The sequence below is a fragment of the Pithys albifrons genome, chromosome 14 (assembly GCF_047495875.1).
Source record: "Pithys albifrons albifrons isolate INPA30051 chromosome 14, PitAlb_v1, whole genome shotgun sequence".
Taxonomy (NCBI): domain Eukaryota; kingdom Metazoa; phylum Chordata; class Aves; order Passeriformes; family Thamnophilidae; genus Pithys; species Pithys albifrons.
In genome coordinates this window covers 6,913,206-6,975,036 of record NC_092471.1, presented here as the reverse complement: position 1 = coordinate 6,975,036, position 61,831 = coordinate 6,913,206, and the positions used below count along the sequence as shown (strand labels likewise).

The 61,831-nt window shown below is 42.1% G+C and overlaps 1 protein-coding gene across 1 annotated transcript; it reads left to right on the top strand.

Moving 5' to 3' along the window:
• The first annotated feature begins 4,037 nt into the window (after nt 1-4,037).
• LOC139678383 (transmembrane 9 superfamily member 2-like) lies at nt 4,038-32,683 on the top strand. Its single transcript, XM_071569166.1, has 17 exons — nt 4,038-4,234; nt 4,607-4,674; nt 5,954-6,047; nt 7,657-7,784; nt 8,003-8,132; nt 10,329-10,456; nt 12,320-12,431; nt 14,804-14,883; nt 15,814-15,922; nt 18,425-18,557; nt 19,725-19,844; nt 20,004-20,061; nt 22,085-22,244; nt 22,863-23,014; nt 24,482-24,593; nt 25,005-25,176; nt 32,062-32,683. Exons 1-17 carry the CDS (start codon nt 4,118-4,120, stop codon nt 32,127-32,129), a joined length of 1,941 nt encoding a protein of 646 aa, XP_071425267.1. The 5' UTR covers nt 4,038-4,117; the 3' UTR covers nt 32,130-32,683.
• Nucleotides 32,684-61,831: the final 29,148 nt, after the last annotated feature.

Below are 61,831 nucleotides of genomic sequence, written 5' to 3'. Positions count from 1 at the left end.
AAGTTTTAAAAAGCAGTTTCTGGTTCTGTTACCCTGCCTGCGTTTCAGTTGTGATGGGTCGTTATCCACACCCTGCCAGTTCTCTGTGTCGCCACCCAGGTGCTCTGGTGAGGGCGCCTTGGCCCTTCTCCCCTTTCTGTTCTGTTATCCCTCGTGGGTGTGGGTGTGGGTGTGTGTGCAGTGCCAGGGCCCCAGCCAGCCCTGCCCCTGTCCCGAGTCCATTGGTTAATAGACCCTTAACCCTGCCTCTCCCTCAGTTTTCACCCAATCCAGCCAGACCAGGGGACCGCCCCCAAAGGTCTCTTCATACCTGTGGATATTTTGAATAAAACAGATTTCTCTCTGCCTTGCAACTGCTTGGAACTCTTTGTCTCTCCCTCCATTCTCTGTCCCCATGGAACTAAGGGGATAGCAGGAAAACCCTTCTCCCTTTCCCTCCACGCCACACAGAAGAGACCCTTTTTAATTTGAAACTTATAGGATGCTGTTGCTGTGCATGGAAAAAGGGAAAGATGACCTTCATAACTAAGTGGGCGGGCACTGCCTGTGATATCAGTGCAGATGCTGAAGAATGGCATTGCCAGATTCTCATCCAATTATCATATGAAAAAAGCTTCAAATTCGAGTTTCAATATAAAGAAATTTAAACTTCAGAGCCTCCCTGGGATGTATAGTGAAAACTAAAGTGAATTGTTAGCCCTGTAAGAAACATACTGAAAGAGGTCTCTGTCTATGTGTGGTCTCTGTGTACTTTTCTGAACCACAGTGTATTTGCTGACTGCCTCACAAGTAATTGGAAAGATAAGCAAATACAAACTAGAGTCTGTTTTTCCTTCTCTGATTAAAAGAGTAAACTCCCGGCTTCATTTTATGAACATTCTGTTAACATGTTCTGTACATGTGGCTGGTTGGGATTAGCACAAACATAATTATGTTTGAAACAGTATTTGAATATAACTACTGTAATTGTATCAGGGGCCAAATTCTTTTACCCTTTGTCCTAAAAAATATCTTCATCAGACTTCTCATCAAAACCTAATTGCAAACTGGAATAGTATTTTTCTGTTTCTCACTACATAGAGGATGTGTAGTCTTGCTCCAAATTCAGTGAGACAGATCCTTTCCTAGAGGATTAGAAGATATATAATTCTTTAATTCTTACAATTCTTCCCCCTCCCCTCCTTTTTTCCCCCCATAAATTTGAATTCTTGTAGAAAAACTACTGAAATCTTTAGAGAACAAACTGCAGTCTGAATAGAAACTAGTCCCTCTTCAGTAAGACGTTCAAGGCTTGAAGAGCCATGGCAGTTTCTTTTGCAAAGGATTTCTCAACTTTGCAGTTTTGGATAGGCATTTAAAGTAGTAATATGAGATCCTAATACCGGCACCTACAGAATAGGAAACAGACTTGTATGGGACAAATGGGGAGACAGAGACCAGAAAAATCCCACTAACCTTTACACAGAGGACATTTGCTCTCTAACCAGCACACTTATATTTGCCCTTGCATCATCACAGCTTAGGAAGTTTTCCTTACATTTTCCAAAGCTGATGCCTTCTTGCCCTTTCATTGATAACCCTAGAAATGAGCCCATGAGATGGGAGAGGTGGATGACAATCCATGCAGGTAATATTTTCTGGATTTTCATGGCAGCTTTCAACTAAAATATCACCCTCTCAAATGAATCCCAGGATGTTTAACAATGTAGTTGGTTTTAAACTACAAACTTGTTCATGCAGAGGACAGTATTTTGGATATCCCTTGTACCATGATGTATATTTTTATCAAATTCTGGCCTTTTACTGAGTTCATCATACTTGGGGTTTAAACTGGATAAAGGGTTTAGGAGAGCTGGGGGATGGGGACTAATGAATACATAAATAATCTGATCACACAAGGCTCACTCAGAATGTAAAAGGGAATGGAATTCCCTCAAGATGTATAGTCAAAAACTAATAACGGAAAAGATCAGTTTAATACTTTCATGACAAGGAGCAATTTTGTAGGCACTGTCAGTTGATAGTTATTTATAGAAATTCAGCAATTTTCCTCTGTAAAACTCAGACCAGAGTGGATGAGAACAGCACAAAATAATTGTTTCTGGCACTGACTTTCTCAACCATTTCTAAACTGGAACTCCTTAATATGCTTCTCCCAAATCCCCTTTTTGGGATTTTATTGTGGCCCCTTTCAGTTTAGCAGTACAAGGTGGTTCACAGGTCCCTAAGACGTTGCTGTAACTACCTGAAATGGCAACACAGATTTTCCAGGCTCAGCTGAAAAGACACAAGATAAGCAATTATTGTACAATCTTTGTTCTTTTTCCTTTGACCTGGTGGTGTCCTTCAGTAAGGCCAACTCACTGTTGATTGGTAAATGGGTTAAAATTGTTGGACATGGAGGCTTTGCAGGCTAATACAAATGTAATGTCACAGGTTGGAAACCAGAGCGGGAACAGCTTGTCTAAGTGGGAAATACAGAGGGGAAGATGGAGGGTTTTGGTGCCCAGTATTGACAGCAATGCCTTTACCACAATGTCTCAGACAGCAGTGAGTATTGGTTAAAACTTGGTTGTAATAATGCCAGGGTCATGGGTTCAATCTCCTATGTGAGCCATTGACTTAAGAGTTGGACTCTATGATCCTTGTGGGTCTTTTCCAACTCAGAATAATCTGTGACTCTGTGAGTCTGTGAGTATCTCTCTTGTCATGGTAGCACCGAGCTGGGCTTGCAGCCATCACTGCACTTACCCTGCTTCTCAGACAGGTTTTGCAGCTCTCTCTTGCACTTACCCTGCTTCTCAGACAGGCTTTGGGGCTGTCCCCAAGCGCTGCTCCTGCCATTGCCACCTGATGAGCCCCGAGCTCGGCATCACATTCCCAGTGCTGCTGTACGTGGGGCTCCATCCCGCTGTTGTGGCTACAAACATCACAAGCTGCATCAAAAAACCATCGAATTTGATTCTTCACAGTTGATATACAAAACCCTGGGTTTCCATCCCTAATTTCTGAGCTGGTAAAATCCAGTTTAAGCCTTTCTCCCTCACTCTGCAACGCTCTGACAGGAGGTTGCAGCCAGCTCTGCTCCCAGGTAACAAGTGACAGGATGACAGAACAGTCTCAAGCTGTGCCAGGGGAAGTTTAGGTTGAACATTAGGAGGAATTTCTTCACAGAAAGGATCATGAGACATCGGAATGAGGTACCCAAGGAGGTAGTGGAGTCACCGTCCCTGAGGTGTTTAAGGAGAGATGGGACGTGGCACTGAGTGCTGTGGTTGACATGGTCACAAGCTGGACTTGATCTCAGCAGTCTTTTCCATCCTACTTAATTCTGTGATTCTATGCTGGGGGCTAAAACCTGAAAAGAAGTTCTGGTATCACAGAATCCTAGAATGGTTTGGATTGGAAGAGACCTTAAAGATCACCTCCTTCCAACCCCCTACCTGAAGGGAAGTTCTGGCCAGGTGGGGGTTGGTCTCTTCTCCCAGGCACCCAGCAATAGGACAAGGAGGCACGGGCTCAAGCTCTGCCAGGGGAAACTGGAGATCAGAAAAAAATTCTTTCCAAGAGAGAGTGCTCAGGCATTGGAATGGGCTGCCCAGAGAGGGGGTGGATTCCCCATCCCTGGAGGTTTTTAACCTGAGATTGGCTGTGGCACTGAGTGCCATGATCTGGTAAAGGGACTGGAGTTGGACCAAGGGTTGGACTTGATGATCTCGGAGGCCTTTTCCAACCTAATCCATTCTGTGATTCTCTGGGCAGGGATACCTTCCACCAGCCCAGGTTGCTCAGAGCCCCGTCCAACCTTGCCTTGAACACTTCCAGAGCTGGGACATTCACAGCCTCTCTGAGCAACCTGTGCCAGGGCCTCACCACCCTCACAACAAGGAATGTCCTCCAGAAATGTCCTCCCGATATCCCACCTCACCGAGCCCCTGTCAGTCCGAGCCACTCCCCCTGCCCTTCCCCAAGATGGCGCCCGGCGCTTCTCCCCTCACTGCGCAGGCGCCACGGCCCCGACGCGCCCGTGACGCGCCCCCGCCCCGCCCGTGCCGGCCCCGCTGCGCTGCCCGGGGCGTGCGGCCCTCATGGTGGCCTCGGGCCCGCAAGCTGCACCATGAGGCTGCTGCCGGCCGCGCTCCTGGCCCTGGCGCCGCTCTGCGCCGCCTTCTACCTGCCCGGGCTGGCGCCCGTCAGCTTCTGTGAGGAGGGCGAGGAGACCGAGAGCTGCAAGGTGAGAGCCCTCCCGTCGGGCCCGGCGCGGGCGGTGCCCCCTCAGCCCCCGCTCGGGGCTCCCGGGAGGCACCGCCGGGGCTCCCCCACACCCTGGGTGCCTCCCGCAGGCCACAGCCTTTGCTCCGGGCAGCCACACATCTCCCGCTCCTGTTGCCGTGGTTCCCTTCTTCCCGCTGAACTCCCCAGCGGGCTCCGGCAGGATCCCTGGTTCCTTGTTCCTTGTTCCTGGCGTGGCCGGGGCCTGTCAGGAGCCAGCGGTGACTGCGCTGCGGGACAGCAGCACTTGCTGGTTAGCCAAGCGTTTGGGCTCAGCCACGAATTTGTTTCTAAAAGTCTGTATTTTCATACTTTTTCTCCTCTCCTGTTTCAGTCACTAATTGAGCTCTTCGTGAACAGGCTGGACTCGGTTGAATCAGTCCTGCCGTACGAATATGATGCGTAAGTACAACACAACAGGCTTCCAGGAGCCCTGGGAAGGACCCTGTGCTGTTCTCAGCTCCTGGGACCGTACAGGCGTCAACATTGTGCCCGTAGGGATGGAGGGAGGAGCAAATCCAGGTCTCAGCGGCAGGAGTGAAGTACAAGAAAGTGGGAAGGACGAAGGCCACACCTGTGCGAGCTGACCATCCTCTGTTATTGCTAAAAACAAAGCTGCAGGGTTTCTCATGGGTGCATTTTTTCCAGCTGAGTACAAGATTAAGTGTTGGCAGTTTAGTATGTTTGAAAGTTCTTCCTGTTATGCAAATCTAGGAATGGGGAGCTTTGAGTTCCTTTGTTTTAACTAAAACAAACCTGGAGACCAGTAACTGTTAGTTTTCCTTTTTACACCAGAGCTTTGTAGCTAATTCTTGGTTTGTTGGGTATTTTTTAAATTCTTGTCTGTGAGAACTGTTACCTGCCCTTGCAGGTATTTGGAGACCTACAAAGGAACGATACACATGATTTGCAGTCTTCTTGCTGGGCACACAGAAAAGAGAAACTTGCCAGAGTTGTAGATCTTACCTTGTGCAGTGCAAGAGCAGAGACTGTCTCAAAAAGTCCCCAATGTCTGTATTTGCATTAAACTTCATGAAAGCCAGTGAATTTAGGACCATGTACTTATGCAGCAAATCTAAGTGTGGGTTTGTTTGTTGTTTTGTTATTTTTGTTTCCCCATAACCTACTGCTGTCTGTGTTTAGTGAAAGCCCAGATGTTTGGTATAATTTAAAAGAATGAAAATTCCCATTTCAGGCTGTATGTAATTGAAAATTTGTGATTGCTGTTTGATAGTGTGACATCAATACTAAAGGCATCTCCCTTCTTTAAAACATGTTTCACTTTAAATACTATTTATAAAGGCTCCTTTAAGAAAGGGGTGTTGAACTGCAGGAACTTCTGCAAGGAAAATGAACAATCCATAGCACAGTTTTTTTTTCTTTCTCCCAATATGAAACATTCAATTGTTTGTTTAAATTGCCATTTGAAAAGGATACATGGACTAAATATCATGCAGTGTTAAAAGATGCTTCAGCTATTGACATGCCTGGATTGAAATGGATCTTCAAACAGATGCCAGATTTCTTGGCAAAGCTACTCAGATATTTACTACCAGTAGATAAACTGTCAACCATGAAATCTGCTGTGTTAAGGACATAACTCAAGAATTTGCTTTAGGCTGACATTTACAGTTATATGTCAATTAAAAATTAAAGGTAACCTTTGCTGCTTTTTTTCTAGTTTTGACTTCTGTCAAGATAAGGAAGAGAAAAGACCTTCAGAAAACCTTGGACAAGTGCTGTTTGGGGAGAGAATAGCATCATCTCCGTATAAGGTTATTTTACCCCTTGCAGTTGATCCTATTTAAATAGCTGCCATTCTGATGGCTCTAGTCTGTAGACATAGCTCAAGATTAATGACTGATTATTTCTGTTTGTATTTTTAATATAAGCTTTGAAGTGTTTATGCAATGAAAACAAAACTCCTCCCAGCCCAAAGGCATCTTAGAGTTGTTAATTAAAGTTAGGAAACTGAGCCAGTATTCATCCTTCTTTCCTATTACTGTGTGACAGAGAAGTCCAGAAACTGTGTCTTAGACAGTTATTTAATAGCTGAATGTGTGGTGTGTTGGTGATCTGAAAATAATTAGTTAATTAAATGTAAGATTGGAGGCTGTAATGTTTTGTATACTTGGTTGTGCTGTCGGGCAACTTCCAGAGTGGGAAGGGGAAGTCAAATTGGGGCTCACTTGCAGATTTTTCCTGCTTGGCACACTTAAAATTAGTTGTCTAAAACCAAACTTTCCATTGTTGCATATCACTTGAAATCTTCTGTAAAATAAATGTGTGGAAATACTTTGTAGATTAGGTACGTGGCATTTTTTTGTCTCGTGCTCTGCATTAGCAACAATCAAATGTAACATCTCTAAAAACCTTTATCAGCTTGGGACAGCTGTGGTCAAACAGTGGTTCTTAATGTTTGAAAGCTCTTTGCTGTTCGAGTGCTTTCCAGACTGGGATTTGCCAGTGCAGCTGAAAACTGGGCTGTGTTTGTGTGTGATGGTTGCTGGATGCTCCAAATCCCTGAGAGAAGAAGAGGCAGCAGTTTCTGAGGGTCCTGGTCACATCCTTCCATCAGTCTGTTGAGGAGGTGCTGCTCCCTCTCTTGTGTGAACTGCTCCTGGAAGTTCCCTTTGATTCTCTGAGCTAATGTAATTTTAAGTCTTACGACTGCTGGTCACAAGACTTTTAAATGTGTAGCACGATGGATCATTTGGATTTGGATACCTATTGAAGGGATTCAGTATTACAACAACTGCTTGTTTGAAATGGCTGCACTCTACAGCAATTAGAAAATCCTGTTCCTGGACAGCATTTAGGCTTTGATGCCATTAGAATTTTCAGCCATGTTTTAGGGATGTTAGCTCACTGGCAGGTAAACCCTAACTGGTTTAGAAGTTGGAGATGCAAATGTGAGCATGGTTGTGTTAGGTGGTGTCTGTGCTTGAAGCTTGGATGTTGTGCAACTTTTTGCATTTTTGGCAGCCTTGTCTCCTACTTAGTCATGGTGGGGAAAACCAGCTAAAATTAATGTGAAACTTTCAAGAAGGGTGTAGTGAAAGTCTGGTTTAGCAGATGATGAAATTACCAAATAAAACAAACTGGTAAAATTAAAAAGCAATACCTTTTCTACTAATGTTCCATTTTCAGTCCTCAGGGTTTATCCAGACGTGGATCATCTGGGCTACTGAAGAGGGAAATGTGAAAGGGAATTACTGATGCTGGATATATGTAGATCTTGACATTGAAGTTAAAGCCATTTTATGTGACTTTTATAGCCAGGAAGTGAAGTAACTAAAAAAAACCAGCTTCACCTGAAAAAAATACTCTAAAAGACTTTGGAAGCAAAACTGAAATGACTCTTTTTGTGTGCTTTTTTAACAGTTCACTTTTAAAAAGCAAGAAGCTTGCAAGAAGGTTTGTACAAGGTCATATGACCCAGCAAACAGCGCTGATAAAAGCAAACTGGCTTTTTTGAAGAAAGGAATGCAGCTGAATTATCAGCATCACTGGTAAGCTGAGATGTGAGCTTGAGGTTGGTTGTTTTTACTGCTTTTTGACATCATTATCTATGTTCTAAGTGGTTGCTTTCTTCCTTCTGTGTGATAGTTGTCCTCTACTGTGCATCTTGTGGGCACTGCTGAAAACTGTGTTACGTGAATGTGAAATGTCAGTGTAAAATCAGGTGCCTCCCTTTCTGAGGACGTGTTCTTTGCTGATTTCTGTCTAGGATTATCGATAACATGCCTGTAACGTGGTGCTATGATGTGGAAGATGGACAAAAATACTGTAATCCAGGATTTCCAATAGGATGTTTTGTTACTCCAGATGGTAGAGTTAAAGATGCTTGTGTTATAAATGTAAGTGGTGGAACTTTTCTTGTTAGTATAGCAGATGTAGTTTCACTTGTGGTTTTATTTTTAAACTTTTCTTTTCCTGAGAAAGATACCTTTGTAAATGTGGTTACTATTCAGAATGTGGGGATTGACAGAGCTGAGTGCTGCTGCAATTTGCTGTGTTTCACTGATAGAATTGTGCAAATAAAATGAATATATAGGTGATTTGGGTTGAGCTGGCAAAATGCCAACTGCCCAACACAGAGAGAAAGGGCCCCCCCTCTTTTGACCTATATATGTTTTAAAAAGCTGTAAAATAGTGGTGTGGGTATTTAAAAGCCTTAGAAAATTGTGGGTTTGTCCTGAAATTTCGTATGTATTCATCCTTGTACCTATTTGTTCTTTGTCCATGTCATATTTGTGTGCAAGACCTTCTTTTATGGATTTCAGATAGAAGCTTTCTAGTGAACACCTAGAAATGAGCCCTGTGTTCTAGTTGCAAAGTTATGTCTAGCACAGTTTACAAGTTAAATGTGTCAGGGTTTTCCCAGATGGCTGGAAGATAACAAACACAGCTGGGACAGGGAAAATGATATTGACAACACTTGGAAATATGTCAGTCATCCTGGGAGTTCTCTGGTGAACTAGTGCAGTTACAAATAATAGTGATACAGTTTTATCTCTCCTGGAGGGAGGGACCACACTCTTGTGGGAGGGCAGAGAACTCTCTGTGCCTCTGTTCTGCCACAGGACTTGCTGCATGTGTGCAGTGCAGTCAGTTCATTTGTGTGCAGCAGGTCTGGTGCTTCTTTGAAGTGTTGCATTTATCATGCATGCTCAGTTTACTGTGTCTGCAGTCACCTTCCAACTTGGTTACTCCTCAGGCTCCCCAGACTCTTGAAAGTAATCTGTGGATTGAATGACCTGTTCCAATTTGGTATTTAACTTTATTACTTTGTATATGAGGTTGTATGTTAAATTGGTACTGGTGCATGTTATGTTGGAACTGTTACACAGAAAGAAAAATCAGTAACAGAGTGGGTGGAAACCTGATTTGTTTTTTTTTTTGAAAGGGAGGATTCATACCTGGATGTCAGTGGCTGAATTTCCTTAGGGAGAGCTTAGGGAGCTTGTGATGGGTATCCATGAAGTGCTGTGCAGATTGTGTGTGCTGGTAGCAATGTGTGGGCTCTGCCAGCCTACACAGTGTCAGTTTTGGTCTGTGAACTCTGATTGCAGTGGGAACTTACATGGCAGAGTGCCAGGGGGATGGTTGATCCGTAGGCAAATAAGAGTGTGGCACCATGGATGTGACTGCCATCTCTGGGGTTTGTACTTTCATAGGTGTACCCAAATACCTGTTCCCACAGTCATAAATGGGGCAGGAAAGGGGTTGATAACATGCCATGGCACAGCTACAGTTCTGCTTTGGAGTTCTGCAGCTGCTGAGCTGCATTATCACTTCAACTGTTGCTTTGAAATGGAGAAGACAGAGACCTAAAGATGGGGTTACAGTATGACATGGGTGTGATTCCAGTCTGCTCCCAGTGAGAATCTTGATCACAGTGAAAGAAGAAGAATCCATTCCGTGCAAGACACCCTCATATTTTGCTGGGGAAAGAACAAAAGTTGTATGGCATTTGGAAAATGGCTGATATGCACAATAAATACAGGATTTTTTTTTTTTTTTTACTTAGAGATGCAACTGGTCCCCTAATTCAAATTCAGGTTTTTTTGAACAGTGACAAAGTTGAGGAGAAAAGTATCTCCAAGTCAACTTAACTGACTCTGGTATCATTTCAGTTTTATGTAGTTGTTAGTATTTCCTAATTCCTAAAGCATAGGGATGACAAAGTAGAACAGCTGCTGAAGGTGAAGGGTAGTTTTTTGAAGCAGAACATGGTTTGTAAGCTCTGGTAACTGGAATGGAGGTGTAGGCACAGTGAATGTGAATTACTTCTTGTGGCAGCTTTTTTGGTAAATACTAAAATGCTGTCAAAGATACTTAAATTTTTCTAGTAACACAGATGTGATAGTTTATTGTGTGGGATTTTATTTATATAACTCAGCATCATATAGAAAAATACATAAATATTTTATACAGGTATATTAACGTTGAAGTGATTCCTCCATCCAACAATAGTCTTATTTTAAAGTTCTTGGCTGCTTGCGCCCTCTCCTGTTCGAGAAGTTTCTCAATCTCTTGGTAATGTTTTGTAGTCAGAGTTTAACAAGAAGAACACTTTCTACCTCTTCAACCACGTTGACATAACAATCATGTACCACAGCGGGAAGGATGAAAACTGGCCTGGTGCAAGACTGGTGATGGCAAGACTGAGACCACAAAGGTAATTGTGCATTAAAGCAGCAGGTTCTGGTAGTCAGGAGTCCTAACAGCAGTTCCAAACATAGAGATGATATGTGGTGTCAGTAAGTTCTGAGGAACAACTTATTCTGACTTCTGGTAAAGCTTTCTGTGTGTTCCTTCGTGTCTGGAAATGTATTTACAAGGACAGCTACCCAACTGTAAAGGTAATTTGACTTTGCTTTTAAAATGTTCTCCAAAGTCCCTCCTGATGGAAAAGCTACTCCTGCAGGCCCTTAGAACCTGACACAAAAATAGTCTTTTCATGTTCTGATTGATTTGCATCTACCTGTGCATGTTTTCAGATACATTGGGAAACATCCTCCAACTGAGTAAGAGTTTCCCTTGTTGTGTCTGTTACTTGTCTCCCAAATGTACCTTGTGTGAGTGCACAGTGTAGGTGTACCTTTTCCTGTGTAAGTTTGGATACTGAGAAATGAGTGAAATACCAGATTTATACTGGTATTGAGAACAGCAGATGATGACAGCTAATTTCCTTAGTTTTCTGCACAGACCAGAGAGAAGATACAACAACTCAGAGGTCAGGAATAGACTGAAATGATTATTTTGGTATCTATTCAGTCTATTCGTGCATAGTTCATACTTTCCTACATTTGAAAACTGCAGTCCAGTTATAAAATTTCAAAGTAGGTTGAGGGTTTTTTTAGTTAAACTCTTCCCTCTTTTCCACAGAGGTTTAGTACACTCTTAAATTACACTACCACAGTTTCTCAAGTCATACAGACATGTGGTACAACATGACTCAGATATACTTGTCTTTTCTGTTGTGATGGTATAGTGTGGTTTTAGTGCATTATTATAATTGCTATGCAAGCTTATTCCTTCCATTTACATTTGCTCTGAGGTGGTGGCAAGAAGATTCTACCAACCTTCTCCAGTTTTGATTAAAGCTTTATCAGTTGCATCCTAAATAGAGAGGTGGAACCAGATGATCTTTGAGGTCCCTTCCAACCCAAACCATTCTATGATTCTGTGAATGATTGAAAAATAAGAATTTGCCTTTTCCTTGGCAGTGCAGACCACAAGGGGACACAGTTATGTTGCACATAATTTTGTCATTCTCTGTCCTGGTGTTTTACTTGGTGCTTTGCTTCAACCTTGAAGCTTTCCTGATGGGGGAATATTTGTGGTTGGAGCACCCTAACCTTTCAGGAAACTTTTTGTTATCTTGTGGCTTGACTTAGTTGTTGACATATAATAACGTATGGTACAATTGTTAATCTCAATTGGGTAAGTACAACTTGCCCAAAAGGATATGAGAGGGAAGTTATTTTCCAGTGTTAGAGGAGATTTACAGGAGTGAATTCAAGCAAACCTTAAGGTTTCTTGGCCTTTGTGCTTCTATGGCTGCTGTGTTTCCAAGGTTCTGCACAGACGGGGTTTTATAGTTGAACTTTAGACCCAAATCCACCAAAATAAAATAACCCCCCTTCTCCCTATGAAACCTGAGAGGTGAAAAGCTGTGGGAGATTGCTGAGGGATTCTCAGCCTTCCTTCCTGACAAGCACCCACTGAGGTGGAGTTGCTAATAATGCAGATTTGTTAAAATATGCAAGAGAGGTGTGATGGCAGAGAAGGGATATTTTGTGTTAAATCGTACCATCCTACCAGGTAAAATCTGCAGACTTTGCAGCCCAGCATTTCATCCTAAAGCTGGGATTCATTCTGATTGTGGTAGAAAAACAGGTAGGGTAGAACCACATCTCATGACCCTGAGAAGTCAGCAGTTCTCAGTTCACTTGTGCTTAGCAAACAACTTTACTATAATATTCTCAAATTGCATTGGATGGGATGTGCAATTTATTTAACTGTTTTTCCCCACTAGCTACAAACATACAGATGAAAACAACTTAAGTTGTGAAGGTCCACCTATGGAGATTCCTGGAGATTTCACCAATAAACTGAATTTGATCTACACTTACTCTGTGACATTTGAAGTAAGTATTGAGTCTGTTACATGAATAGGTAATTCCCCAAAAGAATGCAATCAAAGAAATTGAGTGATTTGCTAATAGCCAAAACTGGATTATACTAATGTAAATTCCATGAGAATGGTCTTGTGAAGCATTTTTCTCAAAACCTTAGTGGATTTTCCATTACTGTAGTTTGTGAAACTTTGAATGTATAAATAAAGACTTTTTCCCCTCCCTGTTTTATTACTAGTAGAAAGGTAGTAGATTAAGTGCCAGTGTTGTGTTCCTTGAGGTAAACTCTGCTTTCAGAGTTTAGTCAGGGTGCTGAAGGTCTCATGTTGAGGAACAGTTTATAGCATATATCTGGGGACACTTTGTGTTAAATACTGATTGTAAAGCTTTTCTTTTTCTAGTGAATTTGAAGGATTTGTCTCATTTTGTGTTGCTTTTATTTTGTTCACAACCTTTTTTTGGAGTAGGTGGCCATTTATCTTTTAGAATTAACACTTTGATGTTTACCAATACTCTAATGCTTTATTCAGCCTACAGTGACTCAGACAGGAGGAAATCAGGCTTTCTGGCAGGTGGGTCTTTACCCCAGCATGGAAACTGAACCTCCTCTGGGGCTGGCAGTAATTTGATTCAAGGTGCTTCAAGCCTTGGTACTTTGGTTCCAGTCTGTCCCAAAAATGTGGTGGTTTCTCTGATGTCAGATGCCAATCTTAGAGGATTTGGCTTGAGACCACCAGCTTGTTTTGTGCAGGCAGCCATTGCATGGTAACAGCTTTCATCTGACCAAATTGAATTTGATTTGAACCAGTGACCTTGAGGTGCAAGGCTCCGTATCCTGTTACTTTCCCCTTGAGACTCCCAATCCTCCTTAGACTCTCTTAATTTTCTTACATGAATGAACCTTCTGTCATTAACATTTGTATTTAAATCTTCATGGTAAACTGCAATTTAGAATTTCAATGTGACCTTTGCCTGGTTAGTCACGCAATGTGTTGGGTGTTTGGGTACTCCCTTTTTCTCAGGCATGGAGCAGGTGAGGCTCAGATCCCACGGGTTCAGATGCTTCCAGCAGATGGCACTTCAGAACTGCTTATTTTCTCTCTTATCCCCTTGCCTTGATTTGAAGTAATACTTCATACATTTTACTTTTATTAGTAGTTTTCAAGATAACTTTAAAAGGGAGTGTTTATCATTGAGTAGTATTTTTAAATAGGAAAACATTAGTTTCGGTTACCCTGGATACATAAAACAGTGAAATCTGTAACTATTTTATGGTCCTTTCTAATTTGTCAGCTGACTTGTGATGAGACAGTTGTGGTGTTGCTTTAATTAGTTGAAATGGGCAAGGTGATTAGCTCTATCTGTGTGAAAGGTATGCACATCATGGCTCTAATGTTCAGCACACAGGTGCACAGGAATGGAACCATGAGAGCAGTTCGGTGCTCAGGTAACAAACTTTAGCACAACTGCTGATTGGACTGATGAAGAGCAACTTAGGGCAGTTTTGGCTACCTTGTTGTGTCGGTGGAATTCTTTATTGTTGCATGCTCTTGATCCAGAACTTAAAAGTTGTAAGCTGGTAATACAGTCTACATTTTGAGAATTATCTGTACCAACTTCCCACCTGGTAAATAAATGAAGAAATTCAGCAGAATGTTATGTCAGTCAGGGGATGTAATTTGGTAGCAGGACAGCAGGTGTGTATGTCCTATGAGACCACCTGTGGAAGGCAAGGCTTGTGGGTCAGAAAATCCTCACTTGTACAGCTCTCACATGAAGCTTTTAGGGAAGGAGACAGAAGAGAATGAAAACATCTTTTGAAGGTGAAACGACTTCTTAAATCCATCACAGGAATATCTGGAAATGAAAGTTGTCTGCCATGAATCAGATTGGAAAATAATCTGTGTCAGCCAGCATATGGCAGAAAGTGAAGAAGCCTGTACTAAATACATTAAAATGGGCTAAGAAACAAAAATTCCAGGGGAAACTAGAAATATGTTTATGCAGTATGTTTGACAAAGTTGAAGTTTCAAGATCAGTGTGCTGTGCTGGGAGAATCTTGTAGTGATGGCGCGATAGTTTTTCAGCCTGTATTTGGGATTTGCAGGCAGCTACATCCTGAATCATGGAAAGATGAGGGTTAATGAAGCCTCAGTTGAAGGTAAAAGACATGGGTAGGAGATTTCAAGAAACGAGATACTCTTTTAGAGGCTCAAGAGATGAATTAATGTGAGAGGGATATCTAACATGCAGGGTTGATACCAAGCTTAGATGTGAATGCTGACTGCAAGGTTTATGGAAAAGATTTGGTGGGTTTATTCCTTCTCAGAGAACACAACAAACTTGTACTTTTTTCTGTTAATTACTATTTCATTTCTTTATAGGAAAAGAATAATATTAAGTGGGCTTCCAGGTGGGACTACATTTTGGAGTCTATGCCTCATACAAACATCCAGTGGTTTAGGTAAGATTGGCATTTTTTTCAGTGATTCTTGCAGGAGAGCACGAAGATTCCTTAGTAGTGCTTCTAGGGATAGATATATCTATAAAACATCTGCTGTGGTAGAACAAAATCTGTGTTTTTAGGCAAGAGAATTTTTTTGTTTGATACGTGAAGTAAGTTTCTATCTCTTGGGAGCAACTATAGTATTGCATTTTGTGAAGGGATTTCATCATTAGTGTCCAAAAGGAAAGCAACTTCCAGTGTTTTACTTTATCTCCATTCTGGAGAACTTTTGAGATGTTGCTGCTCTGCGTTGTTCGTATTGTCACTGTCTGGTTGTCTCTGACTGACAGGTGAGAGGTATGTATATGTACTGCATGTTCTGTACTCAACAGCTGCTCACAGTCAGAAAAGGTCTTTTTTTAATGAGTAAAAGACATATGTGAAAAGCTCTTTCTTATTTCCCTCTGTACCATGCAAATGATACCCAGTAAGTACATAATTTGTGTTGAAGTGTTAATGTTTTGGAATATAAACATTTGAAAAGGCTAATCTGATTAAATTGGTCTCTACAGAATAACAAATGGCATGATGTCAGTGTCATTGGTTGATGGATATAAAATCTGCTTGACAGCCTGCTTTAAGAGCTGTAGCTGTTTCACCAGGGAAATTACTTCTGAGTTATATAAGAAGGAAAATAAAGAAAAGTAATATGTGACTGTCTTGAGAATTAGTGACGTATCCTGAAATAATATTCCTCTCACTTCTGTCTCCTAAGAAACCATAGAGGTACACAACTTAAAACAGTTTGTCTTCTCTAGGTGGGAAAACATTGAAAGGTCTGAATACTGATGTTTCCTCAGACTTGAGCTGTATATTTGGTATGAAATGAGGACTTGTCCTGAAACCTGAATATCTGGATTGAAAGTTGTACTTTTTCTTTATTTACAGTATAATGAATTCCCTTGTAATTGTTCTCTTCCTCTCTGGCATGGTGGCCATGATAATTCTGAGGACTCTTCATAAAGATATTGCAAGATACAACCAAATTGACTCTTCTGTGAGTAAAATTTACAGCTTTTACGTGAGCACATTTTTCTGGCTATAGGGGTGTCTATCATTTAGTTTTGAGTACATCTAGAGAGGTGTGTAACTATGCTGAATTTGATACATACTGATATCTCTGGGGTTAAAGGTAGCTGAGTGGCTATTCCATATTTTCCAACAGGAATACATGGGCAGATGGGAAAGTCTTACTTTTCTATCATCACTTGATGAACTTGTAACATTCAAGGACAGACTTCAGATTTTAGAAGTATGTGGCACAATTCACAGAAACGTTTTGGCAGAGAGCAAACTTGTATTTGAAATGCAAGTCCCTTTGTTCCAAGGTCTTAGCCAAGGAAAGCCTGGTTTTTAATAGATCCTTTCACAGTACAGGGGAGAAGCTGAGGGAGCTGGGGGTGTTCAGCCTGGAGAAGAGGAGGCTCAGAGGTGACCTCAGCACTGTCTAGAACTACCTGAAGGGAAGTTCTGGCCAGGTGGGGGTTGGTCTCTTCTCCCAGGCACTCAGCAATAGGACAAGGGGGCACGGGCTCAAGCTCTGCCAGGGGAAATTTAAGTTGGATATCAGGAAAAAATTCTTTCCAGAGAGAGTAATTAGGCATTGGAATGGCCTGCCCAGAGAGGAGGTGGATTCCCCATCCCTGGAGGTTTTTTAACTGAGATTGGCTGTGGCACTGAGTGCCATGATCTGGTAAAGGGACTGGAGTTGGACCAGGGGTTGGACTTGATGATCTCGGAGGTATTTTTTTCCAACCCAATCCATTCTTTGATTACACCAACAGCCACAAGACACAGTAGTGACATTTATAAGTATTCTGGCACTGGCTTGCCATCAAGATGTGACAATTTCTCCTGGTTCTGTTGGTCGCATTATGCAGTCAGTCAGGACAGGCAGCTGGTTGTATGACACAGATCTAGGCAGGCAGTGTGTTCTTTATGGAATCACCATCCTTGGATGGGGCCATCTGGACATGGTGCTGGCTGAATTGCTTTAGGTGGCCCTGCTTGTGCAGCATCAGCCACTGAATCATTCTGTGATAATAACTCAGGATTATGTGTGAGATTCCTTGACAGTGCAGCCCTGTTGTAAGTCATGTTATGTGGCCTTAGTAAAGACCTGCATCAAACTGAGTATGGTTTGACTTAATGAAGTGACTGAAACCTGTTGCCATCTGATTGAACTTGTTCTGAGTTCTTTTGAAATAATGTACTCCTTAAAATGGGAGACAGGTTCCTCTAGTGGAAGATAATATAAGTGGTTGTGAGTTAGACTGCAAATAATTTTTACTCAGTCTTTCACTCATTCTCATTGGTAAAAGTGATATCTGCAACCCAAAGATGAGAACTAAAATCAGATGCTACAAAGGTTTGAGTTTTCACTGCTGTTGCTGTCTAGCTGTTTAAAGATACTTCAAAATGTGCAAAAATATCTCATATTGAAACTAAAATGTAAAAATACTTTTATTCTTTGTGGTTTTGATTAAATCTCTTTTGTTGATGCAAATTCAGATAGTAATTTAAGTTGAAAAATCTTGCCACATCCTTTAACTGATTGTGTCTGTGAGGCTCCTGTTTGATCTCTCAATTAAATTATGTTCAATATTTTATACTGTGATGTCTTTATTAGTTGATCATTCTTAATGTAATAAAGAGCAAGACTTGTTGAAGCTTGATTAGTGTTAAGGATAACAGCAGGGATAGGTGTGACTTTCAGAAAACCACACTTTTTTATTTTCTTGCCAAGTGTGTTCTGTTGCAATTCAAGGAGCTTATTTAAAAAGGTGTGAAATATTTGTGCAAACCCTGGCTGAGGAATCTGTAGTGAAGCAAATCAGTATCTCACACTTGAGGGATGCTAGTGAATGAAACCTGTAGCTGTTAATTTTATGAGGATAGTTGTTGGTTTTGTGGTCATGTGTGTTGGTTTTGGTTGGTTTTATTGTGTGAGGGTAGGTGTCTCATTTGAGTGCCTTTTGAAAAGCCTTGTTCTTCAGTGGTTCCTTAGGATCCTCCCTCTCGGTGCCATCCATCCACCTTTTCACCTCTGACAGTGGGACAGTGTGGATATTTGTCCCTCATGATTCCAGGGAGCAAACTTTCTTCTGGAGTACAGTTTGATTATTTCCCAGTATTGTCATTGAGATCGATGTGCTTTGAAATGGAAGCAGAAAGAGATAAATGCTTGAACTAGATTGAAGTTAAATTAAATGGAATGCTTTGTTTTAGTTTAAATTTAGAATGAAGTTCTATGGTTTGGCTAATTACGTTTGGTTTTTCTTGCTTTAAGAAATAGGGATTTTCTTGATAAATTCTGCCTTTTCTCACTGAACCATTAGGGGGTTACAAAATCAATGAGTGATGAATCAGATGCAATTAGTCTGGCTTTGGATCTTAACTGGAAGTTAATCAAACTTTAAATACGTGTTTTGCATCTTGTTTGTGTTAATTCGCTACTGCATTATGTATCTTTGCTAAAGACTTTGTTGATTTTATACAGGAAGATGCCCAAGAGGAATTTGGCTGGAAGCTGGTTCATGGAGATGTGTTTAGACCTCCAAGGAAGGGAATGTTACTGTCTGTCTTTTTGGGCCAAGGAACACAAATTTTCATTATGACATTTATTACTTTATGTAAGTAACTTCATTAGGGTGATGTGTTTGTAGTGTAATAAGAATAAGAAAGATGCAATATTATTAAACAAATGATAGAAGCCTTTAAGGCCTTCCTTTAGTAAAATAAAACATTAATGCAGTTTAATAACAGTAATCTGGATAGCTTCAGTAATGCTGTTGTGTTGTCATTGAAAATTTCTGCTATCTGGGCTAATACAGAAATCAAACTTCCTTATTAGAAGTTTCTTTTTAAAAAACAGAAACTATTTGTCCAGTAATGCAAGTTCAAAAATGTGTTATCAAAGCTTAAATGTTCTGGGTACGTGTTCTATCCAATGAGCCATGCAGAAGGAAGGGCAGGAGTGCACACAGTGAAATAGTCCTGACATAACTTTGAGATAACAACAGCCCACCACAAATGGTGTAAGTGCATGTGATGATGTCATCTGACACAAGCTGGTGTTTTATTATCTGTTATCTGTAAAGTTTGTGACTATTCCTTTTCTTACTGTACAATAAAATTAAAAACTACACTGATACTACAAAAGAAGAATTTTTCAAATTTCTTTCTCCAGATTTTATTCATTATTTTTTTGGTTTTTCAAGAGGACCTGCTTTTTTTCTATTTATTACATGATGCTGCAAGATTAGTAGAGTTTCCTTGGTAGGCTTGTCTTCCAGTGCTGGTCACAACTCTGTATCTTACATAACTGCAATATTTTCCTGTGCAACCAGTGTAGTATAGAAAGAAATTAGTGGTGAGAGAAAGTCCTTTTTCTCTTTAAAAACAGCTTTCCACTGGAGATCACTGACAGACTTGTTTTCTGCAAATATCTCTAGGCTGGTCTCTACAATTAGTTCAGGCACAGGCAGCCTTCTTTAATTAGAGAGGCTAATTTTCGGGGTAGTGTGTTCTTGAGCAAAATGTCCATCATGGTGGATTTTACTCTTCAGCCTCTTGGCTGTGAGAAGTTTTCTATTTAAGAGACGAGGTGGAAATAATGCTTTTGAATGAAACAGTGCCAATAGGGGGGGTATGGTCATGTGATGGGGAGGATGAGACCTTATGCACACAGTCTTCATTTAAATGTCTGGTAGTGAAAGGGATGAACCTTCACAGTGCTCTCTGTTCCATGGGAATTTTGACATGTGCCCACAAATAACTAAATCTTTTTGTTTCTCCAGTCCTGGCTTGCCTTGGTTTTCTTTCTCCTGCCAACCGTGGTGCTTTGATGACCTGTGCAGTTGTATTGTGGGTCTTGCTGGGGACTCCAGCTGGTTATGTGTCAGCCAGAATGTACAAGAGTAAGTACATGCATTTATTTAGTGCAGAATTGCTGGGCTGAATGTAAACCTCAGACTGGAGCTGAGTTGTCTCAGAAAACAAATCTGCTTCCTGGTCCCATTCTGTAAAATGGTTGGAAAAATCTTGAACTTGAAAATGTTTTTACTTTTTCTCCTCAGCATTCAGAGGTGAGAAGTGGAAGACAAACGTCTTGCTTACAGCTCTGCTTTGCCCTGGGTTAGTATTATTTCCCCTCATTCTTTCCTTTATTCTAAAGTATAAATGAATCTGAGGTGGGAAAGAGTTGGGGGAAAAAAGAGTGAATTCTTGTGAAGGTTGTTTGTGTGTTTTTATTTGTGGTTCTCTGAGCTGCTGTTCCCTTTGTTCGTTGCCTATCTATCAATAGAAGAGATCTGGAGCCTCGTGCTCTAGAACAGGTTCTGAGCATCTTGTTTTGTAGTCAGCTGTGGGAGTAGGAGAAAGATGCAACTCTCGCAAGGTGCTGTCACAGCCTTTGAGAGTCACTGCACCAGAACACTGGGCACAGTGGTGGGGTAATTCCAGTTTGGCACCACAGCCCTTGGTGTGTTCCAGGTAATTCTGATTATAGTCGTATAAATGTAGGTAATGTTCAGTTTTTTGGTTGCAACTTTAGGTACGTGAATTCCTCCCTTCGCAAAAGGGGAGGAAAATATTATAAATTTCTTAAGGTATTTCTTCCTTCTCAAAAGCCCATGGCTTGGTTTCAAGTAAAGCAGAATTTCATCAAATGAAAGGTAATGTATTTGATAACAATGAAGTGTAGTATTTCTATGAGAAATCTTCTAAACAAAATGTGCTTCAGTCTCCCTGCTATCATTTAGAGGTTATTAGGAGAGAGAAGAAAATATGTATCGGTGGATAAAACATTGTGCTGATCATTTAAACTCTCAAATAAATTGAGTTTTTCAGAGGAAGTGAAATGACTGGGGCTGGTAGAATAGGAACAGATGTCCTGATTATGCTATGCTAGTTCAGTGAATTTGCATAATATCATAAACAGCCCAAGGTCTTTTTAGTCTCAGTAGACTGATGAGACTTCCTATTTGTAGTGTTTTTTTCTAACTTTGGAGGGGGTAAGTGGGGTCTGTTTTATGAGCTTGGATAGATGATAAAGATTAGCAAGATACCTAAAAAGGATTTGATTTTTATTTTTTGTCCAACAAGGTGCCTACAGCAGGGGTCGCTTGGGTGTGCTTATTGAACAAGTCTGTTCGCCCAGACTGTTTTGGCAAGTGTAAGGCCTCTCCTAGGTAAAAAGGAGGCTGGCTATTACTCTAATCCTCCCTCCTTCCTTTTTAAATTACAGTGGAGGATGCATGTTGTCTTCAGGGCAGTTTAAATTCTGCCTCAGGAACACCTTTTTAACAAAACCCAGACAATGGTGCACTTTGCAGGGGCTCTTCCTGGGGCTGAATTTTCTGTGTTGCATCTTTGAATCCACAAATAATGCAAGCTTTTATTTTATATGGGGCTCTTCTGCAGTACATTTTGCTTTGTTTTCAGAAGGGGATGTTTGGAATCTTCATCATGTGTCTCAGAGTTGTTTTCTAGTGTTTTCCCAGGATGTTTAGAAAATGAGGCAGATGTGCTTAATGATGGAGGGAGGAACAGGTCTGGAGACATTATGACTGAGGCAGTCTTTATTTAAATTCTCCAAAGCTGTGGACTGCTTAGCATGTCCATGCTTATACAAAGGTTTCCGTTGTACGGCAGAGCCCTCTTTAATCCCCCCTTCCCCTTGTGACACAACCTGCAGCAGCACACACCTTTGTTGTGAGGGTGACATGTGGCTTCCTAAATGTGACATTTTGCCATCACTGTGTTTATTCAGAAGGAATTTACTGTTTACAAAGGACCTAAATAAAGAAAATACATCTGGTAATAATAGGAAAGATGGTTCAGATAAGAGCGGGGTATATTTATTATTTTTCCATTCTTTGTATAGATTTTTGCAATATTCTGTTGCTTTTTGGGTTTGTGTGAGAGTATTTAAATAGTGGCTTTGCTGTAGATGCCTGTATTACAAGCATTGGATGTTTCAGGCATTTTTACTTTAACTGTGCTGTTGGTGAAAGGAATTAGTACTGTTGGGGAGTTGGAAAATTGCTAGAAGCTACATTTTTCTTATGCAGACTTTTAATTGATGTATGTTTTTTAATACTAACCGGTACATGTTCTTTTTTGAATATTTTAATATCTTTTCTGATCTTTCTTTCAGGATTGTCTTTGCTGATTTCTTCATTATGAATCTCATTCTGTGGGTGAAAGGATCCTCAGCTGCCATCCCTTTTGGCACTTTGGTTGCTATCCTAGCTATGTGGTTTGGAATTTCAGTCCCACTGACCTTTGTTGGTGCCTATTTTGGCTTCAAAGAGAAGGTAGAGCTCTTGGAGTACAGATTTGAAATCCTCCTGTCCTCTGTAGTTGAGTCATTGAATCTCTGAGCGCTGGTCAAATGGAAACATTTGGCCTCGTGGTTGTAAAGTGGTGTGTCACGTGGCCATGATTTTGAAACCAAGTGTGTGCTTGTAATGTCACACTAACTTTTGTCTGTCCATTCACTAGAATCAGAATTTAATTGTGCTTTTGGAGGTCTTGCTTGCATTTTGTGCTCCAGCAATACCTCAGCAGTTTCATTTTTGAAGTACTACTTCAGAAGGGCTTCAATTTGTACTTCACTGGTTTGAGATAATGCCAGGCATTTAAGAAAAAGTGGTGGTGTTGGATGTGTTAAATTTTATGTTGTTTTTAGTTAAAGACTGAACAGATTTATTTCCTTCATGTTCTGACTTATTGGCCAGTAGTTGGAATGTCCAAAGCACACGTGCTTTTTCCTAATGATGGGCATCAAGTTTGTAGCTTTTTTTGTTTGGTAACTTGTGATGGCTTATGAATGAAAATATGTTTATCAAATCATTAAATGCTAATATTTGGAGAAAGTGATGTTACTTATGATGCAACAATTTATCTTCTATTTATATTATTTTTTTCTGCAGCCTATTGAACACCCAGTGCGTACAAACCAGATTCCTCGCCAAATCCCAGAGCAGTCATTTTTCACCAAGCCATTGCCTGGTATCATTATGGGTGGTATCTTGCCCTTTGGATGTATTTTTATTCAACTTTTTTTCATTCTGAATAGCATTTGGTGAGCATCACTATTTTTTTTCCTCTGGTTATGCTGGTTTGATAATACACACAGTGAGTCTGAGTGTCCTGAACCAATTAATATGAGGACTAATCCAGTTCTAACAGTTTTTGATCATCATGCAGACTTTTATGGGACTTCTAGAATCTATAAATTCTTTCTGTGCTTATACTTTACTGACAACTACAAAGTGTGATATTAGAATCCTGTTGCCTTGTTTTAACTTCCTGGCTCAAACAGCACAAATGTGGTTTCATAATCCACTGCACAACTACATTATGATTTATGAAACTAATATGATCTAGCAGGTTCAGCTGTTAGATCAGAACTGGGTGAAGATCTTGGGATTTCATGTTCTGCAGAACAAAGGCTCTGCTCTCTAGGAACCATCCACTGTGCTCCTAAATCTTGTCAAACCTAATCATGCAGGTGCTTGAAGAATTAAACCAGTGCAATCTTTCATAACTTTCACAATGTAAATGTGAAATGCCCCATATGTTGTTGTTCAATGGAAGATATTATCCTGAAGGTGCCAGCTTTTGTGGTGTCCTCTGTTTATGTTGAGAGATCTTGCAGAACAATTTTCTAAATCAGCTCTTAAATGCAAATATATTAGTTTTTCATATTTATCCTAAGCAAAAATAGAAACCGTGTAATGTAGCTATGCTGAAAAATGTGATCAGCTGACAAACAGGTATTCTCTAGACTTTTGTAGTTGAAATTAACAGATTTCCAAATTGTGTCTCATTATTCTCCTACAGAAGGGAGGTATGGAGGGCATGTGCAACTAATGCTCCTTCTGTCTAATCCTGTACTGCAGTAATTGTTACCTTCACCCAGTAAAGTTAATTTGATTACTTCCCTTATCTGAAAGACAACGGATTAAAAGTAAATCAGCATATTTTCCTCATATTTATTTTTGGGAGTGATTTTGTGTTGATTAGCACTGGAACTGGAGTCAAACTTGGCCTGGGGATAGACTGGTAGTGGAGGAAAATCTGGTTGAATGTAGTGACAAGATGTGGAGACACCTGGAAAACTTTGCTGCAGTAGGAGGAAGGAAGTGGATATTGGAACTAGGGAAGACTACAGGTGTGATGCAGGAGTCAGGGAGGCTAAAGGTCCTCCTAACAGAGACCTGAAATGATAAAAATCTCTGGTGGAAATTGTCCTTAACTGTTCTCTATGAAATATAGACACTAGTAGCTTCAGAGGAAGTATAATTGAAGACTCTTTTGCTCTGTAAAGCAGTGGTTTTATTACTGTTAGCTTAAATAAATATGTACATTCAGGTAAAGAAAACTTGCTGTGAATTAGTCAATAAAGTTGCCCCAGTGGTGTGGGGTTTTTGGGGTTGTTTGGATTTTTTTGTTTTGGTTAATTAACATCTGGCAGCGTGACACAGTAAATTAACTCAGAAACTCAACCAAAAATGAGACTCTTGTTTTTGTTTGTTTTTAATTTTAGGTCTCATCAGATGTATTACATGTTCGGATTCCTGTTCCTAGTTTTCATAATACTTCTAATTACGTGTTCAGAAGCTACAGTTTTGCTGTGCTACTTCCATCTGTGTGCAGAGGTAAAAGTTACAATTTTGATGTAGATGCCTCTTGTAGCTGGAAGATGTTGGAAATTCAGCTGAGGTATCACATAAACCGTGAGGTGCTGGACACTGGGGGGATTGCACTGTTAGTCTGGACATGCCTGTCTTAGCCACTCTTCTGAAAGGTGCCTTTTGCTTCAAAATCCACTGCTGGCAGCAGATAAGCAAAAATAAACAGCCTTGATGTTAATTTTATGTTGATAGTGGAAGCAACACAGCTGACTTGGAGGGAAAAAAGTTCGTAGGCGCTATGCTAGAATTTTTCTTTTTTAGAGCTAAATTTTGCAGGATCAAATGTGTTTCAGAAGACAGTGTTATTTTTTAACCAGCTTATTTATATTTTTTCTACATGGTGACTCTTTGTGACTGGTTTGTTGTTTCTTTCAGGATTATCACTGGTGGTGGCGGTCGTTCTTGACCAGCAGCTTTACAGCAGTTTATCTCTTTATCTATGCAGTTCATTACTTCTTCTCCAAACTCCAGATAACAGGAACTGCCAGCACTATTTTGTACTTTGGTTATACCATGATCATGGTCTTGATTTTTTTCCTTTTCACAGGTAAGTACAGTGTTGATACTAAAATGGATGCAGGGGGTTGTGCTTTGAAATGAGAAACATTAGGTGAAATTTAGGCTATCAGAACCATTAAATACAATCTGTGACCCTTTAGGCAGTGTTACTTTTATGGTTTGTGACACCACAAGTCACAGTAAGATTCTCTTTAAGTTTTTTCCCTAACTTGAAGTTGCATTTATTTATAGCATAATTAATTTTCCTTTACTGAATATTATATTAGCAATGAGTTCAAACCATCATATTTTCAAAGGGCTGTTCGTGTTCACTTTGATATCAAGTGTTAACTTGATTCTGGATTTCATAATTGGTTCTAGAAGTAGTTAAAGATAATTGCGCTCTGCATATGGAGGATAAAAGATGTTTTCAGCTTTCACTGTTAGCAAGGAAAGGAGGCTGGTGCAGGGGAAAAAGGTGGATTTTGACAAGAGAGTGTTTTGGTACTGTTAGAGGTGGCCTCACCTGCTCATTAATCACCACTTCTTAATGACAGGAATGTACCTTAACTGAAGGGACCTATTTGAAATGGGGCTCTCCAGTTTTACTTGTCCAGCTTTTCTGCTGTTCCTTATGCAGACTGAGCCTCCTCTACAGAATTACTCCCTCTAATGCTCATAATCACTTGACTGAAACTATAATTTCGAGGTTGATTTGATGGGAAATCTGTGCCAGATTTACCATGTGTTAGAGGAAATTAGAAGCTCTTTGAAGGGTACTGGCCCTTAAAAATAGCCAGGAGCATTTTATCTTGGTGTTCTTCAACTGCTGCTGTTGTATATGTAGATTTAGCTCATGAATTCACATCTTCTGGGTGTCACTGCTTGGCATGAAGTACAGCAGGGGTGGAACTAGAGAAAATGCTGGTTCATATCTGATGGGCTGTTCATAAAACCAGCCTTCATAGTTAGTGCAAAGGTTTGTAATAGAGAATGTCTCTGTGCATGGCATGATGGTTTATGTTTTATGTTGTTACTTCTTAACTTCTGACTGGTTCTTGAAAGCCGTTGTAAATCCTTTGGTTTCACTTTATGAAATGCAGCACTTAACTCAGTTAAATGCACTTAAAGAAGGGTGGCTAAAATAGATAATGAAAGTAAGTCTTAGCATCAGACCAAGTTTGTCAGTGCAGCAGGGAGAAGGCTCTTTTTCATCTTTCTTTCTTCTAATAGTGGTTAACATGAGCAAAAAAACCACTGTTCATAATAAACAGAGTTTCAATAAAGCAGTTACTCTGCAAAAGTTGTATCTAATAACATTAACTGGCACTTCCTGATAGGTTTTTATTTGTTATTTTGATATGTGTCTCTTCAAAAGAAGTTTTAAAAATAAGTGAAGGGGAAAAAAAAGAATTTAATTCTTCTATTTTTTAATTCTTGAAGGCAAATATAGAAGTTGGCATATTGCCAGTGAAACCCCTGCTTAAATCCTGGTGAAACAGACAAGCTCCAGATGTCTTTTATATCTATCTATATTGAAAAAAAGAACCCCAAACTGTAGTCTAAAATGTTTTAATTACTTCTAAACTAAAGCAATATGTTAATACATGTCTCGATTTTAGCATAGGTTAGTTGCTATCCTGCCAATTTCAATTTCACTTACAAGATGCAAATTGGTAGAATTAAAAATATCCCTTTCATATATAAAATGATAATTGAAATTGTCATGGCAGCAGCTGAAATGGTATTAAAAGCTTCAGATGTGCTTATCCTGGAGTTCTTGATGTGGAGGCCAGTGAGGCCCCAGAAGTACAATAATAAACTGTGCTGCTGTTATTTTTGCAGTGTCTTTATTTTAAAATAGACCCACAATAGTGCTGCCTGTGCTGCATTTGTAGTTCATGAGGAAAACTACTACATGATTCCTTTTTTTACATTTAATAGAACAGCCAGTCACTAATGGATGTAACAGAGACATGGAGTGTGTAATAAATCCTTGATAACGTAAAATGTTGTGATGATTTTTTTTCCATATTTAGTCTAATGATAGATTTTTGGGCCTGAAATGTAAGCTATTCTAGACAGGTGGCACAAGCAAAAGACACTTAACTTTGCTTTGTTTTGTAAAATCTTCCTTATTAGCCCTTGCTTTAGAAAATAAGGGTTGAGTCCTTCACAAGTTTCTGGAGGTGAGGTAGTTTGCTGATGTAGTTTTACACACTGATTGCATTCACAGAGTTCCCAAAACGGGACCTTGATCTGTTCCACTTAAGGTAGTACTGGGTATTTTGGTTTTCTCTACTCTTGCCTATTGGGTCTCAGCAACTGTGACAGGAGCACAAAGAGCAGTGTTGGTACCTCCTTGGTGGCAGCGAGTTGTGTTACCCTGAGCATCACAAAGGAGATCAGAGTGAATAAGTAAATAGGAACTGATTGCTTATATGGCAACAAGGACAATAATACAATCTGACCAGTGAAATCTAATAATTAGTGTGCACACCCAAACCAGACAATTTTGTTTTAATGTACAAAGTGCAGCTAATCTTTCAAGAAATAATAAGTGTGGGTGAGTGGGGATGGCGACGTGATTACATGCATTTTATTCTAGGAGATGGAAAAATGCTGAACATAGTCAAAGCATGTTGCTTTACAGTGACCTCTATTTTTGAACATCATTTACACTTGTGAGTTAATGCCATTTTCAAAATTGAGTTTTGATCTTCTGGGTAGATTGTGTTTAGAATCTGAGATTCTGAAGCACCCACCACTGTGCGGTGATTGAAACCAGTATGATACTGAGAGCTTTCAAGGTACATGAGAAGTATCAGCAAAGTGCAGAGGGCTTTTCTATTTGCTTTCTTACAATCTGCTCGTGCTTTGAATTCTTTTTTCTTCATTAAACAATAAAGCTAGAAGAGACAAGTAGAGAAGAAGGGTCTCCTTGATGTGTTTTGACATTATTCTGTGCAATAGTCCTTGTTTTAATTTTGAATTTGAAATTTAAACTAGTTTACTAATGATGTTCTGTTACCCAGTCAGATACCAGCTTTCTGTGTATAACACATCTTTCCATGTTTCAGAAAGTGCTAGTATATATCCTGTAGAGTATTCAGCAGTCTATAAACCTGAGAAAGAAAAGATGAGAAAAACAGCTGAGGTGTTCAGTGTCTGCCTGTCTTGCTTCTTGGCTAGAGAAATGATTCGAGACATCTCCACAACAGAGTTCTTGAATTCTAAATAGCTCTTGCAAAAGATCTTTGTCCTGTACCTCCCTGGGATGTACAGCAGGCTGCTGTGCACTGGGATGGCATCAATTTCCTACACCAGGAGAGATCATTTGGAAAGGCAGAATCTTAAAATATGCAGGTCAACACATAGGGAAAAAATAAAGACGTCCCCCACAACAGTAAGTTCTTCAATGCAGGTCACCGGGTGCTTTTTCATTCAATTGAAGCGGGTGAGTGCTTAGGATTGGCTAAAGTAAACATTAGCCAAGAAACTAATTTGTTATATTGGATTAAAGCAAACAAACAGATTTCATAGGCTCATTAGAGGAATTGGTCCCATGCTTGGTGCTGGGTCATTTCTTGAAATGTGCATCTGAAAGCTGTAAAAATCTTACAACAGAAAGGAGTATAGACCAAGCAGAAAATAATTTTAGAAGTCTCAACTCTTTCAGCTGGTGGGGTCTTCTTATTTATTTGCTTGCAGGGTTGTTTTTTTTCCATGGGTTTTTTTAGAGTCTTGTTGTTAGAGGAGGTGTTTAAGTAGTAGTTGTAGAATTTTTTTAACAGCTTTAACAAAAACACCTTTGGGTATCTGTCTTCTGTCGTATTGTGTTCATTGATGTCTGTCAGAGAAGCTGTGAGATGCTGAGATGACTCCTTGTTGGTAGTACTTCAAAAGTTGGGTTTCAGTTTGAATGTGTTTTGAAAGAGACAAATAAAAAAAGCAAGATCCTAGAGTGGTTCATATCCCTAAATAGTCCTGTTCTAATGAGAGGCTCATTTTAATGAGGGATGAGTCTGATTTTAGTGTAAAATGTGCTTAGAAAAATGCTCACGATTGAAGAGCTGAGTATGGTCTTTGAGAAAACACATTTCAAGCAGTGCTACATGGGATGGCCAGGTTGGATTTTAACTCTGCAACCATTAATGGCAATTTTATTGGGTAGAGGTACAAGTGTAGGAAATGATCATGCACATACCTGTGTTTTAAGATTGGGTTTAGTCAAATCAGTTAAAAGGGGAATCTGAGAACCTGTTATAGTTGAGAGCACCAGCCTAAAGATGTAGTATAAAGTGGTTTCCTGCATAAAGTGCTAAAATCTGAAGCAAGTGACAAATTTGTGAAATGGGTTAAAATGTAGAAAACATTCTGGCTAGAATTTGCAAACAAGACAGAATAGTTCAGAGCTGTTTTCCTTGTCCAACTGTTACTCATTTGCAAATCCCTTTGATAGGGGTATTTACTCCTGTATAGAAAATCTGAAGCTTTTTGACTTTATTACATTTTGTGGGCCTCGTAGTGGTTCATGGAATCACAAGCACCTCGAGGTTTGAGGTGGAGAACACTGAATTTGGGTGGAACCAGGCACTGTGCTGTCTGTGTTCTTAATAAAAACAAAAGTTAAGCTTTTCATTGCACTGACATAAGAAATCATGTAGGTAAAGCAGCTGTAAGGGAGACCTTGTAAATAATGTTCCCTTAGCTTACATTCATATCTGTTCAATAATACTGATTTTGTAATAGTGACACAACTTTGTGGTGACCTGAGGCTAAGGAAGCATCTGGTCTGTTTGTCTCATGTTATTTAAAAAAGAAAAAAGAACTTTCTGGTCCATAGAGCTCTACACATCTGCAGTTTGTAGGATATATGGTAACAACACAAGGAATCTGCACACCAGAGGAAGTTCTGACCACAGAAGGCTGTATCTTGGTGAAGTGTTGCCTTTCTCCCTGAATTGATGATTCAAATCTGGTATCTGACTACTATTACCACTAAAAAACAGTGTCATGGTCGATTTTCAGTACCTTGGCAAAATTTCTGATAAAGTTCAAAAAAGAAGCAGGACTAGTTGGTCTTTGATTTGCTAAACAGACTTTTTTTTTTAGGAGGGGAAGTTGAAAATCAATGTTATGGAAACCTGTGAAAATCTGTTTATAGATAAAATACTTGTTCACAGTGTGAAGTCTTGAATTCTGTTAGGACTGAGGCAATGCTTTATAGAAAACTGATGTATTATAAAGACTCAGACTAACAAGGATTGGAGGAAGATACTGTGGATTTAGAGTGTGTGCCCATATTAAGTTGTGGTGTGCTCACAAAACTGTGGTCACTCTTATTCTTGTGTTAGTTGCACATGTTTGCCATGACACTACAGTTTTGTTCTAGAGCAGCAGATAAATTTTTAAGTTATCTCATCTGTTAAACATTTGGAAGAAACATTGCTTTCAAAGCCCTAAAAAGCTTGGAGTGGGCTGTATTACAAAAACAACTAGAAAGCAAAGATGCTGAGAACCATTGTGAGGAAAAAATCATGAGAGTAAGGCTTAGAGTAACGATGCTTATATTGGAGTATTTGACACAGTAGGAAGGAGTGAGGATTGACCATGAACTGCAAAGACTTGGTGATGTCAAGCCTACAAAGGAATTATATTCCTTCTGTGGTTGGTGTCTGATCTCCTATCAACAGCCATAAATCTGCTGTCTCCTACTGTTTCAGAGGATGGTAACTGCAAACTTAGAGGGAAAGGGTAATCTGTGCCATATAATAGTAGGCTGTCCAGGAGCCTTAAACTGCAAATATACATGGCAGCAGGAAGAATGTGAGAATTGGCATATAGATAATAAGCATCCCAAAGTGGGTTTCTCACTTGGGAAATGTGTGTATGTGGTCTGAAAGAAATGTAAGTAATGTAAAAAAGGCAAATGGTTAACAAAGAACCATCTAGTTAGTAAGTCACAATTAAATGGTGAAAAAATTGGAACTGATGTTAAACATGGGCTGTACAGTCAGAAAAGAGTGAATGTGAAACTATGGGAGCTGAGTACATGAACTTGGAATTGTCTGCAGTGTAGCTGGTGAGACCTGTCACAGGGCTGGCACACGGCTGTGTCCTTGAGAGGGAATTCACCTGGGACTTCCCTTTTTTTAGCTGTCAAGGTGTGACATCTCTGTGTCAGTTCACCCCTAGGTGTGAGGAACAGTGCACCACTTTCCTTAGAGGCTGAAGGCTAAATTCACTGACTGGGCCTGTCTCCTTGCATATGAAGTTCTTAAAGTAATTTAAAAGTAAATGTGATGGACAATGTCTTTGCAGTTGCCCCGTAATAATGACTGTATGTGAAAACCACAGACTTGTTCATTAGCTCTAAAAATAGAAAATTGCGTCTGTACTAATCACATTTAGTGCTTTGTCCCTGTTTGCTCCCAGCTGCTGTGGCATTCAGAGCATGGCTTTAGCAAAAGGAAGTAACAGGATACACAGAGGAAGGAGTTCCCTGTTCCTGAGTATAAGTAGAGAACAATGAATATAAAACTGGGCCAGGTGAATTTTTCCAAGGCCTTGTTATGTGTCATAATTCACAGGTGGCAGTGAAGTATCACAGAGTGAAAAACCCAAGGTAGGGGTTGACTCTCTGTGTGTATAAAAATCCATTTCTTAACCCGTGCCTGTGTGTCTGTTGGTGACGGTGGCATCATGTTCAGGGGTTTAAATGTACATCAGCAGCCTGGTCCTGAGAGTCTTCTTTGCTCTAAATCAATAACTTAGCCTGGGGTTGAATGTGTGTTGTTAAATTTAAGAAGTGCTGTTATTCTGGGTAGTTAGCTGGATTACAATGTTACATTCCGTCCTGCTGGGAAGTACTTTTTAGATTTCTTAGAGCAAACTGTAAGATAAACTAACCTTTTCCATTTTCTCATTTTAGGGACTATTGGATTTTTTGCCTGCTTCTGGTTTGTAAGTAAGATTTACAGTGTTGTGAAAGTGGACTGAAAAGTTTCAAAGTGTCTTTTGAACATATCCCTTGCTGTTTGATAATTTTTACCATGTATTGAAAAACATCTGTGTAATTATTCTAATTTGTGAAAGCTGAAGACCAGACTACAGCATAAAATACAGATTTTTACAGAAGGAAATGGCATCATTGCCATTTTGATAAAAACAAAAATGTTTATGTCAATATACTCATTGAACATGTTCATTCTAATACTTCAAAAATTTTGATTTAGGACAAATAAAAATTCTGTGAACTCGTTTATCTGAAAAATGAGTACATTATACAGTCCTCCAGCTGAATTTTCTTGTGATTTGGGAGGTTTTTTTGTTACCTCTTTTGGTTACCATTTATATACCATTAAAGCATAGGACTGTCAAGTAAATCTATGTAAAATGTGAATTTTTTTAACTTAACTATGATTGTATATATTATCCTGCACCTTCTTTACAACTAGGTATCTTCTTACAAATGTACATGCATTTAGTGTAAGGTAGACTTTATTAAAAATATCGACACTGGTTTTTTGTTCAAATAAAACTGCACAACTCTGGCTGACTCATTTCCTTTTTTGTTAATTAGGCCCTCACTGCTTGGACACAGGTCATGGTAGTTTGACCAGTTGATAGTTTTCAAGTTGTACGTGGTTTATAAGTAGTTTGACTGTGGTTTTGGCTCCAGATTGTGCAAGCAGAGGGACTAGTGGGTCACATGAATCTGTGGCTGTTGGATGGGCAGGGGCTTTTGAACTTGTGCCTCAGCTCTGTGCGTATTCTGCTTTCCCCAAAATATGTTTTGCTTGGCAAATCATTACTTTTTATCAAAGATCAAACCCTTTTTCCTTCTTTAGCCATCTGAAACATCCATCTCCTTATTCTTCATCCTGTGAAGATTGATGCAGCTTCTTGGAAGGTTTACCTGTGAATCCAGTGGGCCTGGGGAATGGGTGTTTCATAAAGGGGAAGCCTTTTTCTTGCAGAGCTTGTGCTTAAATGCTGGATTACATGAGATGGAGTATTTTAATAGCCTCTTCAGCTTTAAAATTGCAAAGATTCTTCTCTCAGGAATGTCAAGGTTTTAAAGAGGCTTCCCAAAATCTTGAATTGCACTTGAAGCTAAGCAGAGAGGCACTGCAGACATGGAATTCCAGTGGCTGTTGGAGATGAGTTAGGGAGATGTTCACTCGGATTAATGGGTGAGATGCGCGAAGCTTATTAACTGGCATATGGAAACATTAACTGCTGGAAGCTGCTTTTCACCATCTAAGCTTGCAATTTAAGAAGACCCCAAATGACTCTGTATCTCTTCATAGTCATATAAATACCAGGTAATTGTAGTTAAATGTTTTATATCCTTTCCAAGATGTAATCTTTGGCATGAAGATTTCAAGTCTCATCTGTGTGTAGTTATTCCTTCCAGGTTACTGAACTGTTGGGACAGAACACCTGGCTCAGCTGGGATGAGTACCAAGCCTGAACAGTGCCTGTGGCATGAAAATGGGGCTTTAGGCAATTTAATGACGAGAACCAAGCACTGGTGTACCAGAAGGAGCTGGTGCAGTAAAGATAATTTCCAGTGAATTTCAGATGTGCTCTTGATGGCAGCTCAGCCTCGCAAGTATTTTCCCCTCCTACCAACAAAATCCCATTTCCCTTTTGTTCCCTCCCGGGGTGGAAAACAGAATTGCCATTAGAGAAATCAACTTGCAGTTGGTTATCAGCTGGTTCGAGAGCACCATTCACTCTGTTAAAGGTTTCATGCTCTTGAAATTGGTGCTGCTGTGTTAATAAAGGTCATTCCTAATAAATCTGTTTAAAGTTTGAGGAGATTTTATTGAATACTTAAATAAATTGTTGCATGAAGCTACTTTTAAATTTTACATGTTCAAAGGGAAATGAATTCATGAGAGAATTGGAGCTACAGTTGCCATAAACTCCCAGCAGGAAATTTCACCAGATTAATAAATATGCATTTCACTAGAGGCAAAGTAAAATGGGTTGTAAAATTGTATTTATGGTGCTTTTACTGTGACTACTAGTGAGCTAAAAAGTAGAAAGTAAGTTAAAGAGTTTTCTGAAACTTGCCAGTACGGAGCCAAAGCCATGGAGTAAAATCGGTTGTTCTCAAACTGTTACCAGAAAACTTTTGTGTGTGCAATATTTATGTAAATCTGGCATAATTCACTGTCCAGCATTGTTTTCTAGCCCCCTTTTTTTGACCAAGGAAAACCTGCCAACTGTCTCTTTGTTTTGTGCTTATGAAGAAAGCCCCCAGGCTGTAAGTTAAATACAAATTGTTCTGAGCATATATCAGTTTAAAGGTGGTGTAAACCCTAGCCAGGAAGTAGTGAGCAAACTTCTGAGTTTTAATTTTATTAGAGTGCAGAATGGGCTGTAATAATGTGATTTTCCAGTGATTCTCAGCACTCTTTGGGAGGTTTTCAGCTATGGGTAAAGGTCTTGTCCATTCTGTTGAGTCAGTGATGGGTTTTGAAGATTTAATGGTCATTATGGGGGCGTGAATATTCTCAGTACTTGGATTACCAGTAACTGGTGCCTTGATATCTAATCTGCTTTATATTAATTTATGAGTAATAGCTGTCACATGGAAATAACCATTATTCATCTTCTGTCATGAGCACAGGCTTAAGAAAGCATTCCCTATCCTGTTGCAGATACTTGAGCCTTCCTGCCCTCTTTAAAAAGGAAAATAATGGGCTAAGTTTTAACTTTTCTGAAGTGTGTGTATAGACATCTACATTGCAGTTTTGTGATGCTTCCAGTAATAGGTGAGGTAAAACATCTGTGTGAGCCTCTCTGGTAATAACCACGCAAATCCAGCAGACTTTGTAGAATGTCATGTTTGTCATATTTTAAGGGAAACTTGACAAGTTACAACAGAACCTCAAAGGCAGGAGGGATTTCAGTGCTGGTGTTTTACATTTCATTCCACTTGCTTGAGCAGTGTTGAACAGATACAGCCTCATCATCATTCCTGAATGGAAATGCCAGGAACATGCAGATGTACAGCGAGGAGGGGAGGCTGGTGCTGTGTGGATGTGGGATCCACACCCACACCTGTGTGAGTCACCTTGAGGACTGTGAATGGTCCTGCTCTGGGGCAGCTGGGAACACGTGGCACATGCGTGACTAGTTGTGGTAGAAGGGTGTTTGATGAACAGCACTAAACTTGTCTTCAGTGGCTTACTTGACATTCCTTATACCAGTCACGCTTGTTTAAAAACACATTCCAAGTTCACATTTAAAATTTATCTCCAAATCAAGCCTGCTATGCTGATACCTCAAATGTTTACAGAGATCTGTTGCAAAGGACAGGGGGAGAGGAAATCTAAACCAAATTTGCCTACAGTTAAATGCTAGTGTTAGACATGGGATCTCTTTTGGGATCTGTGAGATCTTTAACAACATTCACCACCTGATATGCAGCAGTGAAAATCAGACACACATAAAAAAAAAGAATATTAGGTGTTTTGCATTGTAAGAATTGCAACCCAAGCCAATAACTGCTGAAGTGAATGGGGAAAGTTAGGGCATGTTGGTTGGAAAATGTAAGAAAGGGTAATTGTTGCATGTGTGGTGTCCTCTATAGACTTACCCCAGACATTCAGCTGTCCAGTCCCATTCCCATGAGCTGTATCACTGAAACTAATGGAAATGGAGCAGTGAAATTCAGCACGGGGGTGTTGCTGTTCCTCTGATGACTGTGATGTCACTTCGCATTTTCACTTGCAAAAAGGACTGAAATCAGTGCATTTCTACACAACAACTGCTGGTGCTTCCAGGCTTAAGAAGGGAGAGATGAAGCTGCAACTCTAACTTTAATTCAGCTGACCTTAGATTTAAATCTTAAAAACAGTGTCTGCTAAACTCATATTATGGAATTGAGTTATTTCAGTATTCCTATTTTTTATTAAATATGAACTGTGTGCACTAAGCATTATTTTTAGAAAAGATGTTCTGGAAAGTGTGGGTGGCTTTGGGTTCTGTGGCCTCAATTTTCCCTTTCTCTTTCATGCCTGGGAACACCACTTTGCCCTGAGCAGAGCAACTTTTGCCAGAAACGTGAAAAAGAGTGTCTGACCTCATTTCCCAGAGCTCTCCAGTGCACTGCTGCAGGCACTGAGCCCAGAACAGATCCCAGAGGGTACAGCCCTTGCTTCAGGTGTCTGAGAAGAGACGCCTGTATATGAGAAGAGATCAAACTTTTAGCCTCTTCATCAAGGCCAAATTAACGACCACAGTGTGATTTACTTTTGGAGAACAGACTTTTATGGCAAAAACTGGGTAGGAAAGGGCTTAACAACAGCCCAGGCTTTCCCTAAGGTAATCAGCATCAATGCAACTCTCCTGGAGACATGGTTGATCCTTCTTGGTATGGTTTCTTTGCACCCGGGTGGGATGTCTTTGACTTTGCTGGGATAAAAGCAGGATGGAAGTCTTTCATGTTCTGTTGAGATGCTGCAAGCCTATACCCAAACCTTTGGGTCAGGGTCACCATCTATTTTGGTATCCAAAGTAGCTCCAGTTCAGGAGTTCAGTTTGGTACTTCATCTTCCTAATCTCAGTGCCTCCGAGTTGCAGGCTGCACACACTAATTAACTTTGCTTGTACAAACTGGGAGCTCTCAGACTTTCTGTGAAGTTATTAGTGCCGGGATTTTTATAGATAACATTAGCGTCTGCAGAGTTTACCCAAGGTAATTTATGTTCTATTTGCAACTCGGGGAAAGCTCTTAGATGTTTGACATCATAAAACAGTAAAACTGGGAGATTTATTACAGGGACAGAGAGAACAGGGCCCTTGAGCTGCTTTGTTTATCATAAAACGTTGGGTTAATCAGACATGCACATGTGCCTCCCATATTTCCTGGTTTTGTTTCCCTCCTGTGCTGCTCCTTGACAAGCTTTGCAGTAGATGAAAAGTCCTGGGAGCCCTGGCAAAAGTCCTTTGGACTCTACGGGATGTGAATTATATTTGTATGTTCTTATCTCCCCCTATTAATAGAGAAGAGACATATGTAACAGAGCTCTCGATGAGGCTGCAGCTTCTCTGGAGCAGGGCAGTACAGGAAATCCCTGGAGCATGGCTGGTGGGCGGATCAAGAGTTAATGCTCCCTGACTCTGATGGAGCTCTCAAGTGAGATGTCAGCACCTCAAAGACACTCATCCCAAAGGATGAGGACTGCCGGTAAAAAGTGGCACAGTCAAGAAACCTCACTTTTTAGAAAGGGAGCAGGAATGATTGCAGAGGGAAAGCTGGAGCTTGATGGCTCACAAAGACCCCAGCAGGTGGGAGCGTTGGGGCACTGTGGCTGGAGCCTGGCCAGCAAAAGGGAGCTGGGGAGTTCAGCTCGCAGCTGGGTGTCCTGTCTCTTAGTTTGCTCATTAAGACACGTCCTCTGCTTGGAGAGCTTCTCCCACCACTGTCCTGAACTCCCTGTAACTGCCACAGTCCTGTGTTGTGGGTTTTCTGCAATACTGATGTGAGTGATACCTGGGCATTTTGGAACGGTTTGCAGGGCAATGCTGTCACTTTGGAAGTGCTGCCAATAGCAGAGAGAATGGTTTTCCTGAACTCTGCAAAACCTGTGGCAACACTTGGTTTGGCTCATCCGGCAGATGCTGCTCATGCCTTTACATTCCCAGGTGCTCACTTTGTACACCCTGGACATGCACTCGAGGTTACACTTAACACAGATTAAGAGAATCCATCAGATTGGAAGGGGCCAATGTGTCGTTTTCCCTGCAGGTTATCCTGGGGTACTTTTTCCAGCAAATTTCCTACTGCTGCTGGCACCGGGTGTCTTAGGATAATTTCCTTCCTGCCTGCTACAGCTACTCTTTCTTGGCCAGTCCTCTGTTTGCTATGAACATGTGAGATGCAGCAAGTGGATTTTTTTCTGATGCTTCCAGGCAGCATCAGGAGAGACCCTGTGGGTTTTTCAATGGTGATGGTCTGTGAGCAGAAGGAGAAGCACTGTTAGCATTCCCAGGGTCCTGGAGTGTTCAAGCAAGGTGAAATAGCTGTGTGTGGCCAGGCATCCCTCTGGAAGCAGGGTGGATGGGAAGTGGGAGTCACAGGTGACTGAATCCTTGGGCTCCACACAGCCTCAGCTGGCTTCCAGCTTTCTCCTGTCTGTCCTCTCCAAACACCTCCTTTGGAGGCTGTGCGAGCAGGGGAGGCTCTGGTTAAGAAGTGGGGGAGAAGGGCAGATGCTTTATGTGAAACAGTGCCCATCATCCTCTGTGCGCTGCAGGGTGAGCTCGTGTTGTGGGAAGAAGAAATCCTGTGGGAATTAGGGAAACTGAAGCAGAAGTAGAATGAAAGCAGGTAAAACACTCTAGCAGGTGTCTCAGGGGGCTGTGTGGACAGCCTTGTGCAGGGCAGGCTGGGGAGCTGTGCTGACTCTAGCCCCAAAGCGGGAAAGCAAAGAATTGGGTGAACTGGTGTTGATTGTGCAGCTGAGGGTGATTAAGCAGCAAAGCCTATAAGACCCTAGAATTTTCCAGAGTTGTTAGGGCTTTCAGGTGTGGGGACGATTGGATTTGGGGAAGGTTGTGTGTTCTGGGCTGTTGGCTGCTCTTCCTCAATTCCAAGCAGCAGAGCAAGAGGTGAGTTAAACAAATCATTATTGTTGAACTTTCCCTCTCTGAGGAGAGCGTGGGGAAAAAGGGTGTATTTGTGGAAGTAACTGATGACCGTGCCTTGGGGTGGTTTTCTGGGCAGAAGTGGGCTGTGTGGTCATCTGGGAGGGGGAAGTTGGTTTCTGAGGCTCTCTTGGAGCACAGAGTGTCTTTGGGCTGGCTGGTAGCTGTGCTGTGTCCCAGCTGGGTGTCCCTTAGGATGCAATGCTGCTGTCACAACAAGCTTGGGGATTTTCCAAACCAGCTCCCAAGGAGCTGGCAAATATATGATGTCTGGAAAACTTCAGGATGCTGGTACTGCAGGACCTTGAGGTGGGGTGACAGCTTGTCCTGTGCTTAACAGAGACTGAAGTGGTTTAATGGTGGTGTCCAAATTGGAAAATTTAAAGCAGACAATGAAGCTCTGTCAGCTTCCCTTGTCAGCTGGGTTTTTCTGTGCCTTGAGTATAAAAGTAGGAGGATGGCACTGTCCCATGGTTGCAGTGTTTGCCCTCAGGAGTGGCTGGATGTTGCCCTTGGTGTCAGCCTGGGGTTGCCCAGGAGGTGCTTTCAGGGCATGTGTCCTGTTTATCTCCTGTCACATTGTAGTCTGTGCTGAGGCTGGGAGAAATGTGTCTATGTTGTGGTTTTGGGGGGACTTTGTGGAAGGGCTGACTGGGGTGTCTGTGGGCACAGAGAACTCCTGCAGGCCTTGTAGGACAGTGTTATACTGGGTGATGTAGGGAGGAGGATGCCTTTTACTTCCCAGATTTCTGACTCAATCCCAAAACAGCCTGAACGAAGATCCCTTTGAGGCCCTGAACAAGTCCATGGCCTGTGGATCAAACCTGGTGGGTGGCTTTTATCTCCAACTCCCTCTTTGAGTGGCAGATGCTGCAGCATGCGCTTTGGAAGACCAGCTGTGCTTTCCTGGTCCAATGCAGGTATCTTTCAGGATATTCCTGCATTTTATATTCAGTTCTCTTTGCATACTGACTAGAGGTGTCTGGGCTTCAGAAACAAGCTCTCTGTGTACAAAAATCACGTGCCAGTGGTGATTCCCTTACCCAGCATATTGGGATTTTGCAACAGTGTGCATAGAACCAGGCCTGTTTGCCCTTTTACTTCCCTCTCATTCCAGCTCTGAATGGCTCCCAAGTTTCCTCCTGCTCTTTCCCTTAATGAGTTGTGCCGCACTGGGACAGACGTCTTGGCTGAAAGAGTCTAATTGCTGGAGTAAGGATCAAATACCCATTAGAGTGTTTGCTACTAATTAATTATTGCTTGTCACTGCTGGGAAGTGGAAGGCCTGCACTGCAGTGTAACATACTTACTGGTGCTAAGTAACTCGTGTTCTTTACCTAAAGTGTGCTGGTTGCTCACTACTTGTGCTGCTCTTCTTCTGGGGACATGGGGAGATCTGAGCCTCTGTGTCAGCCTTTTTTTTTTTTTGTTTGTTTTTAATAGAATTTTTTTCTGCAAAGTCTTGAATGTTTTCAGTTGGTTTAAAATTGGATGGGGTCTCCCTTACTAGGGAAACCTTGCTGTCTAGGATACATCAAAGGACTAATTAACCTGCCAGACTGCTCAACAACATTACAAAGAGATTTCTTGTAACTAAATACAGGACATATCTGCTGTCTAGTTTGCTCGTTTTTAATTTAGAAAAGGTGGAAATCTGGTGGGGAGAAGATGAGAACTTTGTGCATCCAACGGGAGGACTGATGGTTGACAACTGAGCGGTGGTGATTTATGGCTGGGTAATTTTCCAGCTGCCATAGTTTGTGTTAGCTCAAATGAGAATTGATGGCAGTTTGAGTTAATAGCTGATGCAGTGAGGACGTAGCACATGGTAGCTTTGATCTCTTCTGCCACAGGAGCAGCCACTTCTCAAACCACCCAGGCTTGGCTGCCAAAACCCAGAGAAGCAGGAGGGCTTCAGCCATGTGGAGGGATGGGTGACTGGGGGGAAGTGAGAATGGATCCAGATAAGACCTAAGCTGATGTGAACACATCAGCCTGTGGTTCCCAAACTGGATGTTGCACTCTCTGTTTTTTCACTGAATTATTTTCACAGTTTTAGCACTGATAAACAGAGGGGTTTATTCCAATGTTGTTTGTTTTCAATAATCAAGAGGGATAATAAGACAATTTCTGGGAAGTGCATTGCTTTTAGCATAAATAGTCTTTGTTTTGAGGTTTTTGTCAGAGTTCTTCGATGGCTCTCATTAGGAAATAGAACACATGCCACCCTTTGACAAGCAGCAGCAAGAGGAGTGTAGCCTAGCAGGAAGAGGCTGAAATATTTAAATATAAATTATTTACCTCAAAAGTTTACTCTCTGAATGTTTCTTGCCATGGTACCTGACTAATTACCATGTTATCAAAGGAGTGTGCAAACCTGTAAGCCGTGGTGTTTGGAGTGGCTCGACAGATAAGTCTTCCTGACAGGAATAGCTGTAACTTCGCTATTATCAGTCTGGTTCACTTTTGAATTTTGAATTACCTTTTTTTTTTAAACTAATAGTTGGTTTTATGTAAACCGCTCAGAGATTAGGAGTTGATTTCAAAGATCATCCTCTGTAAAGTCTCTTGATCATATTTTATGGTTCTCCTGACCAATGGGTGTAATCTTGTGTCCCTGGGATATTCATGACATGCTCATCTAATTCCCCATAGTAGCTAATCTCAGTTCTGTACCTTAAAAAAAATTATTAAAATATCTTTAAAGCAGGACTGGTGAAAAGGCAACTTTTACAGCCAATCTTCAGCTCCAATTGCTCCTGCTGGGGAAGTCATAATGATGAATTTGTGACATAATTTCTGCGGCAACATGCTGAGATTTCATAAATGGGGATGGTGATTATAGAGCAGGATCAGGTGAAGCTGGATTGTGATGGAAAAGACCCCAATTCAAATGCAAATTGTTCAATAATGGCATAGGGGATACCAGAAATTACTGGCAATTTATTTTATTTGGGTTAAGCTCCTCATTCAGTCTTCTGCAGTTGTAAAGTCACTCTTCTAAGGATGTGAGCAAAAGAAATGGCTGGAAAACATATCTTTCTCCTCTCAAGAGAACAAAATTGTCCTAATTTAATAATAATTAATCAGTTAGTGTAATTAATAAGAATGTTCTCTATTTCTATGGTTTCTTCTATTCAAGACTCTCCAAGTGCTTTGCAAACCCTAATTGATTCCACCTTACTACTCCCTGTAGCAGGACCACATAATTTACCTCATTTTCTGGAGACAGGGAGGTGTGTGTGTGCCAGGCAAATTGATTTAACCAGGTTAAATGATTTGCCCAAGGCCAGACAAGGAGCTGAAGTCAGGACAGATCTGTGTTTCAGAGATCAACCTCCACCCAGTTGGATTTTGGCTATGGGACAGTGGGTGCAGCTATTGCAAAGCCATGCAAGTGGTGGCCATGCAGATGCAGCCTCTGAATAAATCTGGAGGACTTCTGGGGTGTAGCACATGGAGCTGGGAATAAAAGTAAGTCCCATGGGCATATATCTAGTGGTGAAATCAGCCAAATTGGCTTTTCATTAGTTATTTTCACTGGAATTGGAAGTAACTTGGTTTGTTTTTTGGATTTTCTTTTCCTTTTATTTTTTTGTTCTCCAAATTGCTTGGAATTTAAACTGTTTAGCAGAGGATTAAACTAATTGCTTCTGCAAAATGCTGTTCCCACACCATCTAGTGTACATCTGTTAACTGGGGAGGGATAACTGAACCAGTTGCCAGATGGTCTCTTGGATTTGGGTGGCTGGGAGCCAGGGAGCTGCCAGTTGGCGGTTTGTGGGGTTCTAGCAAAGAAGTCACGCTACATGCACATTCCCCTCGGTTACTCTTCTGTGCTTTAATGAAGATACTGACTAATGCAATAAAGCAGCCATTAGCCCCCTCCCTGCACTCCCTCCTCCCCAAAAGGGGTGAGTTTATAAGCCTGATTTGTCTGACTGAGGCAGGCTTTTCCAGCAACTTGGGTTCTCCGCACGCTATATGTGCAAAGGCACTTTCTCAAGTACAGCAGTTATGCAATCCAGTGTCCACCAGCTGCCTCTTTCTGTGCTATGGTGGAAAGATGCTCTTGCCACAAAACTGCTGTTTGAAAGAGTTTTTTACCTTTATAGGTAGAAACTCAAAATCATTGCTTAGGCTTGACTGTTTAATGGCACATCCAATAATACATATTGGCTCACATCACACTGACCATTTGAAAAACTGGATGCTGTGCTTTGTTTTCCTCTTGGCAGAGTGTATTTACTGAGAAATGTTAGGCTTATGCAACTCACACTGAACACTGCAGTGTACTCAGCTGGATGTCCTGCAGTGTAAGCACTTCCCAAGCCACAATGCCATTTCCTTTCTACATGGGCAGGAGGTCATGGGTAGTAACATACATGTGTGTGCTTGATGAAGCACTACTCAGTAAAAATGACTAATGAAAGCAATGGATGCGCTTGGAGGTGACAATACAATCAAATCCAACTGTTCTTGGCAGCTAGAGCTTCATCCAGAATCTTCTGTAGTCTGTGGGAAGATTTCCACTCAATCAAGTGGGTGGATTTTGCAGGTGGAAGTTTCTTTCATGTGGGGTGTCTATCTGCCCACCTTGGCGTGGGTTGTGGTGTTCACAGCTGTCACAATGGATTTTGGAGTGGAAAACACCCACCTTGAGATGAATTAGGCATAATGGGGCTTTCTTCTAGTTGAAGAAATCTGGGTTGGTTCAGTGGGGAACTTATTTTATGCACTTCTCCACCAGCAAACTCTTCCCTGCCCTGGGAAACTCAAAGAAGGGAGGAATTAATGGCTTTTAGCATTAAACACCCCACCTCACTCCCCACCCCCACTTTGGCAGGTGAAAACTTTGTGTTTTGTTCACTGGTGAAAGCTGGTGGACATGAAGAAGTTTCAACCAAAATGATTTGTTGGAGGGAAGTCAAGTAAATGGTTTCCTCTCCATTTTGTAAGTGAGCTGGAGCAACAGCCCCTCCAAACTCACCAGTGCTGGGGTCAGACTGTGGGGCTGCACTTTCATCCTATCCCAGCTGAGTAGTTCCTGTGACCTGATCCAGCAGCTTCAGGAGTTTAGGCTTTGGAGGAATCTTTCCCCTTGCAGTAGTCCATGGGCTCTTTGGGATTTCCCTCGGCTCTGGCACAAGTGACTCCTTCCGGCACATGTGGCAGGTGATGGGGAGCCTCTGATGGCAGAACAGCATGGGTGGAAGGGCTGGTTGCACCTCTGGGTTTGCATCACCTGGAGGGTGACTGAGCCTGCTTTTATTTATTTCTGGAAAATTATTTGTTTTACATTGTTAGAGTTTAAAACTACTTCCTGTACTCAATGACTGCCAACTTTCTGAGATTTTCTGCTGTGTAACCCAAAGCAAACAACGCAAAGGCTGGTGAATCCTGCCCTCTGCCATATCTTGTGCACTTTTCTGCTCAGGAGACTGGACCATTTGGCTCCATTAATGATGGTTTTAGATGCACTGCCAAGCTATTGCTGGTGCTTTGAAAGGTGAATTTATTTTTTCTTAAAAGGAATTTGGCAAGGGGCAGAAGTGGTGTGTGCCCTCAGAGCTGGTCTTACACAGTTTGCAAACTTCCCCAGGGTGGAGTGAATCTCCTGGCATTGCAAATCTGTGACTGTTTCCAGATGTGGTTTGTGTCTGTGGGAGAAGCTGAGAACTCTGTCTGTGGGGAGCTGGGAGCTGCCCAGGGCACATGGGGGTCAAAAAACCCTTTGCTTTGGGTTGGAGAGATGCTTGACCAAGTTGTGCACAACCTTGGTTGCAGCAATATCCATGTGGATATGGCATCACTTAGTGAACATTTACACATCTCCTGCTGGAAGCAGGGCTGGGATCTGTGAAGCACCCTGTGTGGGCATGGGAAACAGTCCTGATGCTGTGGAACTTTCTCCCAGCTTGCCCTGGCATGCTCCTGGTGAGCCCCTGACTGTGCCTCTGGTGCGGCATGTGAGCACAGGGCAGGCAGGGGCTTCCCTGGGCTGGGGCTGTGTGCGATGGGGCAGCACCTGGCTATGTACGGAGGTGTCTGAGGTGCTGTTCAAACCCACATCCTTCTATTCCTCCTCTGGAGGAACAGGACATTCCCTGCCAAGTACCATGCTCTGGGGTAATGACACCCTGTCCTGAGGGCCCCGTGCCAGGAGCAGGCAGCTGCCTGTGTCAGAGACTCAGGCTATGTGGGACACTTATACCTTTTCTTTGAGTCCAGCTTTAGTGAGAAAGTTCTTGTAGAAAAATACACCTGAACACTTGGCATTTGGGCAGGGATTTGTGCAGGAGCAGAGGAGAGAGGAAAGGGATCTCTGGTGGATATTAGTTATCATCTGGGGGTCTTCTTGTGCCCTCTGAGTGCCTTCATCTGCCCCAGCCCTGGGAATGCCACAAAGCTGACTTATGGATGCAACCATCACCATTGTCCATGTGTCCCTGTTGCCTCTTGAGTGCTGCAGCTCTCCTGGGACCACATCAGACAGTGTCAGACCTGCTCTCAGCCCTCCTGCTGAGCCCCATGTTGCCCATTTGGTTTTGCTCCTGCTTAGTTTCTCATGTACTTGCAACACTGAGGGAGGACAAAATGTGCATGTGGCACTGGAAGAAGGAAATGAACAGAGATTTGGGCTCAGAAGGGAGTTTTGTCTGTTGTCTACACGCAAGGATGCGGTTAAGACTTTGTCCGAAATTCCCAAGGGATATAAAGTAGAAAATAGCATCCTTTTTGTGAGAGTGGAGGAAGCAAAGCAAATGTCTTGAACAGGATCCATCAAGAATACAATGCTGCTGCTTGTATGCTCAAAGGGCAGGTCCCAGAGACTCTCCTTGGAGCAATGTTAGGTGTATCATCAAGTGTAGATATGGGGATGTGCAAGCTCCATCCATTCAGTCACACTCTGCCCATCCCTGAGAATGGAGCTGGTGCATCCCTTGTCATTGGAAGCCACTTCTGAGAAACAAGATGAAATGTGGTGCAAACCTTTATGGCTATTTTTAAGGATGAATCAAAGAGATAAAGGTAAACTGAAATCCTGAGAAGGTGCACATATGGATGAAGCTCCTTTATTGAAATTACAGGCACACAAATCCAGAAAAGCCTTGTGGGTTAGGTCTAGGTGCTGATTTTGGTAAGCTTCTTAATTGGCATGATCCCTCCTTGCCCGGGTTGTGGGGAAACTGACCTTCAGAAACGTGGATCAGGGATGAGGTGGCAATCCCTAAGGCTGTGTGGTGGCATGTAAGGGCCCTTCAGAAGAGTGAAGGAAATGGTCAAGGGCAGACAACAAACCCCAACACCCCAGAGTCACGATTTCCCAAGACAAGGCTGAGCTGCAATGCTTAGAGAGGGTCCTTTGAAAATGACTGACAGTGAAATGTTAGCTTTGGTTTCTGTTCCCATCCACTGAATTTTTAAGATGGTAACTGTTTAACCTGGTCCAGAAGCTCAGATCTATTGCAGCTCTTGAGCAGAGAGGATCCTTGGAGGCCGCAAAAGCCATGGGCAGCTTGGAAATGCCAGCCTGGCTTGAGGTGCTGAGTGGCTTTGCAGGGAGCCATCCTGCTGCGCAGAGTGCGTCACTTCTTCGCACATCCAAGTCGTTAACGTACAAGGAGATTTGGGAGATCATCATTCAAAACTCTGTGTCTCACATAACAGCCTTGATTTCTCCAAGCTCATTTGGAACGTGACTGGGGGTTGGATGAGAAATGAGGTGGAATCAGAGTCAGCCTGAGGGAAGCTCCATTTTACGTGCATTTCTCTCTTTTCAGAAAGAGGTCTCCAGTGTGTGCATGTGCAGCAGAAAGAGGTCTGGGCAAAGAATGCACCCTCAAAGCAATTCCAGTTCTGCCTTGGGGATGTGCCTTGCGTTTCACGTAAACTGAACCGGGTCCAATATGCTCTGCATGTTAGATTATAGCTCCGTGAGCACGTTCATATGCGAGACTTGTATTGGTAGGCACTTGTGCTTCAATTTATGCTAAAAGCCAACAGATGGGGAAAGTAAATGCCAGGAAACCAGGCCCTGATCAGGTGGCTTGAGCTGTGCTCATACTGTATTTAGACAATAGGCTGTATTGCATACTTGGAGTCTGATCTTGTGAAAATGAAACCCTGCTGGTGCTAACCCACAGAGGCTTTGCACACTGGGAAAATGGCCAAATTCCTCTGGAAAATGGTAAACCTCCAGCTGGGGGAATTAATGAAAATTCACTTTTGCCAAAAAGCAGAATTTCATCTTTTTGCATGACAAAGATTGTCTCTTGCTGATGGAGATTCCCCATCTCCTGCCATCCCATCTTGCACACATGCAGAAAAAAAAACAACGTGGCAGTCAAATACCCAAAACTGCTGCGGGGAGCACAAGTAATTCATTCGCTGTATCTGTAAGGGCTAAGATGAGAAGTCAGGCATTTGAGCTGCAGCAGGAATGGGTAGGCTTCATCCTCAGAAACCCTTCCTAGATGTAAAGAATCTCAAGGGATGGGATTGCCCAGGTCATGTGGGGCACTGTAGGATTTGAGAGCAGCATGGTGAGTATGTATGCAGTCAGGCAGGCTTATACAGCCTATCTTGAAGCGGGAGAATGGATGAGGGCATCCCTTCTAGATCCATTTCCTATGATTTCTGGCACCTGCTGCTCAAACTCGATATTGGACAACTTGGGCTCAGCTGTTGGAGGAAGCTGCATAGCTCTCCTGCTTGCACCACTGGCCTTATCCTGGAATTTCCTTGCTTTTTGGAAAGCTTCATAATGATTTGGCTGTTATCAGTTGAATCTGTCTTTGCTGGAATGCTTCCCTAACTCTCTCTGTCCATAGTGAGACCAGGCTTTTTCTGTTTGTATCAGTTATGTAAATGAGCTCCCAAAAATCCCCTGCTCCATCCTTATCCCATTGCCCAGGCTGGCTTTAAGGAGACTAGATTCACCAGGACCATGTGCATGAGGCAAGGTCTCTAGAGGGAAACAGCTCCTCAGTCCTCCAGGGTTCAAGACTTTCTGAGAATTTTGACCTAAATAACTTTCCCAGGCCACTTTTCTCAAGTTCTCTTCTCTGACTTCCAATGCCTGGTTTCTGAGGTGGGTGTGCGTTTCCCCTCCACTAGCTCAGCTCCTCTTCATCCCTGACACAGGCTGTGGCATCTCTGTTGGTAGAACAGGCAAAGGTAACCAAGGACCTCAGATGGGCACCAATCCAGGCACTATTTCAGTTTCTAAAGTGTGCTAAAGAGCATTTCAAGGATTTTGCTCTTCTAGCAGAGCTATCTGCCCATTTCTGAGCAGAAATGCAATCCAAGTGCTCTTGTAAAGCTCTGATTTTCTTCAATAGCTCAGTGGTTATGTTCCTTGACAGTATCTCTCAGCCAAACTCCCTGATAATCACAACTGAGGGCAGTTTATCTTCAAATACAATAATTATATGCAGAAAAAAAAAAAACCCTCAGCATGTTGCTGTGCTGTATCTTGCTGCCCCGCTTAAAGAGGATGAGCAGCAGAATGACCTGGAGAATGAGGTGCTACTGTACTGGGGAGGAGGGCTGGTTTGAAATATGTGCTTTGGCTGTGCCCCACTGGATTTTCATTTATCACTGGGAAAATGGGGATGTTCAGAATCTTTATTCATTTCTCATGTGAAAGGGAACAAAATGATCTGGGATCACATATCATTTGAATGACCTGATCCTGTTGCCACGCAGAGAAACAGTGTGGGTGGAACACTCTCTGAGGGTCAGGGTGGCCAGGTGGGAACTCCCCACATTGGCTCTCTCTGCAGGGAAAAGCTTCCCTGCTACTGGCCAGGTGGCCTGAGTGGAGGTGCAGCACCTTGTCCCGAGGCCCCTTTGCAGGTCTCTGGGCACTGAGAGCTTTGCTGGGGTCATGGCCAAGTTCAGCTGCAGCCCTGGCTCTGCTGCCCATTCCCCAGGGCCTGGCACCCACTTCCAGCTGAAGCTCTGGCCTTGGGAACCACCTTGCTGGATTTAACAAATATGGACTGTAGGAAGAAATGAGAACATCTTTAACCACCCTGGAGAGATTTGGGTCGTGCTTGTGACTTGAATGTTTACTTGGTGAAGACTGAATTGCTGCAGTCCCCTCGTAGCCCTTGGGAACCACTTGTGAAATGAATAGCAATTGTTCTCTGCTCAATTAGTCATATATAAGTGAATGCCTCGTGGTGGCCGTCCCCAGAATGGTGCATAATTGATGCATTTCACTGATGGTTACACCAGAAGGTTCTCACTTTCTTTGCATGGCAAAGGATGGGGAAAAGATACAATGCCAGTGGAGTTGTCCTCGGCCCCTCCAGAGGGAGCGTGCAGGGGCTGTGTGGGATGCTATTGAGCCCAGCGCGGTGCTCTTGAAACATATTGAGCTTATTAGAAGTGCATGTTGACTCTGGGACTTCAGTCTGACTGCGTGGCAAACCAGTTAGGCCAACGAATATGTGATAATGTTTTTTATAAATGTGATAATTAGATAAAAGAAGGGGGAGTTGGAGTTTAGACTCGAAGACACTAATTAAATTCACATTGACAAATCAACATATTGGTCTCATATGGATTAAAGCAAGTCTGAAATGCTTCTTTTGTTTAGATTACATTAATTAAATTCACATATTTTGCCAATCCAAAACAGTTACCTTGAAACACAAAAAGCTAAATCTTCAAAATGCACGTCGGTGAACGTGCTTAAGTCAGAACATTTTTGCAGAGTAAATAGCTGAGGATTTTAAGAAATTTTGGGGCTATCACTTGTGAGATTTTTATACCCTCACAGCTGAATGCTGTCAGAATGATGCATGCTCTTACTTAAATGCTGAGTGCTTAACTGCAGTTTTAAATTATGCACAGTGATGAGGTAATAAAGTATTTCAGTAAATATGTCTCAGAGGAGAACTTGGGAAGGAAAAAAACACATCTATTCCCAGTAGCCAGTCTGTTCAGGTCAGTATTTAAAAACCATAGGTCACATATCAGAGAATTATGAGCTGCTGCTGGCAATATTTTTTGGAAGTTAGGACTTCATAAATATATCAACTACTTGATGCGGGGCTGCCCCACAGCAGCCACCAGTGAGCCAGAGCCAGGGGATAGGAGCTTTGAAAATTGAACTAATATTTGTGTTCAGCAGTGACTTTCTGTTGGGTTAAATCTAAAAAAAAAACTGAGCTCATCGATGAGGGTGTTGCCCAGAAATGGGTGAGTGGTCAAACTGTGAGCATCCTGTGCTGGGCTGCTGGATGTTCTCTTCCTGCAGGGCAGGTGGGGGTGCCTTGGGAAGATGGTTTTTAGGGTTGCAGGCTGCAGTTTGAGCTTCCTCTGGCTGGAGGGGATGCCAGCAGTCTCACAGGGTTGTGTTTTGCACTGTACAGTCTGGACAAAGCCTGTCTTTCATCTTTAAAGGCTCAAAAATCCCAGCATAAGTGTTACTGCCTCATCTCCAGAGCCTTGGGTGTGAGGCCCTGCGATAATCCTGAGTCATCACCATCTCTGTTATTAGTGAATATTCTATCTTTTGTCAGTAAACACAATTTAACCCCTAACAGTTAAGCTCCTTAAGATTCATAGCTGATGAGGGAGCAATTAGGACAGGATTTTAATGAATACACAAAACTGGGGGGTTCCTGCTGAGGGCAAGGAGTGGATGAGCTTGTCTAGAAAATCGTTCACGCACATGGCAGTAAGATGCACTTAAACAGAACTCTTTACATTGGGGCTAATTATACTAATCTTTGCCAGGTTATCTGTTTAAAATCTGGCTGTCAAATGGCCAGCTGGACCCCAAACCCTCTGAACTGGGAAGGTTTCTACTGCCACTGGTGATGCCCTATTGCAGTAATTCACTTTACTTTCTTGATTAGAGGCAACTCACTATCTGTTTTCCTCCCAAAAGGTTTGATAGTTACAGGGTTTGATCGTAAGAGCAGGAAAAGTTTTGGGGCTCTATTTTAAAGGCTGCACTATAAATGTAAATGTTTCCAGCTGCAGTTGGTAGGTGAGCCTGTGTGGGACAGTGGGAAAGCCAAAGGGAAGGGCTCTGTGAGGAGCTGGGGGCTGTGAGGAGTGACAGCACTTCTTACTGGTGCTTTTTTTCCTGCCGCTGTGGGGATTTTTTTTTTTAATCAAAGCAGTGAGATACTGATGGATGGAGAGTACTATAAAAATGCAAATTTCATTCACTTCTGTCTGCTCTCAACTGGGACGCAGGTGAATCGCAGTTCTCAGACGTGGCAGCAGTGTGGGAATGTTGAAAAGAATGAGCATCATGGGGGACAAAATCAGGACTTTTGGGGCTCTGTTGTCTCTGTTCTTGTTTGAATAGCCTTGGGAATAGCTAGGCCAGAGCATGTGCCCAGGTATGGCACTGTACCTCTGGAGCCCTCTCAGCCCTGGTATGGGTCATATCCACAGGACTACCTGCAGCATTGGAGATGGCACAGTGGCTTTGACCTTGAGGGCCCACTGGAGTCCAACCCATAACAGCTACAAGTCCTTGACACCTTCAGACTTCTTTCCAGATGTTAATTAATCTTGCCAAACTGGGTCTGTTTGTCAGTAACCTGCCCTTAATCATCACTAGGAGTGGTTGGCTGCTGCCACGTGTGTAAAGTGAGGACTAGCAACAGACAAAGCTGGTTGCTGGGAGTTGTCTGATAGCAGTCTTTTTTGGAGGAAAAAAACATAGGTTTGTTGCAATACGGGATTTCAGTCACCAATGTTTGCCCAAGGTGGGATTTCTGGGTTGCTTCTGCCCTGCAGTGGGATGATCATGCTGGCACTGGTGCAAAGGCTCCGGATCACAAGGTGCCTGGAGGGGAGGTGGCACTGGGTTCCTGACTTGGACCAAGGAGGGGACAGTCCCTGCGCACGTCTCTCGGCTCTCTGGGATGGGTGAAAGTTTGCGTTTGAGCACTGAAAGCTCCTTAAAGACTCCAGCTTTTGTGTCTGCGCACCGCGGGGCTGCCGCCGGAGCTGCAGTTCTTGAGTAGCTCTGGTGGTGACAGTGTCGACTGAGTAAAAACCCACTGCGGCTGTCCAGGATGGCGAAATGCTGAGTGCCTCTGTCCCAGCCGTCTGTATGTCGGGATACAGCTGCGCCCCTGGGGCGTACGTGGCTGCCGACAGATGGGTGACAAAGGGAGTGCCTGGGCTGCGGGATTAGGAGAGCAGGCTCAGTTTGGGATTGGGGGAAGCAAGTGAGGAGGAAGGATAAAGTGTAGGAGGTTCAGCTTAGTTTTTAGCTAACTACCCAGAAGCTAGATTTGCTCCAGCTAGCCAAAAGTCAGACTAATACAGCTGTGGCTAGTTTAAAAATGCCCCTTGTCCTGGAGGATGCTCAGGTTCTTAGCCTGTGGCCAGCGAGGTCCTTTGGGAGCTGTGTTGGTTCAGACCTCTGAGTGCAGGGATTTTTGTGAGGCTGCATCAAGATGGTTATGTTGAAATTGGAGGTGGCAACTTGCCAAGGCAGTTGCAGATCTGGAACCACCCAGGTTCTGTATGACATAAACACATTTTGGTTTTTTTTTCCCGTTGGACACAGTGGATACAGAGCCCTGTATAGAACAAGGTTCTTGGATGAGGCTGCACCTTTCCCAGGGCTTGCCATGCCCATCTGCCTTGGCAGTGTAATTACATCTTGCAAAGGATCTGCCAACTGCCATGTCCCCAGCCTGCAGCCAGTCTGTGGGAGACAGCCCACCGCTGGAGAAACAAGCTGGGCTTTTACTCCAGTGGTCACCAGTGTCCAGGGAAGGAGAAATGCTCAGCTGTGTATAAGGTGCATTGGAAAACTGCACAATAAGTGAAGTCAAGTGAAAACTTGGATGAGAAGGGATTAGTTGATGAAATAAATAATTGTACATTGCTAGTCTTCCTTCATGTGAGAGTAATGAGTGTGTAATTCAGGAAATGAGCAGAAGCCAAGGGCCCACCCTGCCCACAGGAGGGCTGCAAGAGCAGCAGACTCCCTGGGACACGGTCTGACCCCAGTCTAATTCTGATCATTGATGTCACATGGTGCTTCCAGTCCTCTGGAAAATCAGCTACTCTTAACTGTAGCCTATCCCATCCTATGGCAAGTGCCCCATCCTGCTGATTACCCCTTCACTTTAAAAATAAAGAGCACCCCCTGTGAGACATGAGGATAATGGTCCTCATTGCACCTCCAACCTCTGCTGCTCTTGGTAAACAGCTCATATGTTGTGGGCACACTTGTCTGGCAGCTGTGGTGTCTTCAGACTACGTAGATGCCAGGGATGCCACACAAGCCTCTGGTAATGAAAAGGGGCTGGGTGTGCTTTACATGTCCAACTCCTTTTTTCCTGAGGCTTTTTAGCTGCAGTATGGCTCTAAAGACAAGCTTTCCCACTGTAAAGGAGCCTGGCAGGTATCTCAGATGTCTTTTGGGCAATATAGCAATTCTCTTTTTTGGCTATTTGCAAGCCTCCAATCCCAAAGCTGCCCTTTCTTTTGCAGAACAAGGTATGCTCTGAAAAAGAAAAGAGACCAACAGAATAATTTGCTTAAGACTCAGATTCGCAGCAGCACATAAGATATAATTGTACCCTTTGATCTTCAAAGATATCATCCAGTGTCTGCTGAAGTCAGTGAAAGCCACTCTGACTTCAATGAACATTTATAATATACAACTCAGAAATATCCTTCCATTTTATCTATACATGTCTGATGCCTCTCTGGTGAAAATAAACTTCAGTGTGTAAGTTTGGGTGTTTTAACATAATTTTATGTGGCATGAAAGTGTTTCATATTTGAACATGAAAGGAATAAAATTTGTTTGCCCTGAAAAACACAACTGCTATTAAAGAAGCGTGTGGCATCAAGCCCAGATCACCTAATGGGAGTTTATACAACACTTGTAGCTGCATCAGCATTGCTGAAACAAGTGCTCAGTTGCTAATGAGCTGCCAGCCAAGCAGCAGTGCTGCCATCTGAAAACCTTTCTGGTCCTTGGCATCTGCCTGTAAGAAAGATGTATGTATATAAGCCCAGAAAAATATCTCCATTATGTCAGATTAATTCTGCACATAGTCCAGTGTTTTAGTCTCCTATAAAACTGGAACTATCTCTATGTAAATGCACTAAATAATTATCTGAGATTTGCCTCGATGTGGGGGTTCAGTGTTTTCCATCGTCTTCTCCATCTCTACATCCATCCTTACCAGCAAGTGTTACAGAGGGGAAGGTTTAGTAGCATGAGGAATTTGTAATAGAAATCAAATATTAGTACAAGCAAGATGATATCTTGCCCAAATGAGACTTGATTACATTATTAATCTTGATAGTTATACATGATTTTCATGCATGTGATTTGAATACTGAATTAAAAAGCCAGGAGATGAGCCACTGAGATGATTTCTTTCATGGGAGATCCAGCCAGAAAGGTACATTTACCACTGAGAAAAATTTTCATGGGCTCAGGGGTAAATTTGGAGGATTTCATCCTTCTTGAATGCTGATGGAGGCCTTTCCTTGCAGGAATCCTGGACCAGAGCTACCCATTATATAGGTCACACACAGCAAAGAAATTCAGCATGTGCTCAAGCATCTCAGTCACTGAGGTGGAACTGAGCTCTCTGGTGTAGTTAAGAATATGCTTGTGGTTTTGATAATGGTTTTTAATGACACATTAGTGATTACCAGCATTATGGTCTCAGTACATGTTCTTCAAACATGTCTTCACCTAATGGGATGGATCCCTTTTGTTTATGGCCATTGCTGCGGTGTCTCATTTCTTCTCCCATCCAGCCTAACTTCTGCCTCATCCTCTTCTCTACCCTTATTGTTTGTACATCTTTGCACACCCCTTTCCATGTCATGGTGTTTTCAGTCAGGGGAACACCAGGCTGTGGTCTCGCTCCTGGGGTGATGCACTCCATGGGGTGGGTGTTGCTTTTAAGGCATCTGCTAACTGTTAGTTTTGGGGTGGAATGGAATGAACACAACTGTGTCCCTGTATGGAATGTGGTGCAGAAATGCTTCCAAGAGCGGAGCCCGAGGCTTTCCACAGGATCCTACTTAATGAGGCAATGACAAGCAATTATTTTAATTTTTATTTCAATCCCTGAGAGTTATTCCACTCTTTGCCTAATCCTTAAAACCCAAACCCACCTCAGTGTAAGCCCACAGGGATGCTGACTCTCTGACAGCTCCTTCTTTGGTGACATGAGTTTTCCCAACAGAAAAGATGCAGGCAGGAGAGGGGATGTAGAAGTTCAGGAGATAAAGCTGGTGAGAAACAACAAGCACAGGTGATACTACAGCTAGCAGTGGAGTTTGCAGAGCTGAGTGGTTTGAATTTGCTTCTTATGGATGGTTTTGTGATTGCTGTTTCATTCTTGCTGGTTTCAGAGGAATTATTCTGGGTGAGGAATTGTTATCATATAAACTGGGATTAGGGCAAGGGAGGACGAGAGAAGAGGATGGAGCAGCAGGCACTGAGGGAAAAGTGCTCTTCATGGTGTGGGAGATTAAGGTGGCAAGGAGAGGGGCCTGTGCGGATGGGGTACCTTGCAAAGTTTAGTTGCCAGCACTTCTGTAAAAATTACTGGTGCCACCACATGCATGAGATGTTCTTATGTTATCAGTAACCTTGTTCTTATGTTATGAGTAACCAGGTACAGCCATGGTGAGAGATGGATGTTGTGATGGAGGCCTTGCCTGTTGGTGTCTCTGGTGTTGCATGTCAGTATCAGTTCAAGACACATAAACCTAATCCAGCATTGCAATTGGAGACTGTCAACACCACCGTGTTCCCGGGAATGTTTTGGAGCTCCTGCCTATCTAGATACTGCTATGGCCAGTTGATCCCAGCAGTCTCAACTGACGAGACAAACCAGAATAAATTTATTACGATTTTGAAAAGGCAGATTTATTTAGCGACTCAGGCAGTCAAATTTCACCTTAAGCCATCCACATGGATTTTAGACAGCTTCTCTCTCAAAGCTGCTAAAAACAAGTACTCCTCAACTCTCCTTAAAAAGAATCAAATATTTAACCCCTGTAGAGCAGTAACATTCCTTTTTACTCTCCTATTTCAGCACTTGTTTCTTGTAAGGTATTGCTTTGTTCATGGATGAATAGTGGCTTTTGATTCTACCTCCCAGTTGTCCAAGTCAAGAGACACATGAAGCTGGCACATCTTCTCACAAAGGCGTTGAGAATATCGCAAAGGGGCTACAATGTTCAGATCTTTACCACTGGAGTAATTTGCTTCATGAGATGTCTTCAGGCCTTGGAAAAGCAGAAGAAAAATAAAAACTAACAAACAGATCACTAAACATAGGCACACCATCATACAAGTTACCTCTGGAGGATCTAGTAGAAACAGCAAGTTGTGATTCCTGTTCAACTCTTTCCCATTGCCAAAGGAAACAGGCCTGTCTCGGTTTGGCCTAGTTCTTTTACTAACCCTGAACTTCCCTCCTCTCAGTGTCTTCCCAGCAAAGGGAAAGAAAACCTGCAAAGAAAAGAACTTAAAGAAACTGAATTGAATTTAAAAAAAAATTATATTTTTCTAGCATCTACAACCACATATGCAATCTGTACACACTATGTGGGGCCCAACCCCAGGGGAAAAGAGGGAATGGGTAACAAGAAAATAAGGAGAGACAAAACCAAACGAAACAGACAAATACAATCAAAAACTTTGAGAAAGGAGGAGAACAGGCAATGATACAATCTCACCATGTCCCAGGCTGGGAAAACCAACTGAAACAATGGACTGTCAAGGTTCCTCCTGCTCCTCTCAGCTTTGCCGGAAGCAGGAAGACTAAATTCCTTCCTATCTCCCCTCCTCCTCTGTTACATGGAAAACAGCTTCCTCAGACATCAAAGCTGAGCACAACTTTCCTAAGTCTGCTATCTTAGAAGCAATCTTGTGGTGAAAAAAATAAATTTCAGTATTACCTGGTTTGTATGGAGGTTGCTACCCAGGTTTTTGCCTCAAGATAATCATTACAGGGCGGTTACATCTTGGTCACTACTTCTGTGCTGCATGACATACAACCACATCTACTTTCCAATAGGGAATGACTGGAAACACCTTTCTCTTTACCTAGCTCCGTGTGGAACTGCTGCTGTGATGAGGGCATGGAATGGCATCCCAAACCTGGAATTTATGCCTCTGCCACAAAAGTCTGGTTACTCTGAAGTGAGGCCTTCACAAAGCAAAACAGTCTGAGTAAACAGAGGAATTTATTTAAAAATGTTTCCTTCTGAATTTAGCCTTCACAAGAGTCCCAACCACATCTATGAACTCAGCTGATTGCCAGTTACTGAGTGCTCACACGTAGCAGGGCTTTTATTTGTAATAAAATACTAAGAGTGGAAAAACACTCCAGATTTTAGTAAAAGAAACACTCTCAGGTTGCCAATGACCTGTGATGCATCTATTCGAACACTCAGAATTCCCTACATAAATAAAAGTTGGAATTTCAAGTTTTGCCAATTAAATAAATGTCTGTTTTAACACAGTTTGGTATTAAAACAGTAACCAATTTTACTTATATAAAATAAAGTGTGAAGTCCTGGCTTGTAAGTAGTCTCTATTTGTGGGTGTCTTTTCACACAGTTACTCTGCCTAAAGAGCTGATTGTTCAGTGCAAAAACTCACCCAATTTTCATACCTAAGCACAACTGCATAAGCCAACTTAAAGGCAAAACACACACACAAACTGCATTTAAACTGCCACGTTTTAAAGTAGAATGTAATAGATTGAAAAGCTTTTTAGGAATAAGTGTTTATAAAATTTACTCTGAAATCTTACAGAGGCAACATCTTTTCCAGTGAACTGTTTCAGTCTTCTTTGTAAGGTGAAGATCTCAAGAAAAGAATTCTGGATGCTCCATCCACTGTCAATACTGGGCCCTCTATCAGAACCTCTTTTATTTGAGCCATGTACCTAATTAAGGAGCTGTGTTTAAGTGTACTGCAGATGGTGGACAAAGCAAAACCAGGAGGAAAACTGAAACTGCCTCTCTGTTAACAGCCCAAGCAGAGTGGGCAGTTCTCCATGCCCTGGGATCACTCTCCTGAACTGGGGAGAGCCCACCTTCTTTCATAGCTCAATTTTAATGGTGCAACAGTGACAACCAGTGGCCAGCTGGGCTAGTCCGGGATGAGCGCCATCCCTCCACACCAAGGCTGAGTACCCTGGGACTCTGGTTCCTGGAAGAGACTGGAGTCACCCTGGCATAGCTCTGCCCAGGTGGTGGGAGGTACCCCACCAGAGAGGCTTCTGAGAGTGACAGGCTTTGATGTTTCCATCTTCAGGGTCATGATCCCACATTGCTAATGGGTAAAATGCTAGCATAGTGATTTGGGGCTGAGTTTCTGTTACAGGGTACTTGGCTGCTGGAACACAATTTGAGGACAATGTTTGGTGTTAAATGGTTGGATAGAGCAGAGGACAGGTGCGAGAAAGGCTTGGGCTAAGCTTCTGATGGTGTCATTTTACATTTGGAGTTGTGCTTTGCCTCCAACATCTTTAATTCCTTATTGCATCTTTATATGCTGCATATGGACAGGACCTCAGACTCAACACAAACAGTACATGGTTGAATGTCTCACATAAGACATTGTTTTTCCCTCCCCTCAACCTCAAAAATGTCACTTAGACTCCAAAGTGCTTGTGTTGCTTTTTGCGTGCAGAGGACCCCATCATTCACCAAACATTTTTACCACAGGAAAGGCAGAAATCTCACAACCTGCCTCCATCTGGGCACTGCTGTATCCCACTCACAGCATCCCAGGGACTCAGTGCTGTGACTAACACACTGTCTTACTACAGTCTTTCCCCTCCTGAGAGAAGTTTGGGGCTCTGTGGGAGCTGACAGGGCTTGAGGTCCTCCTGCTCTACATCTGCCATCTGTTTTGGGCAGGCCTTGGTCCCTTTCCCAGGGAAGTGGCAGCATCCCTTCTCAAGGCCATGACAGGGCAGGCACACGGGGGAGGGCAGCCTTTGCTTTCCCCTTGCACGTTGGGCAGTTCAAAGGCTGCTGCTCCTCATCACTGCTCTCAAATCAGTAGATGACACTGATGTGAATATCTGGTTATAGCACGGAGGGAACTGCGGTTTCATAAGCAAGGGTTTGAACAGCTCAAGGACTGCCAGTAAGGTGCCATTTGCAAGATCTGGATTGATTTTTGAGAATTTAGTACCAAGGTAAGCCTCTTGTGAGCTGGCACACGCAGCCCAAGGGTATTGATCCCTCGTGTGAGGTGGCTGGTGCTGGACCAGGCTGCCCCATTGGCATCTGCTATGCCCCTGAGACACCAAGAACCACCTTGGGCGTCAGTGGGCAAATTTTTCAGAAAACCAAAAAGCTCTGGGGGAAACTCTTTGGTTTTTCTTGTCCCAGTGCAAATGTGCTGTGTATTTCAGTTTAGTGCTTCTTGGGTCAGTTGCAGCTACCAGTGATGTGGTGCCAACGTCTAGCTAGAGTGTGAGTCAACTTAACTAACTTGTTTGATTGAAGTTTGTAGTCCATAAGACCTTAAATTCTTTTATCATTAGCTGCTTTGACCTCTGGGGCCGTTTGAAACAATTCTGTTATGTGCATTTTGGATTTTAAAAATTTAATAATTGATTTAAAAGTCCAAGAGTTTGGGGTATAAGAGCACCCAGGCATGACGTGGAGCTGTTCCCTGCCTGGGAGAGTCCAGGCAGAGCCCGGCTGGCATTGCAATGTTGGGATGGAGCCGATGATCCGGCTGCGATCGTGGTCCTCTCCTCTGGGGTGCCCCGTGTTGGACCCTGCTCTCCTCCTGTGCCTTGTTTCTCTGAGCAGATTGGGCTAAAAGTAAAACAGGAGGTGAAACCCTTTACTTCTGTTTGTTAATATTTTTTCTTCTATCTTTCTTTTTCTTTTTTCCCCCTTTTCTTTCTTTTTCTTTCTTTCTTTTCTTTCTTTTTTTTTTTTTTTTATTAGCAGGGCTCCTTTTTTCTCTGTCTTTTGCCTCAATAGAAAGAAAAAAAGTTTTGTCAGCACTCCTGTTTCTTTTGTTGTTTTCTTTTTCTCAGAAGTCTTTTCTGCTTTTATCCTAATCCCAGGCATGCATGAGGGAACAGTTGTGCTCTGTTGTTTGTCTGTTCTGGTAGTTTTGAACCAGTAGGGCTCCCGCTTTGTTCTCTTTATTTTCTGAACACAGAAAGGTAAAAGAGTAGGAATAGCGATTGAAACTCTTAAGAAGAGAAAACTTCGATATTTATTTATTTAGATTTAATTCATTTTTTGCCGTGTTGGTAATAATTAAGGCATGATGACAAATTAAAAAAAAAAAAGAGAAAAAAAGGAAAAGGAAAGAAACCTCTTTTCACTCCTCTGATATCAGAGTTTTGCTACCCCCAGAGCATTTTTAACTTGTACCCCTTGAGATGCTGTGTTTTTAACTGTGTTGTCCAATTTATTCATTCTCTGGAACCAGACAACAATTTAACATATGCTGGAGTTGGTTTTTGTCCCCTGCACACAGAGTTGCTCCTTTGTAGAGCTGGCCTAATGATTTGAAAAGCAGTCTTAGGCTGGTTTACCTGATGTGATGTCAGCCTGATTTTCAAGTCAGTTCTGGGTTTTAAGCCTTATATTTATGGCTTTAAATCCTCTCTGGTGCTTCTCAGCTTTTTAGGGAGCATATTGTAGAACTGTCACTAAAGCTTTTCTATGATTTTCTAGGTATTTCTTTACTATTTGGACATCCTGGATGATAAATTGCCTGAAATGTTTTAACAAATTAAACTAAAACTAAGCATGGATCCATCTGTTTCTGTTTCATCCCTGCAAAACAAACCTTTTATGATTTTGGTATCCAACATGTGCTTGTTCTCTGTTGCCATGGAGATGCTGTAGGCCCGAATTTTTTTTTCACAGGCTCTTAAGATGAAGTTTTTTGTGAAAACTGTTTTGATTAATTTTTCCTCCACTTCAACTTCTCTCTCACTTAAACTGTTTTCCCTTTTTGTTTTCCACTTGATTTATGGCAGGTCGCTGTCATTTAAACAGATGCGCGTTTTGAAATTCCTTCTTTCTGTTCAAATGCAAAGAAAAAAAAAAGAGAAAAAAAATAACCCATGCAAGTCATGCTCAAAGACTTGGTTATTGTTGCTTGTTGGATTTCTGCTCTCTGTGGTTGTCGGGCCTAATTCAAAGTAATTCAGGCTACTCAGTGGGGGCAGTGCATAGCTCCACAGGAAATTATGATAGCAAAAGTCTTCCTGTAGAGCTCTACACTTGGCACTACAAAGTGCCTCGGGCTGCAGTTACCTGAATAGGGTTGAATTAGACCAGACAACCGCATCATCCCACTTCTTAATCTATTAGAGCGATATACAAGTGGCAATTGTTGATTGCAAAAATGGGATTAAGAGGCTCTTCAAGTGAATTGATTTTCTTGTGAGAACAAAAAGAGGAAAGAGAAGGCTCGTTTGAATCACACAGCCAGAAAGTTTCGTGAATGGGTTCCACTCCAAATGTTAGAATTAAAGTAACAAGCATTTCCCCATGGAACATGCAGGTGAGAGGAATAAACTGCTGAAAAACAGAAAATGATGTCTAAAACTTAAAGGTTGGGGTGCACTCGCCAAATTGTGACTCTCCTCCCCCCCAGCCTCTCCCTCATTGCTCCCAGCAGCAACAACAAATCCTTGTTTCAGCCAAAGATTTTGTTGCTCTTCATCAGCCTCTGCTTATTATTCTTAAATCTTTATTTTTATCAACATGTTACACTTATTTATTTTGCTTAAACTCAGGGAAGAAAAAGGGAGAACAGCTGCTTTGACTCCTCCTGGTTTTTTCTGAAACTTTCCACTTATTCCTTCCCCCCACCAAGATCAAAGCAATGCCGTGTCTATCCCAGGGGACCTCCAAAATGTGGTGCCTGCACCATTCCAGAGTGTCTCCTTGGGGGTTTCACCCTGCCCTGCTGGTGCTTGCTTTTTCCCTCAGGGCTGCTCCTTTCCCTATAACCATGAGTTTTGTGTGGACAAGTGTCATAAATCTCC

Bases quoted from the DNA above. Each gene is read 5' to 3' on its own strand.
- LOC139678383 (XM_071569166.1), top strand. From the start codon at position 4,118: ATGAGGCTGCTGCCGGCCGCGCTCCTGGCCCTGGCGCCGCTCTGCGCC. The intron at 19,845-20,003 runs GTAAGTACATGC...TTTTCTCCTCAG, and splicing joins GTCAGCCAGAATGTACAAGA to CATTCAGAGGTGAGAAGTGG. The intron at 25,177-32,061 runs GTAAGTACAGTG...TTCTCATTTTAG, and splicing joins GATTTTTTTCCTTTTCACAG to GGACTATTGGATTTTTTGCC.